The 56,004-nt window shown below is 36.7% G+C and overlaps 2 protein-coding genes across 12 annotated transcripts; one reads left to right on the forward strand and one right to left on the reverse strand.

The window, feature by feature from the left end:
• Positions 1-3,365: 3,365 nt before the first annotated feature.
• Positions 3,366-32,635, reverse strand: MIA3 (MIA SH3 domain ER export factor 3). 6 transcript variants are annotated; one of them, XM_087883165.1, is made up of 29 exons: positions 32,348-32,635; positions 30,228-30,361; positions 26,682-26,768; positions 23,131-25,942; positions 21,194-21,460; positions 20,040-20,179; positions 16,782-16,913; positions 15,799-15,820; positions 14,891-14,973; positions 14,555-14,635; positions 14,385-14,474; positions 13,135-13,206; positions 12,853-12,957; positions 12,109-12,231; positions 11,905-12,007; positions 11,018-11,073; positions 10,840-10,930; positions 9,732-9,870; positions 8,751-8,852; positions 8,599-8,659; positions 8,472-8,507; positions 8,227-8,294; positions 8,030-8,127; positions 7,801-7,932; positions 5,824-5,892; positions 5,653-5,732; positions 5,421-5,492; positions 4,719-4,863; positions 3,366-4,267 (listed from the first exon to the last, which is right to left on the reverse strand). In XM_087883165.1, the coding sequence occupies exons 1-29, from the start codon at positions 32,490-32,492 to the stop codon at positions 3,948-3,950; spliced, it is 5,865 nt and encodes a 1,954-aa protein (XP_087739291.1). In that variant the 5' UTR covers positions 32,493-32,635; the 3' UTR covers positions 3,366-3,947. The 6 variants fall into 6 exon arrangements, with proteins under 6 accessions (XP_087739291.1, XP_034283768.2, XP_034283767.2 ...); XM_034427877.3 differs by having other exon boundaries at positions 7,810-7,932; positions 14,891-14,979; XM_034427876.3 differs by having other exon boundaries at positions 14,891-14,979.
• A 3,618-nt stretch (positions 32,636-36,253) lies between these two features.
• Positions 36,254-55,439, forward strand: TAF1A (TATA-box binding protein associated factor, RNA polymerase I subunit A). Of its 6 annotated transcripts, none has more exons than XM_087883170.1 (11): positions 36,254-36,415; positions 38,718-38,861; positions 41,342-41,508; positions 42,362-42,475; positions 43,228-43,426; positions 45,444-45,574; positions 47,408-47,566; positions 49,912-49,978; positions 50,912-50,990; positions 52,390-52,550; positions 53,813-55,439. In XM_087883170.1, the coding sequence occupies exons 2-11, from the start codon at positions 38,726-38,728 to the stop codon at positions 53,932-53,934; spliced, it is 1,335 nt and encodes a 444-aa protein (XP_087739296.1). In that variant the 5' UTR covers positions 36,254-36,415; positions 38,718-38,725; the 3' UTR covers positions 53,935-55,439. The 6 variants fall into 6 exon arrangements, with proteins under 6 accessions (XP_087739296.1, XP_034283764.2, XP_034283762.2 ...); XM_034427873.3 differs by having other exon boundaries at positions 36,255-36,415; positions 50,867-50,990; XM_034427871.3 differs by having other exon boundaries at positions 36,256-36,415; positions 41,339-41,508; positions 50,867-50,990.
• Positions 55,440-56,004: the final 565 nt, after the last annotated feature.

Consider the following 56,004-nt stretch of genomic DNA (forward strand, 5'->3'; position numbering starts at 1 on the left):
AGTACTGAACTCTAACCACTGCGCCAGATTTTACGGTATCTTACTTCTGCTCTGTTCATGTTTTCTTCTTTTACTGTACTTTATTTTATTCAGTAGTGGGTTGCTCCTAGTTTGGTCCGGTTCTTGCGAACTGGTAGTAATGGTGGCAGGAGGCTCTGCCCAACCAGTTGGACGGCATCACAGACGATCTGTGCATGCACAGAACCTTCTGCGCATGTGCGCACTCTCATTGCAAACTGGTAGCGGAGGTAAGTAGAAACCCCCCCCCAATTTTATTGCTTTTATTTCGATGTTTGGGGGCTCTGTGACATTAAGTATTCAACTTCAATTCGTATATAGATGGAGTTGAGGCTTATCAGTGAAGTGGCCACATTTGTTGATATCAGCTATTCAGGATGGTGCAGTCAAAAAATGGATTGTAAAAAGCGCTAAAAGATTTCCAAATCGGGCAAATGAGCTTCAAAATAATAAAAGGAATTTTTCGGCGTATAAGACCTTTTTTGGTGAGGAAAACAAGAAAAAGAAATCTGCCTCTGCCTCCCAGCAATTTTGCCTCTTTGCAGCAAACAGCAAACAGCCTGCTTTACTTTCGTTTTCAGCATAGCTTGATTAGCACAAGAAAAAAAATCTGCTCCAGCAATTTACTTCCTTGTAGCAAGCAGCAGAGCCCTTCAAAACAGCTGAGATCAAAATAGCTGAGAGTCGGAAGGTCATCCAATCAACTTGTGCTAATTATAATTAGGCTGTCCTGAAGCTGAAACAAGCTGTTTCTTCTTGCTGCTTGCTGCAAGGAAGTAACTGCTGGAAGGCAGAGGCCAAAGAGTCGGGGCCAGTGGGTGGGCGGGGCTACATTCAGTGTATAAGGTGCACCTAAATTTTCACCCCCTTTTAAGGGGGGGAAAGGTGCGTCTTATACTTCAAAAAATACGGTATGTTGGCACAAAACAACCACTAACCTTCATTTGCAATTATGCATTTGCAAGATCTGAGATAGCAGAGCCTGAATCGGGGAAATTATCCTGGAGTTACAGTGAACAGCTAAATGAAAATAGCTGTTTAATTAGCAGCTGCTATTTTAAAAAAATCCATACTTGGAATTAAAAGGGAATTGAAAAAAAAAGTAAAATAAAAATGTAATTAAAACTTGCAAATATAATGATGCCCTTCCTTAAAAAAATCTATGGTGAAGCCACATTTTTGTATAAAACTTTTCTTACAAAATGAAGCATCCAAAGTAGTTGTTAGGGAACTATAGCAACTCCCCACAAAAATAGACTGCAGAATGTAAGGCTCTTTCACTTAGAACAAAGGGAAGACACAGAAAGAGTCAATAGTTTCTAAACCCTGGCAACTTTAAGATGTGTGAACTTCAACTCCCAGAATTTTTTAACCTTGGCAACTTTGAGATGTTCAGATATTAATGGCTAGGGAAGTCCATACATTTTATAGTTACCAAGGTTGAGAAACATTGCATAATGTGAAACAGACTTGTTTCTCTTTCTAACAATGCTAGAACTCAGACATCAAATGAAACAAAATTCAAGAACATTCAGAAATGCTATAAAAAAATTTTTCCACTCTGTAAATTGTGATATTTCCTGGTTGTAGTGGTAATGGCAGGTAATTTTAATGGTTTTAAAAGGGGATTGCATAAACTAATGAAGGCCCATGAAGGCTACCAACACTAATGGCCGTATTTTATTTCTTAAACCACAAATAGTATGCTCAATATCCTGATTGGTGGGCAATATGATAGTAGAAGGCCGATGACCTTGTTTGGGCTTGTGAGTTTCTCAAATGTTGTATTAGATGTGCCAATGGCCTTCTCTGGCAGGGTTTCTTCGATGTTAACTCCCACTCATCTCAAAGTTTTTCCATTGGTTTCTGAGTTAGAGATACACAATTGCACACCCAGCATGTTTCTCTTAAAATCAATTCTCCCCAACTTTATGTGATCACTTTCCCTTATTATCCTAATATAAAATCAAGAATACCTTATCCTATTGTGCCCTCCTCTACATACAAAAGAAAATATGAAACCAAATCTAAAAATAGGAGGGGGAGAAGGTGCTATCAGGAAAAAAAAACCATGTTTCATTTCTCTGATGATACTCCTGACTCAAAGGCATGTGTATGTGAACATTTACAAAGCTATTTCATCACATATTTATTTCCAGTATCTGAAAGTACCTGTAATAGTAGTGCTGTTTTCCAAAAATAATGCCACCCTACAAAACAATCAAATCTTTCTATTAAATTAGGAGGTTCTAAGAAATCTTTCAAAAGCCAAAACTTTTAAGTTACAGGGCAGAATATTTATGTTCAAGGAACAGAGATGTTCTGTTCTAGAAGGGCCCTTTCATGATTACCATTTATCTGATAACACTCAATTACCATTTCATTAAAAATGAAGCAAAATTTTGCTTCAAGGTAAATAATGTCTATTGAACTTCTGCTTAATCTTCAAATCATGGGTTAGTCTGTTTTCATCTGAAAATCCCACACTGTAATTCTATAAGGATTAACAATTGGCACTCCTTGGCTTATCCTTTGTAAACCATCACTTGTCCTACAATTGCTGGTTGAAAGAAAGGCTTTGGGCTGTTCCAAGTCCCCAACAAAATATAGCTCTTAACAGAATTGAACTGTCACCCAAAAATTTCTCTACTGTAGATTTTATCACTGAGCAGGTGGACTTACAATTAGTTTTTGAATTGTAGTTAGGTTATCTTTTCTATTGATACAACCTAGAAATAATATTATGAGTAGATATAAGTAGAATATGTATATGTATGCATACATATATGTATATGCATCATTATACATATATTTATGTATAAATCAAAATAAGCACACAAGCACAGAGGGTTCAGTTCAGAAGTTCTGCGAAATGAAGATTGTCTTATCTTTCACACTTTATCATTCTACCCACCCACCTACTCTCAAGAAAACTGCATGATTCAATACTACTCCTAGAAAATGCGTCTGCCCTTATACAACAGGACAGGAATTTTTAAAGACAGATATAATGAAAAAATATTATGTTAGAAAACAATTTCAGCATCCATTGATTCAATAATTATTTTAAATAAATTGCCCAGTTATTTGATATAAAAATAATGACATAATTCTACCTGAGCCTTTAGCTGGGAAAAACCAACAACAAACTAATTGCTACACTTCATTGTAAATTATGCTGAAATTAACAGACTCTGTGTATATTTGATTTAGTATTTCCTAAAGCAGCAGAGGGCTCTCTCATGTATTTTTATCCTTGATTCTTTCTTACTACAGTGGAACAATATTTACTCTGGGATACTTACTCTTTATAACTACTTTCAACTTGTTTAACCATTAAAAATAAGTTTGTATATAGCAAAAAAGAATCTTGCTTTATTAGTAGATTTGTCCTTCCAATATAGCATATAGCTTTCTTCTGGTACTTTTACGCCAGATGCTTTAAAAAGTATGAGTTAGAATCTTTCTTGTAAACCATTTGTCTACAGTGACTGTAGGCTATATATGAATGGTAGCTTTTCTTACTGAAGCTATTTCCACAGGAAATGTTCAGATTATAATTTTAAATCATTTAACAACATCATTTACATAGGTTACATTATTTAAAAACTAACTATACAGGTATTTCTTATATATTGCACGTTGAGAGCTGCGAGTTGGTCACAGCTGTAAAAGCAGGCTTCAGGCTTATCACAGAAACATTCTAAGTACATCCAAAGAGGATGAACAAGTCCGATTTAAAGGTTATCAAAATGTACATTACTATAGAAATTATTTTTTGCAAAAAAAAAAAAAAAAGAAAGAAAGAAAAAAAAAAGGAAAGAAAAAGAAAGCTATACTGAAACCAAATCTAGAAGGAAGAGTCCTGCTGAAGCCACTGAAATCCTCAGCACATGAAACGTGATCAAAATCAGTCCAGAAATCTGAAGTCATGGTTTCTGTTCAGGAAGATGTGCTGAGTCTTGTGAGCTAGATGGAGATTGAGAACAGGGAGGGCTTTCTTGATAGTCATTGGGCCTTGCAGGTGGCAAGTCTCTAACAGGAGGAGAATAATCCCTTAAACCTTGTGGAGGTAGTCGTGGACCTGGAGGATAATCTCGGGGGGGAGGTGGCCGGAAAGGAGGTGGCCCACGGATATATCCTCTCTGTTCAGGAGGTGGCAGGGGAACAGGAGGAAAATCTCGCATTCCAAATGGAGGACCGGGTGGATAATCTCTAGGCATAGGTAGCGGTGGAGGAGCTCCACGAACTGAAAGGGAAAAAAAATGAAACTGGGTGGTTCAAAATCAAGTTACCAATTGCCATCACTTTCATTTTAGGAAAGCATGCTTCTAATCTTTATGCCTGCACATAAACAGTCAAAATAGGCTGTAAAAGATTTCTGGATTGTTTACAGCCTTTTGACACTTCCAAGCGTTTTCCTTTTTTTATTTGTTTTGCTAAAAATCAATTATGCTTAGTAAAAGATTGAACATGCCATCAAAGAAGCCTATAACACTCAAATTGGTGTTACTGTTACGGTCCAATCCTTGCATGTTCCGTATATAACACAATTTCATATTCTATACAAAATAACATTTCTCTGAATACTAAAAACGGAATTTCTTTTAAAGTGCATTTTTAGCAAACTGTGATATGTACTAAAAGGCATTTGAAGCTAAATAATCTGAAAAAAGCACAATGTACAATAGAGTCCATACCTAAAGCGAGAGGAAGAGGCCGAGGTCCATAGGGCAGGCGGGGTGGTGGTCCAAACCGAATAGGAGGTGGCAAAGGCCCAACTGCTGGTGATGTCATCATGGGGGGTCCTGGGAAAGGTGGCGGGCCTTTAGAACCAATGTTAAGCTGTAGAAGACTGCAGTGTTAGTTATCTATAAGGGCATTATTCATGAAATTACAGAACTATAGATTAAAAGTATTTTAAGAAATATCGTTGCTGAAAAGATCTCAAATTTCCAAATTTAGAGCTCACTGTGTTTTATGGAAATTTTCTTTTTCAAGAATATTCTTGTATTCAGGCATCAAAGTATTATCCTATAAAAACACTCTCAAAATGGCAATCCAAATCTGAACCAGACACTCTTCTAAGTGCATTCCTTTATAATACCAGCCAATCCAAATCCCACACCATCTACAGAAGAAAATGATCATAGGTCCTCAGGGGTTAGAAAAACCTTAAGTGTCAAGCGCCACCATTTATGAAGCAACTGGATTATATTTTCCTTAGCTTGCCCAGCAACGCATTTAGCTTTAACAAATTGCAAAGCCAAGAGAAAGAACTGCAACCCAGAATGAGTTTTGCACCACATCACTCATGCTGAGTCATGAAGCACACCATGCTTTTTACATGCTTCGCATCAAATGCAGGAGAAAGGCACCATTCCCAGCCTCTTGGTACTCACTGCAGTTGCTTCACCAGAGGAAGGTGGGGCAGCAGAAACGTGGGGGACCTCAAACTCTTTGGTAAGATTTTGCTTTGATAAGATATTGCACCCCAGCAATATAAAGATGGGGTGAGAGATAAATAGAAATTGACACATAAGTAAGGCACGATATGGCATATATAAGGTAACAAAACAAAGATTCCGTACAGTATGTCATTTCACCCAAAGAAATGGAAACTTCCCCACTTACTATTCCATCAAGAACTGCAGTTGAAGGAGAAGATGTTCTTGGCCCACAGTTGATCAGTGTTGTTACAGGAGGCCCAAGATCTGGAACGAGAAAAAAAATGACATATATAATATTGCTTGAAAAAAGATGCTACATTTTCAAAATGTAGATGGAATCTCTTGCCATTCTTACCTGGAGCAGACATTCTTCCTGATAGATCAGAATGCCTTTTTTGGACTGGAGGGCCATCAGTCATAATATCTGAAGGATTACAATGCAGTTTGGTAGAGAGATTATCATCTTGCCAATTAAAGGCTGTGCAACATAGTGCCCTCCAGATACTTTAGATAACAATCTCCCAATTCTGACTATTGTTCATGCTAACCGAGCTGAAAGGATTAACAAAGGGTGTTCAAAAACAACCTGGAAAACACCACGAGGCCACTCTATGTTTCTTTATATCTTATATCTTCTTTATAAAAAGAGATACATCTATTTTTAAACTAGTGTGATCTGGGAAGGACTGAGAAGATTTAGGCTTTAGTTCAACATGAGTTCTGAAAACGCAGTGATTTTATGCCAATCATCTTTCTTTCCAAACCATCTTAAAAGATATGAAAAAATGCAGAGCATTATGCACATTACCTTGAGTTCAAAAAGAAAATGTAGAATATGTTTTAAAGTAAATATACAATATAAAATATACAACAGTGTGCATTTTTCCTTTCATACGTGAGATATTCAAATTAAAACATGAAACAGGGATTATAAAAGGAATTCATCACTAGTACATAAGTGCTTGATAAAGTTTAGCAACAAAAAGCAAAAGCTCTGAACTAAAAATCAATAAGTTAATCAACATAGTGTAACAGAAAAATAGCCTAAACTTTGGGGGAGAAACTTCCACACATAGGATTTAGCTAAGTATTCCTGTAAAGGTCTTTTATGATTTAGCACTGGAAGTCTCCTAGGCAAAGTTCTTTCTCACACAAGTTCAAATAGAAAATTATCATGCTTGTTTTTTTTAAAGCTATAATCATTCTAAGTACAGGTAGTCCTTAACTTATGACCACAATTGAGCCCAAAATTTCTGTTTGTTAAGCAAGTTTGCCATTGTATGACTTTTCTTGCCACAGTTGTTAAGTGAATCTGGCTTCCCCATGGACCCTGCTGTGCAAGTGACAGTCCATTTTCATATTGTAGTCCTTATTTAGTGACTATTCATGGTTATGATGACAAGTAACTTTGTGACTAATGTGCGTATTAGTGCAGTATCTCTCTCTGTCATGTGTTCACCATTACAGGCAGTTAGTATGTGTTGTCCTGTGCTTGATTTGTGTCCCCCACTCACCCAAAGCAGAGAGATTGCCTAAACAAGCTCTTTCTTTCTAAGTGGTTTTTCTCTTCCCTAAAAAGCGCTAATGGTAGGTTAACAAGCTCAACCAGGAGCTTAATTTGCAGATCCTGCCTGCCTGAAATTTACAAGACCCTACTCAGTCTCTAGGAGGCAACAGAAAGCAGCTACTTTAGTGAAAGGCTTTCTTTTGCCTCCTAAGTAGCTGCTTTCTGTTGCCTCCTAGAGGGCTCCTGTGTGCTAAGCAAAGAGCTGGAACTAGGGCATTCTTTTCAATGAGTATTCCCCTTTGTGTGCAGCTTACTTTGTTATAATCCCTTCCTCTCCAATAAATATAATAAATTTTCTTCTGGGTGAGCATTCCAAAGGGTGACAGAGCGGGGAAAAAGAGCTGTAAGATTTTCTCACGAGTTGAGTTTTGGAAACCTTCCCTGCCAGTTGAGTTCACCCAGCTGTTTAGGATCATCGCCTTCTAATGCTACAAAGCAAAGGAAAGCTGAAATAAAATTGTAAACACAGTTGCAGCCATGTAATTTTTCGCTTAGTAACCATTTCACTTAATGACTGAGTTGTTTGTCTAAGTTGCAGTTTTAAAATGAGGACTACCTGTGCTGTTGTTAACTCCAGAGTCCTTATTTATTTATTTATTAAATTTAAATCCTGCCCATCTCAGTGATAAGGCAATTCTGCACTGCTTACAAATGGTAAAAAGATAAATATACAAATAGTTACAATTAGATTATGTATATCTGTTTAGAAGATAAATATTAGTTTCTTGCTGCAGAATACTTATTTTTTTAAAAAAGATTGCTTACTAAGTTCACCTCTTGATCCATCTCTTGGATTGGCAGAAGGAGGTCGTCCAGGGGGTTCCATCATCAGTGGTGGGGAAGGAGCTCCACCACTCACAGGTGAGGGCCCAAAAGATCCATCTCGACTTAATGGAGCTGTTATGAAGTAGAAATAATACATAGGAAATGTGGCAAAGTATCTATTTACTCTTCTAAAATGTTTTAAGTTTAAATACATGGGAAACAACTATACCTCTGCGAGGTAAAGTCTGATGGTCAGGCCGGCCTGCAGTCGGTTTGACAATTATTGGTCTCTGAAGGGAAGCTATTTTCTGATTCACTTCTATTATTCTAATAAGAAAAAAGAACATTCTTAATGGAATTCCAGCCACTTTTTAAAAAGGTAACTCTTCCTTAGTATTGTCTCTTAGAAATATAAAACATGCTTACTTTTGTCTCAAGCCGGCAGATTCCCTCTTTTCTTCAACTAATGCTCTCTCTGCAGAACGTGCTATGAGCTATAAAAAAGATAGAAGTACATAAATCCAAAACTGTTAGTCAAATATCGCTTGAAATCAAAGGACAGAACAGCTACTAGAACAGCTGCTCAGGAATATCAAGAGCTTAGAGTAAATAAATGTAACAAAATGTTCAAAGCTGAAATGCTGTTCCTAAAGCAAAAAGTACAGCCTTACCCAATTGTCATGGGCCTTCTTCTCATGAGCAGCAATCTTAAAATATTAAAGAAAAAATGTTTTAATTTGCAGAACACCTTATAATCTAAAGTTTTCTTTTTCAGAATGTCTTGAAATAGCTCCAGACCTGATTTTTATAAGACCGCTCTGTTTTTTGCAATTCTTCCTCCATTTCCTGAATTCTCTGCCTGTCAAAGAAGACGAAAGCATTGTGATTATTTCTAAGCACAATGCTTTCCCTCAAAATCAAAAGTCAACATATTTATGTATCAGAATTACTTGTAAATTTTCACTTCTTCAATAGCCAGGACTGCCTTTTCATCTGCAGCAGAAAGCTTCTGCTCTTTCTCTTGACGTTCATACTCCTCTTGTGTCAATTTCCTAGGACAAAATAAAAAGTGGCATAATGAAATACAACCAAGTTATGTTCCACTTGGCAACATTCAACTGCCAATACCAAAAAGCAAGTAATCAGAAGAAGAGGTGGTAGGAAGACAGTCAAAGTAATCTTGAAGACAGAGATACAAGAGCACTGTCTCTTGTTAAGGAAGAAGGAAGAGTGTGCCCTTCTCCATTTGGCATTATCAAATATGTTGACACTTTACTTTCCAGCAAAAGTACATAAGCACGAGAAACTAGCAGAGACAAGCTCATTTAAAATGCCAACACATTCCTTAAGAAAAGACCTCATCTTACTTTACAAATCTGAAACTTCTTTAACAAAACTTCAAGCTGTGATTGTCACTGAAGAAATGGTAAAAGCACAGTGCTTAAAGAAACCCACTAGCCTAAAAAACAACAATCCCAACCCTGTTTAAATGCAATAAAGGTCACAGTATGGACAGGTTTTGGATACTATTCCCCTAATGAAACATCTTGAAGGCACACCTAGCAATTCTTTCTTACTAAGTTAAGTTTCTTTTCTCTTGATACTGCTGTCCTTTTGTAACATGAATATGTAAGCATTCTACTGAATGTATTAATTTTAGAAACAATTTGTTCTGCAGGATACCAAATATAAATAGTTTTTCAATGGATAAGTAAATATTTAAATATGGTGACCAGGACTGGAGAGTGTGCTTACTTTCTTAACAATTGCCATGTGCAGTTTCCTCCATTTTTCCAGGACTGCTAGCAGGTATGCCTTAACATTATCATTTATGCCATCAGTTGAAAACTGCTGTAGTAGAAGTTAGGAGTTGATTGAGGGTAAAATCACAATTTATATTATAGTCCCTATGATGATTTAAAAATACTTACTTTTGAAGTGCCATCTCTTTCTGTTGATAAAGTTCATTGAGAATCTCTACTTTCTGTTGGAGCATTTTACACTCACTTTCTAACTGAGATTTTACTGTCTGTGTGGAACATGAATCATGCTCCAGCTTCTTGATTTGCTCTACAATAAAATGAATTACATAGTATTACTTCATTCTTTATAGCAATGTTTTTAACACTTATTATGTGGGCTGATGTAGAAACACAAAACACTACTCAGAGAATGAAGCCATTTAGAAGCAGATTTTTTTAAAAAGATAGCGGTCCCCAGAAGTGAATAGAATAGAATAACAGAGTTGGAAGGGACCTTGGAGGTCTTCTAGTCCAACCCCCTGCTTAGGCTTAGTAAAATGGAGTATGGATGAGGGAAATAAGGAAGAGAGCAAAGGCAACATGATGCTTATATTAGGCAGAATATACATACGCACATCCTAAAAATACACACAAAAAAATAAAATTGGCTTATGCACAGCCCTTCTTTTTACTAAGCCCATGTTCTTGTTTGAAGAGCCAGTTTGGCATAGTGATTAAGGTATAAGGCTAGAAACAGGTTGAGTTCCAATCCCACTTTAGGCACAAAGCCAGCTGAGTGACCTTGGGAAAATTACTCTCTCTCAGTTTTAGGAAGGAGGCAATGGCAAGCCTCTTCTGAAAAATCTTGCCAAGAAAACTGCAGAAACTAGTCTAGGCAGTTGTCAGGAGTCAAAAACTAAATCAAAGGCACAAAATACATTCTAGTTTCAGGATAGCAGTCAGAGCATATCTGAAAACCTGAGAATTTGAAAAACAGGATAGACAATCTGTTGTCCTGCCTATGTTTTGGACTCCCTCTGTGAAATCAAAATGCAGGAGCCAAAACAAATAATCAAGGCTCACTCAGAATTGCTCTCCAGTAAGAACTGCATTTTTCTGGGTTTTTGGACATGAAGTCAAGACTAACAGATATCTAACCTAACAGCTATAACTTATGAACTGCTAAGAGGTAAAATCTAAATCTAAAAGTTGGATAGACATTGTTTGTCTCCAAAATTAAGCAGGCATAATACTTCATTTAAAACAACAATTTTAAACTCTTATTTGCTGAACACACCTTCTAATTCATGTCTTGCTGCTACTTCATCATTTAATTTGGAACGTAAGTGATCTCTTTCTTCCTCAATGATAGATAATGTTGTTTTAACCTGCAAGAGATTAATGAATAGCAAGTGATGAACTATCCTATAATATAAACATGGGTCATATTAATTAGGTAAATCAGTGTTATATACCCTTGAAACATCCATCATTTGTTTAATCTGAGTCTTCATCTTTTCATTCCTGGAATCTAAGGAAAGAAAGACATTATTTCATGCTTAACATGGAAATAATAATTTCAAAAGGGAGCTCACATATAATATCTTCTAAAGTTTCACTTTGAGCCAATAATTTATTTTTATTTAATTATGTTGTTAAATTAAAGTATCATCATACAAATTAAATATTGCTACTAAGGCAAGAAAGGAGTATGGCAATAGAAATTCATTTTGTGAATTATATTGCAATGTAAGAAGCGCACTTATCTAACAATTCATTATTTTTATTAGTGGTTTTATTATCATTTTGCTTTTATCTTTATAGCCCCCCCCCAGGTTCTTATGACCGGGATAATACAGGGATAATTAAAAAATTAAATATATGATATAATAATTAAGTATATGAAATAATCTAAGAGCTATTGCTAATACAAGATGCTCTCTATTTGGGTCCTTATTCTTTTGGGGATGGTAGGCAAATCTGGAATTCTGACAAGTCATGTTACTATCCAAGAAACATCAGATCTAGTCATATTTGTCAAAGAGAAAAATAGTTGTTTAGCAATTTGTAAACATTATTTTGAACCAAGGTTGTTGTTTTGCTCCAACAGACATATCATATAAAGTGGAATGATAACTATTAGAGCCAATTAGTGTAAGGAACCCAAGTCAAGGCAGAAATTATCTTGTTTTGAGAGAGGAACAAGCTTTTCCCTTTAACTAAAAATCATTATAATATTTGTTCATAACTGGTGGGCTCCAGTACTATTTTAACTATTGCTCAATTTACTACTGTTCAAAATTGGGCTTCATACTACTATTTCTTACTCATGTAAGAAATCTATTTTCTGAGTTTTAGGTACCTGAGATCTCTCCATTGGCCAGGTCATTTCCTTCCTGTTTCTTATCTTCTGACTCAGAATCTGCATCAAGTTGCTTCAGCTGCATAATGCAGTTTGTCAAAACCTAAAGCAGCAGCAAAAAACCCAAAAGAAATAGAATATTTGATGCAGCAATATTATGATGCAATCATAGAACAAACTACTGGATAGCTAAACCGAATTTACCTCAGTTTCATTTTCTTTATAGGCAAGTGCTTCTTCAGTGTCTTTCTGAGACTTCTGATATAACTTTATCTGTTCACTGAGTTCAGCATGCCTTTCGCTCCATCCCTCTGCTTCTTGCAGCAGCTAAACAAATAAGTTAAAATGTTATCAAAATGTATCTTTTAAGACAAGGTTCCCATGAAGTGCAGGCATCTAAATATTCTACAGCAGGCTTCTAAATATTCACATAGCTTAAAGTGAAAATCACAGATTTGAAATGCTTTTCTTTCACTTGTATTTGAGGGGGTGCACACACTCATGTACACTTGTTTAACATTTGTGAATATAAACAATACACCACAGAATAAACTAACCAGAGGAAAATAATGGATATAATGGCCGTTTTGGGTGTTTCATGTGTTTGATGGCAAAAGCATTCTTAAAGTATAATTTTGAAGAAATCAAGCTGGCATTAGAAAATAATGTCTTCCTTTAACTGCAATTTTCCATAGTGCCTTATCTCCAGCTGCAATACCCTTTAGTTACTTGGACATAAATGTCTGTACAGCATTCTCCTATATCCATAGTTTTGTTTTCTCAATACTTCTCAATTACCATCCAATTCCCACCTTTTCTTAATTCCCTTATGGCATTACTTGTGTCCTCAATGAAATATGTAACACTCAAGTCTTCAATAAACCTAACATGCAGGCTAATATATTTAAAAAGTAATTTATTAGGAATAATTGAGTAAATACAACTTACTTGTTCCTTACTCTTTTTCAGTCTCATATTTTCTTCTTGCATTCGATGCAGTTCAGACTTCACTTTTTCTTCACTTAATTTAGCTTCATTAAGAGCTATCTGAACCTGTGTCAATAATTCCACATCTGAGATACAAATCTTTTTAAAAAATCATATTCCCAATCACCTATGCAAGAATTTTATCTTCAAACCTTCAAAATTTAAGGTCCAAACCTTAGATTTATAGATATTGTTTTTAATAGTTATAAAAGCTGCTTTAAGTTGAAGATCCAGATACTTTACCTCAGAGAGCTCTACAGAATGCAAAGTAATGACTTCTTGGAGTTTCTCTAAAGATTTATGTGCTTCCATAATCTATACAAATAGAAATTAAAAAGCTGTCATGTACATTGTACATAAAGTCAATTTCAGTTAATGCAATAACATATTTGTTAAGATTTTTATGCACGTACTTTTTGAAAGAGTTAAGCAATATTTGGATTAATACCAGCAAAACTCCGAATTATTTACTAATTTAAATTAGAAAATCAAAATGGTTATAAATCCCCAATATGGATCATTTTAGGAAGAGCATCCTTAGTTCCTCAAAGAAAGACTCAGAAAGGCTCTTAGCTGATTGGTTTCAATGTAAAAAATGATAACATATTTAATATAGAGCATTGGCTACAGGTAGTCCCTGATTTATGATCACAATTGAACCCAAAATTTCTGTTGTTAAGTGTGACATTTGTTAAGTGAGTTTTGCCCCTTTTTACAATCTTTCTTGCCACAGTTAAGTGAATCAGTGCAATTGATAAGTTAGTAACCCAGTTGTTAAGTGAATTGGGCTTCCCCATTGACTTTGCTTGTGAGAAAGTCACAAAAGGTGATCACATGACCTTGGGACACAACAAAGGTTATAAATATGAACCAGTTGCCAAACATCTGAATTTTGATCAAATAATCATGGGGATGCTGTAAAGGTCATAACTGTGAAAAACAGTCATACGTCATATTTTTCAGTGCTGTTGTAACTTTGAATGGTCACTAAACAAACTGTTTTAAGTTGAGGACTACCTGTATTATTTTTACTGGCAATAGCATCAAGCAAGCATGACACTGTTTTCTTACCCTCTCTCACAGTACCTGCTGAGCAGAAATAATACTGCCTACATGACAGACTATTATAATGATTTACATAAATTCCAACAAACACTTTGCATACTAAAATACGCTATGCAAACACAATATATATTATGATTTAGCAAAATGTACTGTATATGGTATTCTTATAACAAATCAATAATCTGTAAAGAACAAAAAAGAAACATTTAGAAAATTATGTTACTCTCTACAAAGCGTATCACAATAATATATTACAGTACAAAAGCAGACTGTAAAATCAGTATAATAATAATATATATGAATTGAGTAAACATCAGAATATTAGATCTCAGGATACAGTAGAAGTAGGACCAACAAGATTTGGGACATTGTTTTTCCTTATGGATTCCAAGACTGATTAAACTCTCTGTGACAAATAAGTTACTTACTTCTTGCTGTTTCTTCAAACTGTGTTTTTTCTCCTCTTCTAGCATGCTGTTTACCTTTTTCATTCTGTTATCCAAAAGCTTATTCGTGTCCTGTAACATATATATCATATCAATAGAACTGAATTTCAATTCTGTAATACATGCACACAAAAATCATCATCCCTACATACCTTAAGCTTTGCAATTTCCTCTGCAAGACTTGTATTTTCTTTCTGGCCTTCCTCCACAGCTTCCTTTACTCTTTCCTTTATCTAATCACAAAAGAGAAATAATGTAATAATAATGGCCTATAACCCCAACTTTTCTTTGTTACTTGAGAGTCTCTACTATTTTTATTTTATTCTTTTATCTTTTAAGGTTTTTAGGACAGTCTACACCTGCTAAATATTACAAATTATGATAAATTTTAGATCATTAATCAAAAGTAAATAAATGCACAAAGACATTTATACTTATTCCATGTATTTGTCTCATGTCACAATTCAAAGATATGAATGCATATATACCTTTTGATCATATTCTGACAACTTTTCTAATATTTCTGTCTTTTCTTTCAGAAGAGTCTTAATTTTTTCTGCTAGCTGTGCTTCTGTCACTAAGAAAAAAAGGACAAATGTAAAACAGTTTGTTGCAGAAGTAGAGTATTTGCTATTATACCGCAAAAGCTGACCCATTAATTTCCTGTGTACTCCTCTCCCACAGCACTAATTTCATGACTGGAAATAACAACAGGCAATTTACCACTATGGAACATGTCATTTAAATGTACAAATCTGTTTAGTATTTTTAAATGAAAAGTGCTGGTGGGGAAAGGGAGAAAACTCTACAAATGAATAATACAGTAATGTTTCAAACTGATAAACATTCTAGTTATGGCTTTCTTTCAGAGTCAAAAAGAAGGTACTTCTCATTTTGAGAACAAATTGGCCAAAATTATAGGTAGAGGTAGTGAAGATGAGATATTTAGAAATTTATTTGGAAAGACTGAGGCAAAGAGAAAAAAATGGAATTTTGGAAATAATAAATATTCAGTAGTCAAAAGGCTAAAATCACATTATTTCTTAGTCTCCTATTCTCAGCTCAGCTGTCCAAAAACCTCTACAGAAGAAAAAGAATTCTCCCCAAGTGACATTAATACAGTACAGAAACCCAATATAATACAAATAAACAGGACAGTATTATTTGAGAAATAGAGAATTGAGAAAGAGTTAAGATGTTTTGAAATCCTAAACTTTCTCTGTCATTGACCCACAACACTGAAACAGAAGTTCATCGTGCCTAAATAGCATTAAGTACACATGACAGTACAGCACATTCTATTTACTCATAAGAGCACATACTTATATTAAGCAAATAACTCCCGCCCCCACCCCCAATTAATCACAGTACAATTTTTAAGGGCAAAATTTTTTACCTTGATACATTCTACTCTTAACCTACAAAGAATAAAAACAATACAGAATGTTATAAAATAGCCATTTTATTAATACAATTTCAACAATAAAAATCAAGTGCTGACCAAATACATTGCTTCCAACACAACAAGTACAAATAAACTGCTTCCAACGCAAACATCAAGTGACATAACACATCTAAGCTGATTCTAATTAAAGTTTCAAGTTCAATATCTTACTGGAAAATCAAGCCACAGGTTTGGTTTACTCAATTCTTATATAAGAACAATTTAGTCAACAATTTTTTACATACTCATAATTTCAAAGTTTAATTTGAGAATTATCCAAATGATATAATAAACAAGATAAAGATTAAATGATTGGCCCAAAACTTGCTCTCTCAAGTTGAAGTTTAGTTGCATATCAAGTCATTTTGTTACTATCTACATTGTAATTTCAAGATGAGCACTTGTTAAACAGCAGTATGCATACTGATATCTTCTTTCACATCCATATGTTTTATAAACAGCCATGATTTATGGTTATGGTTTTGTAAATCTCAAGTGTTATTGTTCTCTTCCTTACAATTGGTTTCCACAGATAATACGCTCACACAAATCACAGTTTATCCTGAAAATTCAGGTCAATGCCCAAATTATCTAAAATTAATGAATTAAATAATATGCCTTTCTAATTACTGTACTGTTTCAAACTTAATCATAAAAGCAACAACACCAAAGCTGGCAGACAAATGTCAAAAACACATTTTTCAGATGAATAAAAAAGATGACCTAAGTTTTTTTTAATTAGCAGAACATTTTGAATATATGTTATGTTTCACATCTAATGATAAAACTGATCATTTTTATCAACTGCATCAACTGATATGCAGAGATTTATTATTCACTGCTGAAGTTAATTATCTGCTCTAAGTATTAATATACAAGGTATGCTTACTTACTTTCGTTTACTTATAAACAGGCAGTTTTAAAAATTTACTTACAGATAGACAGGTTCTCCAGAAGAAAATAGCAAGTGTAGCAATTCCAGCAAAGGCAGTGATAATAATGGGCTCCCAAGGAAATCCATGGAAATCAGGGCCAGGCTGCATGTTTTCAGGTAGTGTTGAGACCAGCTAAAAAAAAGGTTAAGTCTCTACATTTAAAATAATTTAAACATACATATAGAAATAGCAGGATACAACTCTGAAAATTTCATTTAAGAAGGTTCACTCAAATTAATTCCATAACTTTCCATTATGTTCTTATTCCCCAAAGCCATAAAACCAGAGTCAAATGTACAGTATTCACAATGCTCTGATGAATAACATCACAGGTTTCAACAAGAAATTCAAGTAATGTTCTCCTACTCTGAATTTGTTTAGAACAATTCTAATTTACATTCTTTATTTTTAATATTTTAATTATAGACAGAAGACCAGAAGCTAATGGTAACAACTTAAAGCCAATTACATTTTACCTAGTTTATTATTCTTGATGATTCACATTTAGAATCCAATACTTCATAGATTTTGAATGTGCTGTTTCATCTTTGTATATAATACATTAACTTTTTAAAATGTGCATAGTCTAGCAAATAGGTTTTTCAGCATAGCTCATCGTGTTTGCCTTATTTTCCCCATCCATAATCTTGAAAAAAAAATGTTGTAATATTATTTAATTACCTCAGGTAATTAATTTACCACTGTTTTAAGAGTAAAACAGAAATCTAAGATACTGTTGCAGCCAAACAAAATTTAAGTAATGTTAATACTATACCTAACATACAGTTTAAGAAACACCGATGGAATTAATTTTAAAGTACTTTCTCCTGAACTTCCCATGCTTGCATTTTATGCTTTCAGATGGATATGTGTACTCTTAAAAATGTTGCCATCTCTGACAGCTTCCTATACTGTATACTTCAAACATTTTACAATCCAGGTGGTTACACATTTACAGTTTCGTTATCAGAAGTCAACCTACAGTTTGCATCGCTCCACAAACACGAGAAATTAGAACTAAATTATCAACACAGAAACAAACTCATACATAAATTATTTTCGTGCCATCATTGCAACTAACAACTTTTACTCCCTTCAGTATTTGGGGGAAAAAAGCCAGTAAGGATACAAATTCCTCTCTCTGGCCCCCTTTCCAAATCCCACCTCTGCTCCATTTCCTTAGCACTTCTCCTATTTCCACAGGGACACCTAGAGCCACAAATCCGATCCTAAACTATGAAGGACACCTGGCTACGTAGTGGCTAGAACTGGAAAACAACTTGATGGCACAATCTATCAAAATATAAAACCAGCATTTTGTTCTGGCAGGTTTAAAAAAAAAAAAACTAATTATTTGTTTTTGCAGTTTTTTTTTTAAAAAATTACTATTTATTTCGAAGACGAGAACGCTCTCTTTTCCACAACAGCCCGATTCGACTTTCGCTAACTTCTTCGCCGAAAGAGCGGCTTTTTCAATCCACCACCGTGACAACAGCTGTCTTCGCCAGGCCCCCGCCGCCCTGTCAATACGTGTCCCTCGTCCTTCCCCGCCCGCAGCCGAGGCTATTTGGCAGGCACGGACGGATTCCGCTCCTTTCCAGAGCAAAGACCCTCTGAGCCCTCCCTCCTCCTTTTCCTCACCCACAAAAGACGGTCCCTAAAGGAAGCATAGCCCCGGGAAAGCGGCCCCTGGAGCAGAGCGGCGCTGCTGTTGCTGGAAGGGACAACGGATTCCATGGAGAAACCGGCCTGCGAGCAACCCCTCGCTCTCCTCCTCACCCGTTGGTGCAAGAGTCTTCCCCGCCCCTCCCCCTCCTCCTTGCCTTCCCGGCTTCTGTTTCCACAGGGACACGTCACCTCACCGTGACCCCACCACGACCCCTCGACGTCATCGGCCCGTGCCTGCAAGTCACAGTTGTAGTTTCCGGAAGCGGAGAAGCTCAGTCGGTTTCTGACCGGAAGGAAGGTGCGGGAGCGCTACTTTCCTAAACTCGCTAGTCTAACTAGTTAGGTGGGTGGAGGAATTTTTTTTTTTTTACTTTTGGTAAGCCGCGATGACAGAGAGGATCTCTTTTATAGGAGGGGAGCCATAGTACTTTAGGTGGACTCTTCTGAGCTCCTGAAAATCACGTATTTTCCTTATTACGTAGCAAGGAAAATAAGGAAATGGAATTTACAATGCAGATTCTTGGTTCCAGATAATCTCTGGGTTCCAATACAGGTACTCCTCGATTTACCACAGTGCATTTAGTGACTGTTCAAAGTTACACCGGCACTGAAAAAAGTGACCTTTTTCATACTTAACAACCATTGCAGCATCCCCATGGTCACATGATCAAAATTCGGATGCTTGGCGAGTGGTTCATTTTTATGACGGTTGCAGGGTTCTGGAGTCATGTGATCAGCTTGTGTGACCTCCTGGCAAGCAAAGCCAATGGGGAAGCCAGATTCACTTAACAACCATGTTAATTAACTTAACAAATGCAGTGAATTCACTTAACAACTGTGGCAAGAAAAGTTGTAAAATGGGGCAAACTCACTAAAGAGATGTTTCATTTAACAACATAAATTTTGGGCTCAATTGTCATAACTCGAGGACTACCTGTATTCTGAGCTCAGATCTACTGACTCTAATGTAATGGATGTTCTCAAATATATGCTTAAAAACTCAGCAAGCTATATACAAAAACCAACAAAAGCAAGCTCTAAAACTGAATTTTAAGGAAAATATCAAGTTGTGTTACATAAATAGCTATTTCCTACTATATTTTGAAACTAAAAAAATACCCCACTATACTTTGCATTTTCTGCCTACATGTTTATAATTTTCTTCAAAGGAAGATTGAAGTGTCACTGATAATATTTGAACAGTACAGACTACAAATTAGGCTGCAAATACTGTGTGCATTTTAATTTTGCAATACTCTCTAGAAAAGGCTCTGATGCTAGAAAAGCTGGAAGGAAACAGTATAGGATGACCAGATACAATTTTTTTTCTTTTGTTCAATCTTATTTGATTCTTGGAGACTAGACAAGTTTCTTAAGTTTTCTTGGCAAGGTTTTTCATAAATAGTTTGCCATTCATTCTTCCTATAGGGCTTAGAGAAAGTGACTGGCCCAAGAATCACTCAGCTGGCTTTGTGCCTAAGGTCCCCTAGTTTTTACCCTGATGTCTTAACTATGGAAACAAATTCTATTAAAGCATATGGGAAATTGGCTTTTAAAGCTACTATGTGTCAAGTAAGATAAAATACTTACAATTTTTTTGATGGGTTGCATATTTTCTTTGGCTGACAGGACTACATCATCGACGATAGAACGAATGTATGGAGCAGCAGAATTTCCTTCTGATAGATTACTATCTTCTTGCATTGCATCATCCTTAGCATTAATTTGACCTTAGATTAAAACAAAGATTTTGAACCCTTTTATGAAATTGTTTTTATCAGACTATAGTTTTGGGGCATCTCAACACAGCTTATAATATAACAGTAATCATGTTAGTATGTAGAAGCCAAGCAAAACATTCTGGTTTATAAATGTTTTCATAAAATAACTTTAGTTCATCAGACATATAAAATATAAAAAATAGGTTACCTCTTTTGAAGTTGCATGTTTACTGTTTGTATTTTGAAGCCTGCATAGTTTTTATTTTAATTGTATCCTGAACTGTACATTTCAGTTTTACAGTTTAATCAGAATGAATAGTGGGGAATTCTAGAAATCGTAATTTACTAAGATCAAAAGAAAATGATTGCCCATCTCTCATTGAACTGTTTTTTGAATAGACTTGAGTGACTCATTAAATCATCTTAATTTGGATACATTATACAAAGACAAGCTATAGAACAGGCTTTGATGCTGGGAAAGCTGGGAGACTAGGTCAGGGAGACATTGTCATGGGAAAAAAATCTAATTTATGGTTGCTAGGAGTTGACAGCGGGTTGATGGCACATAATCAGTCAATTAACTTGGAAATAAACATTTCTTGTTCCACTGTCATGAGGCAATGGATATCTAGCACTATTTAGAGAAAACAGTGGATTCCACTGCTGAGTTTGTACTTGTCCCTAGCTATTTATTTAATTATGATATGACTATACTATAGTCATTAGATCCTTAGGTTTGTACCATATCCTAAGCCATAACACATGGTTTATAAACCACACTGACAAGGTTGTCATGATCCGCTAAACTGAAAATGAACAGCTCTATGGCTTTGATATAACCTGATTCATAACAGCAACTTTTATCCCACTAAGCATCTGTCTCTTTAAAAATGTACATGCAGAAGAGGATCTCTCTCTTGTAATGAATATAACTTTAAAAACAGTTGTTTCCTAAATTATAATCTTGCAGCTGTTTTTATATTCTATTTTTTTAATAAAGAAACAAACTATTCTGAAAGTTACCTGTAATGAAATCTTTTTCTGAATCAACTGATCCAAAAGCAACATCCACATTTGGCAAGTTTCTGTCATCCTCAGGAACATCCTTGTTTTCCATATTCACCACCATTTTAGTCTCTGTCAAAATGTTCTCTTCCTCTTTTGAGTGATCCATGTGAACAATTTCTTCTTTTTCAAACATCTGTTCTGTGTCTTGCACAGACTTTTGATCTATGCCCCCCACCAGGGTTTCCACAGTATGTCTGTCATATTCTGTTTGTTTTTCATTAGCTATGGTAAGTAGAGATTTGTATGTTAGTTAAAAGCTCTCACAGTTTATTTACCTCTTGCATTCTGTTTATTATTTAGATATATTTTGCTTGCAAATTCATTTTAGTCATTTCTAACTTAGCATTTGAAGTTAAGTAGAATACACACATAGATATTAAAAGCATTTTTCCTGCAAGAATCCTGCAGAAATTGTCGGTTCTTTTTATTGTTTACGTTTTCTGTGTCTTTCTCCTGCCTTTTCTCAGTTTGGAACTTATGGCAGCAAATTCCTAGGTAGTCTTTTAAGCAGGCATTGACCAAACCTTTGTTCTGACCCAGTCTTCATGAGTCCCACTCAACAGCCTTATTCAGCCATAACACATTTCTTATACTTTCTAATAAGGTTATATACCAGATTGCTAAAATATTAATTTTGAAACACTGGTAACAAAAAAAAAAAAAAAAATAGAGTCACAATGTAATGTCTCAGGATTTATAATCTTTTATCAGGATTTATCCACATTGTTGTTGTTTTCAATATTTTCAAACAGAACTGGTACAAAATTTTGATCAGCTACACACTAATAATTTAAAAGTAATATACAAAGTATATTGATACATATACAATGTCATTGATATTGGGGTTGATCAAGTTTCTAGCCTCATTTTACTGTCTTGGTAAAGCAGATTCCAATTATGATAGTCTACCGTACAAATGTCGGTTGGTGGACATTTGCTTGCAAATTCATTTTTAGGAAAATATAATATTGTATTCTAGAGTAATGCACAATTTATTGCTAGGAGTGTTGTTCCCTGTGTAAAAATATATAATAGAGCCTCCAATTTACATAAACTTAAAGTAGCCCTCAGGGCCATTGCAGTCCAGGTGCAAAATGTGCACCGCACAAGGTTGCCACATGAGGGAAGGGACCAGCAGGCAAGTGCATATACATGGAGCTGGAAGCAAGTGCAATATTTAATACATTTTGCATATTTTTTTTAAAAAAGATGGGGCATTTAGTGGAATTCTGCACAATGGCATCTTTTATGTTAGCAGCAGTCCTGGTAGTCCTACTGAAATAATTGGGATTAATGTGTTCCATTAATTTAAACTCTGAGAATGATTATGTTGGAATATTAATATGTAAACAATTACAGAGCTATTCTTAAAGATGGGTACTCCGTGTTTAAAAATAGTTTCATCTGAGCAACTGAATATATTAATTTGAGTAACAAAATGTGTCTTTTTCCTGAAAACAGACTGTCACCCAAAAGTATAATAATGGAAAGTATCTGTTTATCTTACTAGGATTTGCACTGAAATAAAGACATTTGCACCAAATCCTCAAAAAAAAAATCTGTACGGTAATTTTTTTTTTACAGTGAGCTAATTTTTTCTTTTTAAAATCTGGAACAAATTGATTTGTCATACCATTGTCAAGTAATTTAATCAGATGTGAAACCCAACAACTTTCTTAAAGTCTATCCTTAACATTTAGTCTAATCAAGGGATCTAAAAATAGTTAAAATTTATTCTGAGATTATTATCAAATTTGCTTATATCACAAGGGAATCTGGCTTTCTTTTCACCAAATCATAAAGCACAATCCAAAATATATTAAAAATATGCTATAAAGGGAATGGAGTTTATTTCCAACTAAGTGGTATAGAAGTGCAACCTTAAGTCTTACCTTTAATTGGATCGGGGAAGTCCATCCTTGGTTTTGGAAGGGATGCAAGTGGAACACTCTCGCTAACTGGAGAGAATTTTTGCCTTAATGAATACATTAGCTCTTGAATATCATCCATTAAAGCAGCTTCTTCATCAAACAAATCTGTTTCTTTAATCACCTCTTTATTTTCCAACTCCCTTGAATCTAAAACTTTGCTCAGAATGTCCAGAATATTAGATTCTGAAGATTCAAGGATCTGATCCAAAGCTTTTTCAGTGTCCTCTTGATTATCACTGTGTTTCTGAGCAAGCATCAACTCTAATTCCATGTCATGAAACAAATGCTCTATTTTGAAAAGATGTTGTTGTCCAAGATACTTTTTTAAACGTGCAATACGCTTTTCATCAAGAAACTCTTTCATTATAAGGAGCTGGGTCACAGACTCACTGTATTCTGGCTCTCTATGTTCATTTGGATTTTCCATCATATCTCCAGGATCATATAAATTCTGAAACTGGTTTTCTGAGGTTTCTGGAAGTTTAAGAACTTTTTCTGAAAAATCTGTAGGGAGGTCTTCATTTCTTTGACTGAAATCATGATCCCTATTTTCTGGTTCAGAAGTATTTAAATTGCTTAGCATTATTTTATCGTGTATAGTTTCTTTCTCATGTGGAGATGTTTTAATTTCAGACAATATTGTCAACTTCAACTTCTCATTGTCTTCATTTCCCTTCATTTTACTCTGCTGGGAATTATAATTTAGTTGCATTGCCTCATCACTGGCCTTGTTAATTTCTTCTTCCACAACTTCTTCCTTAGCCTGATCAAGTGTCGTTGCTTCCTCTCCTGTTTCGTCAACAGGATTAGCAGTTTTTAAAATAGCACTATTTGGCCTTTGCAGCTGAGGACTTGGAATATCAGTATCTAATTTGAAACTCTGGTCAACTATCCGTTGCTCCTTGGATAATTTTGCACTTTCAGCATTTTCATCTTGTAGTAACTCCTCTTCTATTTCTTCAATGAAATCATCATCTTCAGCTTCTAGGTCTATAGGCAGGAATTTTTCTGTGAGTGATTTTTCTCTATTTAAATGATCAGCTTCAATGTAATCAACGTTATATTGAGTAAGGTTTCTATGCTGGGTAATAGCCTTAGATTTTTCTAGAACAGTTTTTTTCTCAAATGTTTTCTTGGTACTGCTAACATCATTCTTTTCATTATTTAAATCTTGCATTGCAGTTCCTTGTTGAGACTGTTCAATAGGCACTTCAATATTTTTTTCATTGGAAATATTTCCTGTTGCAGAGACATTTGACTGCTTTTTACTACTGAAAATCTTCCTTAATTCAAAATCTTCTTTAGGTTCCTTTGTGTCATATTTTGTTTTTCCATCATCCAAATCATTTAGCGACTTATTCATTAGGTCCTCTGACAAGTCTAGTACTATGTTCACTTGCTGATTATCTTTCTCATCTGTTTTGCTCATTTTTTCCAAGCTACTGTCCTCACTTTTTTCTTCCCCTCTTTCATTATCTTTTATTATTTTATTTAGAGAAGGGTCTTCTGGATCAACTTTGATATCTAGAGGTGGACTTAATACTTCTTCTGTTGTTTTTATAGATGATTGCTGGTCTTCCACGTGAGGAAATGTACCCAAAGTATGTGTAGAAGTGCTTGGCAGTTCTTCTCTTGTCCGCTCTTCATTTTTTGCATTCTCATCTGCGTTGTACTGAGTTGTATCTGTTTCTCCTGTAAGGTCTCTGATATTTACATCATGCATCTGTTCTTTAATAGAATCACGTTCTGATATTAAAGGATCATCTTCAGTTGAAGTTTCTGGATGAGTTAACACAGGCTCAATATTTTGCTGCTTTCTAAATAAAGCTTCTTCTTCTCTTTCTTCTCCTGTTTGATCATCCTGACCATCAGTTTTATCAACTATTCTTTCATCCTCACTGACATCTGCAAGAAAATTATCCCTTAAATGTGCAGAATCATCTTTTGTTTCATGCTGCAGTTTTTCAGAAGCTTCCCCAGTACTATCATCATTACCATCATCTTCATCATCATCATTATCATCCTCACTATCATTGCTAGCTTCTGATTCAAATATATCATCAGACGACAGCTTTTCAGCTTCTGGGTCTTTTGACAATGTGATTTCTTCTTCTACAACTGATAATGAAGTAATTTCTTCTGACTGTGCCTCTGGTTCTTGTTGCTTCTCTACATCATAAGAATCAATGTCCAGTTCTTCCCTGAAGTTGTCATCATCCTGTGATGTAACAAGGCTTGTTGTCTCATCATCAGACACAAAGGCATCTGCAGTTGAGCCAAATGTTGTTTTCAAACCTTCCAATACTTCATGGTGCAAAAGTGTGTGAGCAGCATCATTTTTATCTGCATAATCTGATTGTTCAGTTTCACCCTGAGAGTTGTTATGATTTTTGGCACTTTCATGTTTTGGCACTTTTAATGTTTCCTGCAGCGTTTCTTCTGAAGGCTGATGTGCATTTTTGTCTCCCTGAGAAATGTCTGCCTCCTGACTTATACCAAGGCTCTCCCCCTTGGAATCAAGAGCTGCTTCTACATTCTCATTCTTTTTATGGAGAAAAGTGCTGTGTTCACCATAGTCCTCATTGCTTTTTAAATCTGCTTTAAAACCACGATCAGTCTCTGGATCAGCATAAACTGTCCAATCAATCACTTCTTTTATTGTTTCTGACTCTGGTTCTTTCATTTCCATGTTCTTTGATAGTTTTAAAAGTTCATTCACATCATAATTGTCAAAATCATCTTTGCCTTCACTAAAGCAAACAAAATCTGTTTCCTGAAAGGAAAAAAAAAACCCTCAATTTTAACTACTTTTTAAAAATATTCATTTACATGAATTGTTCCTAGTGTCTGAGTAATCACACTAGCAGTCAAATTCTTTAAAACATAAACAAGATCCGGGCTGCAATCCTCTCATATTTAACTATGAGGAAGGCCCATCAATTCTATTTGGCATTTCATAATTACGCAATCTATTGGGTTGCACTGAACCTGTGATATATTAAATTGGACTATATCACAACTTATCTATCTTTAAACTACAGCTGCAATCCTATATTCACAATGGAATTGGACTGCACTGGATTATAGTGAAGCAGGCAATGACACCATTTAACATAAATACAAATCACAAAGTCTGATAATCGGATATAGTAGGAGCCTGACAATACCTTCTTTTCTTGGTCCTAGTCAGACAGGAAAATAAAGGTTTACTGAATCTACTATATAGTTTCATACATGTCTAGTGAAAAAAGAAAAAGGACTGATGAATCAGAGGTTTGCATTTTGTGCAAGCTGGATAAATTAGTAGAATTTTCTTTACCCTCCCCCCTAATATTTGAAAACAACTAATTGCACTTAGTTAATGATTAGCCTAAACACAAATGAAAGCTTGATGAACAGTTTCCTATTTTTCCAATCTTATCTTTTTTTCTCTGCATTCTGAATCTACTGTCTGCATACAATTCTATTATAACATGTAGCTGGAAAACAACACACACATTTAAATAACTTACATCTGTTGGTAATTCTAGCTCATCATGAGTATAAATATGATTTATTTCAAGTAGATCCTTGGGAAAATATCCAAATGCATTTCCAACCTGTTTACAAAAACAAAATAGAGTGTAAGAAGAAAACATCATAGGGACTCTATTTCTACCCCTGTTTAAGCCCAGCTGTGCCGAATAACCCATGGCCCATGCAGAAGCACAAGCTCTAACAAAGTAGGCTCCAAGCCACAGGTTCAGCAAGTAAGACCAACTTCTTCCACAAAATGTTTAAATATTATTTAAAAATAACCATACTGCACCACAATACCTATTTATGGCACTCAGATTTCTTTTCAGCAATTTCATTTCATAATTTTAAAATTATTTAAATTAGAACCACAGAATAAAATAAAATTTGATCCATTTTATAAACAAAATTAAATGAAAGCTACTATTAGAATTTTTGACTTAACAACCACAATTGTGGTAGTAAGTTGTCACAATTGTAAAGTGGGTCACCATTTGACTATGCCCCTTTTTTTTTCAGTAGTAAGTGAATGTAGTCAATAAGCAAGCCCATTGTTCGCTATGAGTCAGGTTCTTCCAAGAAATTGGAAGTAAATTGTGGTCATGTTACTGGAGTGCTGCAGACACCATAAATGTGGGCTGGTTGCTGAGCACTTAAAATGCTGTCATGTGACAATGGGGGATACAGATGTTAAACCTCAAATCTGGGTTGTTAAGGCCCTTTTCGTGTTCCATTGTAACTTTGAATGGTTGCTAAGCAACCAGTCATAAGTTGAAGACTATATGTGATCCTAAATTTATCTCTTAGAGAGCTACAGAAGAGTTTTTTTTCTCAATAAATTTATAAAAGGCTTATGCTATCTAATGCATTATATTCTCTAGGTCAGTGTTTTCAAAGTTGGCCATTTAAGACGTGTGAACTTCAACTCCCAAAATTCCCTAGCCAGCATGCTGACTCAGGAATTGTGGGAGTTTTAAGTTCACATGTCTTAAAATGGCTAGAGTTGGGAAATACTGCCCTAGATTATTACAACTGTTATCAGGAAGCCCATATTAACAGTGGAGAATTGCCACTGAGATTAGATAAACTTGGCAATTAGATCCTGGCAGAGCACATTAAAAGTAAACACACTGTCTACAGATACTACATGTAGTTAGTGTGTGCTTCTTGAGCGTTGTTCTTTTCTGGTAACAGCTTTTATTATAGGAAGACTCAAACATCATCAATTGACCACAGGAAATGTTTTATGACATGTTATAAAATGCTACATGATAATTTTTGTCATAAAATATTTTACAAAATTTGCCAAATTTCAATTCCACTGGAGTCTCAGATCCTGGATTTTGGATACATTCTGTAAATTAGCCAATTTGAAGTACCTTGGTTCAAAAATTATTGCCCTACAATGTCCCGTTTTAATAGTATATAGATAGCAGTCAGAACAGTATGATTTCTTTTGCACAGGATAAAATAATTTTTTAGAGATACAGTGAGTCCCATCATGTAATATAGCCACCTCTAAGGATCTACTCACAAGTGACTTATTAGTAAAGAAAAAGTAGCTTACTAATATCTCCTTGACCCTCGCTTGCAAAAAAAGCACTTAATATAAGATGAATCACTTTGAACTAAAGTAGCATCTCTGAAAGAAATTCTAGCACCAAACTAAGATAACAGTTTATCATGCTAATCCAGAAACAAACAAAACCAACCACATTTGAGTTAAAAATTATGTGTACTGAGGAAAATCCCCAGATACCATAGGAATTTGACTTAACTCGTATTATTTTAAATGTCTCTTAGACTATTACTATATCATGTTTACAACAGAGAATGGTGTCCAATAACAGTCATTCTTAACAGGTGGCATGCATGCCACAGGTGGGACTCAGGTAGTCTATATGAGTTGCAGAGTAAGCTTTTAAAAGTCTTTAACATCGGATATGGATGATAATAATGCTTTTATGAAATTGTTGGGGAAAAGAAGCTTATCATTACAGCTAATACACTTACATTCTCAAGCTTATTTCAGTAATATTTGAAATGTTACTATAATTAACCTTTTCAACTGAAATTAAGTATAGATGCTTGAATTGTTAAAAATAATCTTGCTAATAACATGTTCTTGAATGTCACAGCAGATTGATGATATTTACAAATTCTCTCTCATTAATATAGTTTGCCATGCCGGACCACGTTATTATTACACTTATTATTTTAAATAACTCATAGAAATATAATTATTTAAATAGGATGAACTGGCAATGACATTTTTATTTTCCTATGAGATGTTTCTTCAGATAAATTGATTTTGGTCACAGAGGGATTAGAGATAATTTCCTGAAAGGGAATTTTATCCATACAGACTCAGACTCAAGACCGTTGAACTGCATGGGCGAAGGAAAAGGAAACTATTAACCAGTTATCTAACTTAGGAAATGCCATAGAGACTATGTTTGGATAATCATATTCATTCAGAAATAAAGACATAAATCAGACATCTATCTCTGTGGTTATATTCTTCAGTCTTTTCCTCAAATATCTCTAAGTATTTACCATTTTATCCCAACTTTACAATGGTGGTTATTTCAGAACAAGCCAAAATATTAAAGCATAATGGTTACTATTTGTAACAGTATGTGAGAATGACCTTGGGAGACAGGAGAATGGGGAAAGAGAATGCTGCTTAGGGAACAATCATGTAGGACAGGCCATAGCCCAGGGCTGCATAATGGGTAAAGAAAGAGGCTCAGAAGGGACCTCCCCCAAATTCTCAGGTTGTGAAGCAGGAGATTTGTATTTTCAACATTTGCAGGATTGATGTCAGTTTTCCAAAAAGGAAATATGACCAGAGGAACTAATTCTACTTTATTGTAAAGCTATATTAGCAGAATTTTTAAAATCTGAAAGTACAAATCTCCTGCTGTCTCCTTTACAACCAGGAGTTTTAGGTGGAGTGGGGGGGGGGTGTCCTTTCTGAACCTGTTTCATAGCTCATTGTATAGATGTGGGCTATGGCCTCTCTTATCTGTTCCGTAGGCAGTTTGTCCACCCCCTCACCCCAACTCATTCACACATATCCTTACACTATCCTGATTTGTTTACAACCCACTCAGAGGTAACAGACTTCCTGGCTTGCTTTTTATTTACAACACGAAGCAGAAGCAAGGTCATACTTTGAAACAATCAGCATCCTTGATTTTTCACAAGTCCTAGGAAAAAAAAATATGTGGGCTCCCCAAACCAAGCTATTTCTAAATCCTTTCTTTTAGCCAATTCACAATTTGTATCATGCCTTAATTATTTTAAAATATTCATATCATGCCTTAATAGATAGAGAAATTAAAGAATGGGTCCTTACAATACTAACAAATGAAGCCTGGAATTAGTCACAATTTTCCAAATATTTCTCAGCAATTTTAGGAAACTTTGATATTATAAGTTTTTTTTTTAAAGTTGGTGAACACATGTAAATTTTTAATTAAAACATTAATTAAAATATCAGGTTATCCAATGTTTGTAAAAACATAAAGAAAACTTACACTTCCAGCCCAAAGCTCATTTGTTCTTCCAATTAATTTATAGTAAACATATATCGATTCACCTTCTTTAAAACCTAAAAAACGACAATCTGGACCTTTAAAATCCTTTACTGCTTTTCCTCGACACATTAACACTGTTGAAAGAAAGAGAGACAAAAATAAGAGACAGTAAAAGAACTGTGACATATATGTCACTGACATATAGTCCATCTTGTTCACAAAAAAATGCCATGTAGCCCAGGAATGAAAAGCACTATAGTAATGTAGTGAAAGTATGTTTTGATTATTTCCTAGCACAATGAAACCCACTCAATTTGCTGAAATTTATGACAAAATCCCTATTTTAGTCAATGAGTTGCAGCTGCAACTTAATCCACAATTAAATTCCATCTAAAAGGAACTTGAAATATTAGATGCATTATCAATTAACATCAGATCAAGTGAATAATCTCTGACAACAGATTCAGCTGTGCAATTAAAGAACCACCCACTTATTTTTTTTATTTTCAAAGAACATATTTTATGTACTTGTTACTTTTAGTAATTTTATGCCAGAGACAGAAAAGGAATACAGAAATGAGAGATACTGAAATTGTATCTCATTAAAATCACTTGCAGAAATTGCAAGTTTGTTTACAAAAGAGGTACAAAATATTCATATTTATTAAATATACATGCAACACATTGAAGCAATGCTGGGGGGAGCATTAAGGCAAACAGGTTATATTAGAAGTTTATACCCCTATCCAATGTTAAAATTGCACACTCATGCCCTGAGGTCAATGTAGCACAGTACTAACAGAATTGGCTTGCTGCCAGTCAGCATCCTGGTGCAATTCAGGATGCTAGTTATAAGCTTTAAACAGTTCAAGGCATGGCTATCTCTAAGACTACCTGCTTCAAGGTGAACCTGCATATTCTGTAAATTCTGGGAAAGAAGCCCTGCTGAGGGTCCTATTCTGAAAAAAATTCTGCCTGCAGGAGTATTGGTCTGCCACGTAAGCAAGACATCCTTGAAGAAAATATACAGGAATCATTACCTGGGCAAAAAAGGAGCTAAACATATTTTAAATCAAGAGACCAAGACAACATTCAGAAACAGTTCAAGCAGATGCTTCCCTAATTTACTGCATGAGGAGAAGGTTCAGCACAATCAGACTTGCAAGATTCTGATATAACCACTTTCCATAATAGTTATAACCTTTCTATGGTGTTGATTTCCTGGTTTGGTCTACCTAGAAAGAGAGTGACCTCTGGATCAGAGCCTGCTTAATGGTGGTCTCCTTCCTCTCAACAGTTTGCTTGCTTCCACATGTAATAATTGTGTATTCCACAATTTAAAAAAATGAAAACGAACATGAAAACTTGTCTCTGGAAAAAAAGCATTTGGAGATGTAATATTTTCTCTTACGCTCTTTCTCTGCAGGTTAGTACTAATACAATATACTGTATATACTATGTCACAGTTTCAATGCTTTTAATTTTTATTTCTGTTGAATGCCACACTGAACCATCCAGAGTAGTGGCATAAAAATACCGTTAATAAAATGGTAATGGAACCACAACAGTTGGGTAACAGAAGTCTTTTTCTGTCACAGCACAATATCTAAGATGATAACCTGTCATGGATGCAGCCAAAATACAGCACACAGAGGTGATGCAGAGAACGTTGCTCAGATTTTAATTCCAAGCATTTAAAAATAAATAAATCCTCGTGTAGTTATCAAAAAAAAGCCTAACTGCCGTAAGTTTTACAGCGGCCCAAACAAGACTGGCTTGCTTTCATCATCGCCTCCAATAGGCAGCACCGGAAAAGCCAGGAATGCTCAGCAAAAGGCGTCTCTCGCTCTTCTCAAGCAGGCAAGGCGAGAGGAGGGATGCCCGCCGCTACGCCTCCCTCCCCGGCTCCCTCGTCACCCCAACTTGGGAGAGAAACTCCGGTTGTACGAAAGGAAGCAGAGGCTACAGTCCACCCCTCTCCCCTCCCCAGCGCCCGCGAGGAAGGAAGCAGCCCATCGCGGCGCTGCTTGACGTGGCCTTGGGGATGCCACAGGTCCAGATCTGCTGCGGCTCGGCAGTCGCAGGGACCCGGCGGATGCCGTCCTCCCTTTTCCACTTACAGCTACATTCAGGATCGGCGCAGCGTTTGAATTCGGCGAACCGGCGGTCCGGCTTTCGACTGGCATGACTGGGAGCCGCCGGGATGCAAAGCAGCAGCGCGAAGAGCGGGAGCGCCCGGGAAAGACGCCGCCGCGCCGCAGCCATGTTTTAGTTGACGAGGGCTGCCGAGCTGGTGGAGGGGGGAAGTAAGCAGACACGTCAGCAGAGCCGCCCGGGAGAAGGATATGGAGAAGAGGAGGAGCAGCAGAAGTTGGAGCCGACTCGGTCTCTCTCCCAAAGGCAGAGGGGATGGAGGCGCACCACGCCCTGGCTTCGCCCCCGAGCATCCTCAGCCGCCCACCAAAGCCCAGAGGGAGAAACGCTGCACCTGGCTTGCTAAGAGACATTCAGCTCTTCATCCCCAAATTCCATTATCCTGGGCATCTGAGATAACTAGATACACACACATATGTACTGTATATATCCCATATAAATAAGTGAGGCGAGGTGTCCTCTGATATGTCTTGCAAGCAAATATTTTTTGTCATCCTCTATTATTAAAGAAAAGTTCTCCCATTGACTTTCACCACACATTTATAGGAGAGCTGTGCTACAGTCCCCCAAAATCGGAAGTCTGGTAATAGCTTTTCTGACTAAGAAATTTTGTTAAAAGACAAGCTTTTGTGAATTGCAATCATTTCACCAGCTGCCTAAAGGTGCTAGACTGATGTAGTTTAAAATGTTGCAATTACGAATTTATAGTTATAATATGTCTCACATGTAAGATGCAGCTGCCAACCTGTATTCCCATTTCTTTTCCCCAGACCATTTCAAATCCTTTATCAGTTTAATCAGGGGTGTCCAATTCAAGGCTCGTGGGCCCGATCCAGCCCATGGGGTGCTTTGATCTGGCCCATGGGGCCACCCTGAAAACAGCCAAGAACTGGCCTGCAGTGCCTCTGCCAGCGAAAATGGAGCTTGGGAGGGCCACGCACGGCCCTCCTAGGCTCTGTTTTTGGCAGGGATGGCCTTCTGCAGCCCTCTGCCAGCAAAAATGCAGCTGGGGGGGGGGGGCGCGCACATGCAGCCTTCCAAGCTGTTTTCACTGGCAGAGGGCTGCAGGAGGCTGTCCCAGCCAAAAATGGGCCCACGCCCACCCAACACCCCTAGGTCAAATACAACCCTCAATGAAATCGAGTTTGACACCCCTGTTTTAGCCCCTGTATGCATTTTATTCAGTGAACTGCAGCTCACAATTGTTTTATTCAGAAAAAGTGCTACCAGATTCATGATTTTTCACTTGTCAAATTGTTGTGAGCTTGTGCCTTAACTTATCGAGCCACTATGTAATGACTCAGATTCCCACAATTTATTTAGATTTATTTGCCTGTTTCCCTTCAGTTAGTCTCAAAACAGATGGATTTTACATCCAAGGGATCTCTCCCAAAAGAAAAATGAAAAAGAAGTGGGAAATCATTTTTCAGATACAAGCAGTAAAACATAATTTAGATTGAATTCTGGAGGTTGAGGTCCACATGTCTTAAAGTTGGCAAGGTTTAAAAACACTAACTTAGGCTAAAGGAAAAGAGAGAAATCCATTTTTAACCCTAAAAAAAATTTTTAAATTGCAAATTGTCCAAGACAGTAGGCTGCAAGACAAATAAAGCCTCCTCCTCTGGCTTACTATCTTTTATTATTTTCTTGAAAGGATGAAGCAGGTGAAAGATGTTATCTTTGAAGATATGGTTGAATGCAAAAGTACACAAAAACTAGTATTGTACAGGAAAATATATTCATCCAAGAATCTGACATAAGAAAGCCAAGGTTTGTTGGATCTTGTATCCTCCAATGAAAGAAGCAGAGAGCATGCTGCCAATGAAATGTAATTGTGTTCATCTTTGGATGGTTGGCAGAAGAGCCCTTTAAAATAATGAAATGTGTAAAGTAGGCAGAGTTCCTGGTGCCAAGCATACACTTTATGACTGTGTGCAATCCACTGTATTTGTCCAATCATTGCTATTTCCTTATTTGCAATTACTGTAATCTTAATTATTAACTGTGACAATGCTGCAAATATAGGAAAACATCACATTTATTGTTTTATTTTTGTTGCTGTTATTCCATGCTATTCTTTGGAATCCTCAATATTAACCCAAACATTCTGAAAATTGCCTACTATTCCATTCCTTAAATGTAATGTCTAAATATAGTATAAAAGTAATTTTCTTTCAGCTGACTTACTTTTTTGTTTGTCCCATACAAAGTGGAATATTTACTATACATCAGGTTCTTCATTCATCTGTATAAATGGTACATAGGATGAAACATGATGATACAGAACACTAATCCACAGTTAGTATCAATAAGTTATATAATAAGTCCTCTGGTGTGCTTTAGAATCCAGAGATATCATTGCTGGCTCTTGATTAGACAAATAATTATTTGCAAAGTCTCTGGTTCTCAGTCCCAAATCTATTTTACTTTGTAAGTATATTGGAAAGTCCTTGGCATGCAAGTTCCTTTGCAGACTTGGGCACAATCCATGAAATTCCTCTATGGCCACTGTTATTGTTTATAGCTCACCAAGTTATCAAAGAATAAGTTTTACTATACAGCTGTAAACTATGATGACTTTTAATGTGGATAATGATTAGAATTTTGCCATAGCACTAAGAATTAAGGACTAAGATGACAACTCACTGGACTATTTTGGCTCACAAAATAAAATTAAGTTTGTAAGCAGTAGGGAAACCATGCTCTGTGATATATGCAATCATACAATCTAATTTTTCCCCAAGTGCATGTAAAGCTAGAATAATCTGAGAGAAAAAGCAGTAAATTAGCACTTAACATGCTGAGCCAATTAACATTTAACCATAGATGGAAGAAATTTCTTCCTGAACAGTGATTAGGCTCTACATATGAATGGATAGATTACCAGTAGAAAGGACTAATTAATATTCTAGGCCCAAAGGAACTGGAGAATGTGGGTTTTCAAAGATGATCACAGTTTAAAGATTAATTCTCTCTGTATTACAGTATATTTAAAAAAGGATAAAGACTTCCTTGAAACAAGTTTAGTTTCACAAAGTTTTCTTGACACCAGCGTAGGAGTGCTTAACCACAGCCTTCTTTGTCCCAAAGATGCTTTTTTAGGAGGCAACTGGACTTTGTTTTTTCACTTCTCATCCAAACAGCTTCATCAGCTCTGACTGGATGGTGGGGAATGGAAGAATTTATATTCCTTGCAGACAGCTGGTCATTTGCATTCTTTTAGAGGGTCTTTGAAGCACTTGGAGGTTTATCAAAGAAAAAACAAAGTCCAGTTGCCTCCTGAAAAAGCACATTTGGGATAATCATGACCTGGGTGACTGAGAATCTCTGCAGACATTGCCTTTCAAAATATTCCGAGTCTAGCCTTCATCCCTGGAATTTTTGGGTGATGCCCTGACCCGCTTCAGTAGGCTCAACCTTCTAAAAAGGGCCCTCTACAAGAAGCGTTTTCTGGAAATGACTCTGAAATGATGCACTTATATTAGCCTAGATGTAAATATTTTAATACAATATTACCCAACTGCAGTCCATAATATAAAATAAGACAGTACTGCACAGCAGTGAAAGCCAAGCTAAGAAAAAAGCCTGGAAAAAGAACTATTTGTCAACCTATTAGACGTTGCTCTTTCTTCACTTTATCTAGATTACAATTGTTATGTACCGAGAGACCATCAGAACCCCTGAAAAATACGTAAACGATGAACTGGTATTCTCTATCTTCAACGAGGCTCAGTTTACGAGCACAGATACGCGCCCAGGAACTCCGAGGCGAGGAAGGGCCTTAGGTTAATAAAGCAATCAAGCACAGAGGGGAAAGTGTTAACGCATGCGCAGGCGAATTCGATACTTCTGTGAAAGGCAGGGAGTATCACGTGGCCCAAACGTTTTCGTGGTGCCCACAGAAAAGATGGCGCTCGCTGCGGCAAAGCATCGGAAGTGAAAGAAAAAGGCGTCGTGGTGTAGAATGTAGCGCGCATATTCTCGGAACCGGAACGAAGGGAGGTGGGAAGGAAGGAAGGAAGCTTCCCATCGCGGTAGGTAGCGCTAATCTGAGAATTCTCAGCTGTTGGGCTCTCATCGGCTATTAGCAATTAAAAAAAAGAGAGAAGGGAGCACACCCTGTTTTACGAAGGATGTGTATCTGTGGTTGCTATTACAGCATCTAAACCAACGAATTCATTGACCGTTAGGCAAGCGATGTCGTAAAACACAGTCTTCACGATCTTTATAACACGGGTTTTATTTCGTGTTATCGTTTACCTTTTGCTCCTAAAAGAGGTGCTTAGAAAACTGGCCTGCAAAGGCCAGTTGAGTTTCCTGCTTTGCATCTCTGGGTTAATATTGAAACTTATGTCTTTCGAATTGCAGGTTCTGTGAAGTCAGGTGGGCTCTTAATTCCTTTCAGTCACATTATCTTCTACTTGGGAAGCACTCTCTGGTCAATGGCAGCTTTTTCTGTAATTATGTATGTGTAATTGTTTAGAAATTTTAAATGCCATCTACTTTCTTAAGCATTCTGGAGGTGTAACAAGATCTAAGAAAAATATACATAAAATTATTTACACACACACACTTAGTGATCTCTATAGGACCAGTGCTTTTATCAAAATGATGAAAGGAGCTTCGCATTTTAGGATTCAAGATGCATCCTTTTCATATGTGCACATAAATGACTTCATCACACGTGTATAAAAGGGTAGTTTACAAAGCTGCAGGGCATGTTTTATCATTTGCCCCCTCCTTCCCATTCCTCTGCATAGCACACAAAAGTGAACACAGTAATGTTGAAAGCCCAGGGAAAACAAATATTTTGAAGTTCTTGAATTGTTACAAGGAGAAAGATTGTTTCAATCCCAATGGCAATTTATTCCACAATATGGTTCCTACCACAAAGAAAGTCAGATTGGTTGTTTATATCCAATTCATCCATAAACTTTGTCCATTGATTATCTGAGAGCACAGAGTAGTCTACCCATGAATTCATAGCCTTGCAAGTAGCTTGCATCTAATCTATGTAAAACTTTATACACCACAGTGACTATCTTCAATTGTGCTTGAATGATTTTTGATAGCCAATGAAACTGATTTAACATGGATAATGGGGGATTTAGAACTAACATTGTATTGGGTATAATCTGGATGCCTTCAAGGCCATGAAGAATGCATTGTAACATTCAAGCTTCAAGGCTAGTACTACATGAATCACTGAGAGTAGGTTTGTCTCCTCCAGGTAGGGACACATCTACTTTATCAACTTTATTAGTTGATAAACTAACCCAACTAACCCAACAATGATCTGAATCTAGCTATCCAGATCATTGGTGGGTTGAACAGCCTGTTTATATTGTAAATCTATTTCTAAAAGGAACAAATCAAGAATAAACATATCCCATACTCTTAAGGAAATCAGTAGCAGGTCTCTCTTTTTGAGCCATCCTTTAAGGGATATTGAAACTTCAAAAGACTTATTGAGAATGGTCCAAAATTTTAGACCCAGGCATTTGCTGGAGTCTGGTGCTCATTTACTGCAGGGCTCCCCAACCTCCGGGCCGTGGCCCAGTGCTGGGCCACAGCCTGTTCAGAACTGGGCTGTGTGATTGGGTGGTGAGTGCATGCAGCTCCACTTGTGCGAGCAGTGGGCACTCACACAGAACCATCCCCTCTCCCCCTGCTGGGCCGCTGAAGCCTGGTTAGAACCGGGCCGTGCAAGCAACAGGCAATTGTGCAAACGCGCAGTTATGGGAGTGGCAGGTGTCGTGCACGAAGCTCCACTTGTGTGAGCGGCAGGCACTTGCACGCAAAGCTCCATTTGTGCGAGTGCACATGGAACGGTACTTGCCTGCCAGTTACATAGAACCATCCCCTCTCCCTTCCCCACCGGACCACCAAGCCAAAAATGTTGGGGATTGCTGATTTACTGTATTTGTTAATGAAGTCATCACTATTGAACATTCAACTCATATAATCCAACTATTGTCCTAAATAGTTTTGGTTATAGTAGTCTTAGTTAATTAGGTTTCCTAATATTGTTTTATTTCAAATTTTCTTGATGTTTAAATGTTGGTTTGTGTAAGTTATATTTCATAAAAAACCTATTCCTGGGAGCCAGTTTAGAGATACAACTAGTGTGGCTGTTAAACAAAGAGGCCTATTAAACAAATATATTTAAAATATGTGTTTTTTCTCTTTCCTGTTTTTGCAGATTAGATTTTGAATATTTTGTTTATAAGTTTTACACTACTGTACAGTTGATGGATTTCCTTCTACTTTACTTTAAAGCTGATTATAACAATGTTTTTCTCTTTATTTTATTTCTTATTCTTAAAAAAAATATAGTCATAGAAATGGATAACTTTGTTGAAGAACTGAGGCAAGAAACAAGATGGCTGTCCACAGAAGAAACAGAGGATGAGTCTGCAACCAAAGCTCTGGTTCCAGAAATTTATTTGCCTTTACTGCCAAAACATTTCAACCACCCAAGTAAGTTTTTACTGACATGATGGAAAGTAGGGATGAAGGAAAGTAGCAAAATCCTAGGGTCATTCTCTTCCCTTCCCCCATTTAGGCCTTCCTTAGCCTGCAGTACATTGTAGTGTTACCTTTACCTTTTGCTATAAACCTGTTATGACCAATTATTTTCTTCAATAAAATTGCATAATATATGTTTTGGGTGCCATTTTGAAATGCAGTTGAGGAATGGTATATTGAACATTAACATAACACAGAATCTTCATTAATAGAAAAACTAGCAATTAAAAAGATGGGTTCTAACCTAGCTGTTGCCCTGATATATTTTTTTCTTTTTTGCAAAACAAATTCAACATGCTCTGCTATAGTACATATTATTTTTATTTATTCATTTGTTGAATTTGGGTGATACACAATCACTAGTTACTATTACTGTTATTAATGTGATGATGATGTAACATCATTAACAGGATACAGATTGGTAATCGAGAATCATGTGTTGGAAACTTATAGTTTCTTCCTGTACTTCTGTAGCCAGACTTAGAATATAATTTTTTAACAATAAGACGAAAACATGACTATAGAATTTGACTTGGCACATGTATTATAGTTGTATTGTATAAAATAATGTATAGTTAAGGATGAAGTCTTTTTCTAACTTTTGTTTCACTATATTGTATAAACACTGCACCTCCGAAAGGAGAGATAGATTGTATATTTTCTTTTTTGTTTTAGAAAACTCAATAAAATATTTAAAAAATTTTATTTATTTATTTATTTATTTATTGGTATCTCATCTTTATTATTTTTACAAATAATAACATGGCAGCAAACATATCCAACATACCTTTCGTATTTTTCCACAACAACAACTCTTATGAGGTAGATTGAGCAGAGAGAGAGTGACTGGCCCAGGGTCCCCCAGCTGGCTTTCATGGATAAGGCGGGACTAGAACTCACAGTCCCCTGCTTTCTAGCCTGGTGCCTTAACTGCTAGGCCAAACTGGCTAATGTATGTAGTAATGCTTCAACTGTCACATATTGATCAGGTTCTTCCACTTGTTTTGTTTCCCCAAATTCGCTTGTTGCTTTGGGACAAAATGTGAGATCTTGGGGTACATGGAAAAGAGGATAGGCTGGATAATTAGTGGAAAGTTAGAGTAGCCAGTAAAAGAAATTCTAGAAGCAATTAAACTGTAAATAGTGAACCTGAAAGTCTTTGAAGAGAAGAGCGCTGAACTTGAAAGGATATGGCATTCAGAATTTTATAGCTGAGTCAAGGACCAATCACATGATTTGTCTGAAGTTAACTGATTACTATATTATTATTGTGTACTTTCAGATGACAATTGATTATCAAGATATTGTGCTTTTATACACCGTATACTGTTTACACTAAAATTGATTCTTGTATAATTGAAAACAGACTGCTCACAGTCACCTATGACATAGTCACCTCTGGGCTTTACTACTGTAATGAGCTCCACGTGGGGTTGCCTTTGAAAAGTATCTGGAAGCTTCAGTTGGTTCAAAATGTGGTGGCCAACATGATTTTGTGCAAATCTAGATTCCTCTTTGTGAGAGTTGCTTTGGTTGTCACTTTGCTTCTGCATCCAATTCAGGGTGTTGGTCATCACCTTTAAAAGCCCTATATGGCTAGGGGCCAGGTTATTTGAAGGACCCATCTTTTTCCAGTTACATCTACCTGATCCATCAGAGAGAGAGGAGGCAAGGTATGTTAGGTCCATCTAGTGTGACCAAGATGAGGGGACTTTTCTGCCGTGGTTCCGTTCCTAGGGAATATTCCCATGGAGATAAAATTGGTCCCCATCTTGATACTCTTTTGAAAGTCCCCGAACATATGGTTTTGCCCTGGGGACCTGAGGATGATTTGGAGCCTATCAAGTGATTTGTCTGAATGTTATTGCCAGGAAGGTAGAAATGTATTGTGTTTTGCAATTGGGGGTCATATCTTTGTAAGTCTCCTGAAGTCAAAGTCAATATATATATTTATATATATATATAAATAATGATCTGGAGCTTTAAAGATGATAACAGCATCTTGAATTGTGCTAAAAAAAAACAACCTGGGAGTCAGGGCAGGTCTTCCAGATGTTCTTAATATTCTTCCAATAAGAAATATTCCTTTTTATTTTATTTCCATTGTAGGAAGGATTGTTTATTTTGATGGTGATTATGCAGTCATCAGAAAAAAAAGCTAAAGTTCATTTCTTAATGCTTTTCAGTTGATGTGACACATAATAATGTGTGCCAGGAAAATCCATGAATTTGAAGCTTCAGGATACTGATAATATTTCTGAGATAAGATAATGCCAAATTAATGCAAAATATATTCTTGGGAGTTCACATTCAAGATATGAACATAACATTCACATTTTTTCTGTGAATGGCAAACTTAGTTCCATAAATGCTTTACATATGTATTATTTGTAAAATAAATAACCAACATTTTCTTATGATGGTTGAAGCAGATATGGCTGTGAAATCTTCAGAATTCCAAACGATGAAAGAGGATTGTTTATGCTGTATCCAAGATGCTCTCTTACAAAGTCAGTGGCAGAGGGCTGCAGAATTAATGATAAGCTACTTGGAAATGCTGGAAAATACATCTTCAGAAAAAAGGGTGACATCTCAAGAGGTAGGTAAATTAATTAACATAATATATTTGAAATGAATGGAAATATATCATTTCTCCAGCATGTGTCTCTATATAAAATAATTAAGAACAGGATAAAAATGTCCCATTTATGCATTGTGTCATGAATTTAGATATATAACACGGGACATTTTTTTCATAAATTTGAGGTGTAAACCTTCTTTAGGCCATGGGAACCTTTGAAAATTTGAATGGATGTAGTGAGTGCTCTCACAAAATGTCAGAGTAAGTTAAAATGGGATTGTCTGTTCACAAAAAAGTTGCCAAACAATGCAGCCAATCATGAAATACTTAATTGACACAAGGCAACCTGTTGGCTGGCCTTCACCTCCTGTTAGCCCTTCAGGAGGCTTCTTGCAATTCTCTATTTTACCTTTCACATTTTTCTGGACATTTAAGCAAATTGCTTAAAGCCCTATCTTACATTCACCTATCCTTTTTATTTTATGTAATATGTGTTGGATCTATACGAGGTCCTGTATTCTGTGTAAATAAAGATGATACAGGATGGTGTTTTGATTTGTAGAATGCCAGATCTTTCTGCCTATATAATGGCACAGCTTATGGGGAACTGAATATGGAAACTATAATGTTCACAGGCAAATGTGTTGGGATGTTGGTCAAGAAAATCAAGATGACAATTTTGGCCACACCATTGAGTCTGCCATTTTGACTTTCTTCATTTCTCCCCTATGGATGTCTCTGCTCATGGGCATCATGTTAGTGATGTTGTTGTAAATAATTGTATAAATTAAAGGTGTCAGTAGTCACAGTGCATTTGCTTTTAGTACTATGGCTTTATGACTTGCTTGGATTGTATTTTCTTCCTGATTAGGAGATCTGGAGAATAGGAACGGAAATCTTGCAGCAGCATCCACAGAGTAATATAGAAGAGGTCAACTATTTTGCAGATCGGATGAAAAATTTAGGAGTCAAAAGATATTTAAAGGTAAGAAAAAAACTCTCAAGATGAAAATTTTAATTCAACTTTTTAATATTGAAAACATGTTTTATTGTGAGACTTCCTACTGATTCCTTTAAGAATATGATGTAATCTTAGAGAGGTCAAATATAAATACGTTTATAACCACTATAAAAATGGTCAGAAGCCACATCTTTATATTCTTTCCTTATATTTCCTTCCTTCCTTCCTTTTCCTTCCTCCCTCCCTCTTCTATTTTCTTATTTTATTTTCTACTATTTATATTATTTTACCTTGTTAAAATTTCTTTGATAAATTATATTAAAAAAGAAAATGTTTTTATTGTAAAACTTCAATATAGATTTTTAAATTGCACTCCATATTTGATATTTCTGATAAAATATATGGCTTCAAATTTTAATGACACAGAACTGTGTTTTTAATTATGGCTTTGGAACCATTTAAAAACAGTGGTTCCATAATGGATTCTAACTGAATACTGTAAGCATATTGTTCCACAATCTGGAAAAAAATCACTCATATATATGAAAAAATGTAATTATTTCTATAGTAAAAATCTTTGATTTCTTATACAGCTCACCATCTAGCATGCCCATACACAACTGCAGTTGAAAGTGGTCCCTTGTTATTAAAGCAGAATAGTTCTAAAGCACAACTCTTACCTGAAGTTATTGGGAAGATTTACTGCTGCTTTGTTTATGCATATTTGCATCCAAAGTTACTGCTTCTGTTCAACCTAAACAAAGCTCAAATTACAGATTTCTTTAGAGCATGCCTTCCACCTTTTGTGCAGCGGATTTCTGGATGAAGCCTATCAGAACTTGATCCTGACTGAAAGTTGGCGATATGGAGAAGAAACTGTTGTTCAGGAAAAAGAGCTGAAGCTTGTTCAAGCTTATAAGGGGCTGATAGACTATTATATGTGGTTAAAAAAGAAGACTGACCTTTTGGAGCTGGGTGAGTATGTGCCTGTAGATGCCACAGTGGCAATACGCAGCAGTAACTCCTGCAGTTGTCTATGCATTTTTCAATTCCATTCATGAAATATGAAAGGTGAGACAAATCTTTGGCTGAGTTCTCCAGCATGCTTATTAGGAAGAAAGTTCCAGAGAATTCCATGGAATTAGTACCTGACAAAGAAAATTTTGAAATTCATTTGGTATCTTTCTCAGCAATGAGAAAGCTAAAGATTACTGTATATGTTGTTCCTCCTGTATTGCATGTTTTTTTTAAATGACCTGGAGGAATCAAAGCAAATGGCTTTCTCAATTGTCTATTATTATCTTACTCTGTTGATAAGCTCCATCAGATTTATTGGCCTTGAATAATCATAGTATTTATGATTAATCAGGACTGTCAAAAACACAATGGCAACATAATTTAGTTGCTAAGCTAAATTTTTACAAAGGAAAATGTAAGGAGAAATCATAATAATCTGTTAGTGATCTTGTGACAGCACAAAATGGAGAAGTAGGGAAACTGGTTGCTCAGTTCACCCATAATATTTTACCACACTAAGTATTAAGGTTGAGAACTGGGAAGCTGTGAGCATCCTAGACCAAACTTAAGTCTAAAAATGCTAGTGAATTCCTAGAAGCTTAGTACTCAGACAAATCAGCCATTAGTGGGCATAGAGAGATAAACCACATTTACACATCATCCAGAAGAGACAATAAAAAGCTTGTCAGGGCATTTATTAATCCCATGTTTGGCTCTGGGACTAATTACCCTGGTTTAGAGAAGATGAATCGAGGCTTATTCCTTGTTGCAATAATCTGAAAAGAAACGCGAGGAAAAGGTTTCTAATAAAACTCATTTATTTGTTATAAAGAAAATAAAACACCTCACTAACTAAGAAAAGTTAATTGTTACATTTTTGAAAATAATTCTTGCCGGCTATCTGAGCCGGACCTCTGGCAAGAGAACAAAGGAAAGAGTGTGTGAAGGAAGGTGGGTGGATGCGGAAACACGTAGCTTACTGATAAGAAGTTGGCAAAGCTACGGAGAGTCTGACAGTCCAGAAATAATGAGCTCAGCTGGTAAATAAAATAATGCAGTGACAAAGCTAAAGAAATCAAAAGACCAGAACATATTCTTTCCCACAGCCAGTGGTGGGATTCAGCCAGTTTGCACCGCTTTGGGAGAACCAGTTGTTAACTTTCTGAGCAGTTTGGTGAACTGGTTGTTGGAAGAAATCATTAGGGCAGAGAACTGGTTATTAAATTATTTGAATCCCACCACTGCCCACAGCCAATACTCAGATTAATAGGGATCAGCATCAGACAAAAGATCAGGCAGAAAACAATGCTCTGATCAAGGAACTACCAAAAGGAAAATCACTCCCCGATTGATACTGGCAATGCAAGCTACTTTATATAAACAAAGAGCAACTCCCTCCCCATACTAGCACCACACCTAGTTAGGTAGTAAAATGTCTAAGCAAACAACAAAGCTCAGAGAGAACTAAGGACTCTACATTGTCACATATAACAGTAGTGGGAGAAGGTAAACACACCTGAGTTGTATATTTCAAAGAAACATCCTGCCATCCCCAAATGATGTATATATATATTTGGCTCTGAACTGATTACCTTGGGATGCTACTTTTGGGTTTCATGAAAGAGATACTGATCATAACCTACCAAGTATTGTGGAGAAGCATTGATGGAATATTTTGCAAGCTTTGAAGTGGATTTTTTTTATCATTCTCCCTCACCATTCATTTTATTGTTTGGCTTCTTTAGTATAATAAATATTCAGGAGATCTGAAATAGCAGCTGTTGTTTTATAAATATGATATTTTCCTTTGTGTATCCAATTTGAATTGCTATATTCCTTGACTACAGTATCTCTTTTTAAAAAGCATTTTTGTCCTGGAGGATTTTTGAAAAATTGATTTTTAAAATGAAGGATAAAATCATGATGTCATCTGTTTCAAATTAGATTTATGAGATGGATGTCTTGCCTTTCACAGATGACGACAGCTGTACACAAGCTTCTCTTCAGCAGGAAATGCATCACTTGTACCAGCAGGCTAAAGTCAGCCTTAGGGAAATAATCAGAATTCCTGGAGTTTGGGATCCTTTCGTGATTTGTTATGTGGATGTAAGAGCACCCTTTGTACAGTAGACTTTCTATGTCACATAATCTGGATGGCTGTCAGATGGGCCAGTTTTAGAAAGGTACATTAGGTAACTCAGTGGTAGAGGCTTTTGTGGAGGTTTGTAGATTCAGAAATTGGTGAAAGTGCTATCACAGAGTTACCTGTACAGATAGTCATAAAATGGTTATTGGATGGCTGGTATTGTCTTATGCTTAGTTTTATGGGCATGAGTCAAACATTCGAAACTGTATATTTAGCTCCTTGTAAAAAACATACAAAGCAACCCTGATATGTATTCATTTATTTGTTTTATATCCTACCTTTTGTTCAGGAGCTTAAGGCAGTATGTATAGTGCTCCCTTCTTCCATGGGAGTCCAACTCTTAATCATCAAATCCCATTGACTCACCATTGTCACAGAAGGCATGTTCACACCGATGCAGCTAAAGCCTACTTAAAGCTGGCTTGCTCATGAGCAGCCTCATAGGAAAAAGAGGCATGGCTATACAAGTGGGAATGGCCCTAGAGTTTCTTTCATTTGGCTTTTGCTGATTTAAACTGACTAGGTTTACAAGTTACACTAAGCCATAATGTGATTTGTTTGTTTCTGATTTAACATATTGTGGGAACCAACCACTTGATCTATAAACCAAAGTTTATGATTCCACATGTTTTTATGGAATCAACCAGTCATGGGCTGGACCAGAACAAGGGGATCAGAATGTTAAGAAACCAGATTTTAGGAAATATTTCCTGATAATATGTGTGACTCACTGGAGTAGTTCTCCTCATTGGAGGCCTGCAAACAGGGGCTGGAGATTTATCTGTCCAAAATGCTTATTACATAATATGTGCTATGATATTTATTTTTCTCGTCACGCATACACAGATCCCTTTTCTGTATTTATCATTGTAGCAAAATCTTCCTTGGTGCTGCAGTTCATATAGCTGACAATAGATGGCTCTAGGGCACTGATTTTCGGTGGTGAGATAAAAACTGAAAAAAGAAGCAACTGAAGGAAGCAGAAGAGAAAGGAAAGAGAAGTGGGGAAGCCTGTTGGATAATGAAAAAGCAGAAAAACTAAATGGGACAGTGGAGAGAAATGCAGGGAGGTTTAATGGGCAAGTAAATTGGAAAAGTATTGGGGAGACAGTGAGTGGGGACTGCTAGGAGAGCAGTCAGGAGTTGGGAGGGACCTCAGAGATTATCATGTCCAACTCCCTGAGCAAAATTTGCTAAAATATTTTGGACAGATGGCTATCCAGCCCATTTAAAGATCTTCACTGAAAAGGAGCATACAGTTTCGGGAGGCAACCTGTTTCATTGCTTGAACCAATCCAGAATTTTTTCTCAGAATCTGATTTTTTTCCCCTGTAGTTTTAATCTACTGAGCCTGGTCAAACCGCCCAGAGCATCGAAGAACAAGTTCACTCCCTCCTTTATATGACAGCCCTTTAAGTTATCCAAAGAGGACTGTCACGATGTCACCTCAGTCTCTTCTTATTCCTTTAACTGTTCTTCCTAGGACTTGGTTTCCAATCCCTGCAAGAAAATCTTAGTAGTGTTAGTAGGCAAATGGGGGAGAGCACATGGGCACATGGGGGAGAGAAAAGCTTATCAGGCAGTCTTGGGGGACACATCTGTCTCCCTCCCTCCCCCCCCCCCGGCTGCACCTGGAGCCATATATTTTTGTTCCTTGCCTTAATGCAGTTTAAAAATAAGTGCACTGTTAAATTACTTTTATTTTAGTTTAATTTTGTTGCAAAACAGTTTGGTACTACTTTATAACATGGTGTCAGTTTGAAATGAACAGCTGAACATTTATGTTCTTTTAGTTGCTGGAACATTATGAGGAGTATGAAGAAGCACGGGAAGTGTTAAGTGACTATGCGTATAATTCCAAGTTCCCTGCCAACCCCAATGCTCATGTCTACTACTACCAGTTCCTAAAGAGAAGGGGAGAATCAAGGAAAACACAGATCTCTGCACTGCAGGCAAGAATTCTGGAGTTTTACTGTTCTGTTTGTTTATGATTCTGTTCTTACTCTCTTTTATCTGTGAATAACGAAGAACACAAATAAGCTAATCAAAGATTAATGTTTTCTTGGAAGTTGAATGTGTCTAATAGTGTACTAAATAGCTTGCTGAAATCAACAGAACTTAACAACTACAAGTAATCCTCAACTTATTCCTAATCATTTTACAATCATTTGGAGTTACAACAGTCTTGGAATGATGCTTTATGACCCATAAAGCATTTCTGGCTGTTGTAAAATGTCTGTCTGTCTGTCTGTCTGTCTCTCTCTCTCTCTCTCTCTCTCTCTCTCTCTCTCTCTCCCTCCCTCCCTCCCTCCCTCTCTCTCTCTCTCTCTCCCTCCCTCTCTCCCTCTCTCCCTCTCTCCCTCTCTCTCTCTCTCTCTCTCTCTCTCTCTCTCTCTCTCTCACACACACACACACACACACACACACACACACACACACACACACAGCATGTAATCGCATTTCTGGTGCTTGGCAGCCAACTTGCATGTATGACCATTTGCAGCATCCTGTGGTCGTGGGAATATGATTTGTGACTTTCACAATTTCCAGTGTGGGGTTTTTTGGTGATTTCTGGCAAAAACCCACTCATTTGGAAGAATGAATACACTTGACAATTGTACTATTCCTTTAAGGACTGTGTGATTCACTTAACAACTACTATGAAAAAAATATAAAAAAATGGGTCTGGTGATGCAAGCACCTCAACTTAACAATTGCAGTGATTTACAACATGATTTCTGGTCTCAGTTGTCATAAATTGAGACCCGTATTTATTTATTTGTTTGTTAAATTTATTTGCTGCCTATGTGGCCATGGGGCTACTCTAGATGGCTTACAACAATAAAAAGGAAGAAATGAAAAGAGCGTGTACAGAAGTAAAATAATAGAACAATAAAACAATGGAAAAGAATACAATACGAGAATACATCAATATGATAGCCAAAAAAGATGGATGGGTGGAGAGCGGAGATCAACCGGGGGGGGGGGGGGAGAAGGAGGAGGAGGAGGAGGTAGCGTCTGCCATCAATCCAGCAACCACCTCCAGTGTGAAACTTCCCCATTTGGACCCCAGACCAGCCAGTAGAGCCAGGTTTTCAGGCTCTTGCAGAAAGATAGGAGGGTCGGGGAAGACCTTATTTGTAGGGTAAGATCAGTGGTGGGTTGCTACCGGTTCGCTCCAGTTTAGGCGAACTATAGTGGCGGTGATGGGAGGCTCCACCCACCCACCCAGACGTCATCAAAAATGCTCTGCCCATGCGCAGAAGCGCCGCGCGCTCGCATAGCAAGCACACGCTCCTGCCTGCTCCCAATAGCGAACTGGTAGCGCCGGGATTTGAAACCCACTACTGGGTAAGATGTTCCAAAAGGTAGGAGTTGCAGCAGAGAAAAAGGCAGGGTTGCTTTAAGAAGTTGCAAACAGATACCCATGTGTCCAAACCACCTTTTATATTTGAAATATTGTACAACCTTTTATATGTAGATAATCATGGTCTATGCCTCTTTTGTACTGTGTTTTCCAAGTGTAAAATGCTCAGACAAGTACTTTTTAGAACACAAATTAAATGCAATAATTACACCACAATCCTAAAATACTTATCATATAAATCTATCACTATTATTATAATAAGAGTGCAGTGCCAGTGATCTCTGCAATAACTGGAATATATTAATGGGCTGACTTCAGTTTGTATACACCATATTTGCTTCATAAAATATAATTTTTTGATGCCAGAATATTTCAAACTCTTTAGTGCGGTATGTACTTCACACCTGATATACAGTTAGTCCTTGTTTTACAGCCACAGTAAAGCCTGGGATTTCGGTCACAAGTTATTTTAGTTGTAAGTTGATGCACTATGTGAACAGACTCAATTTTATGACCCTTTTAAGATGGTCATTAAGTGAATCACATCATTTTCTGCTGGAAAATGGCAAAATATGTTACAGATCACAATCATGCAACCGGGAAATGCTGCACCAGTCATAAATACAATCTCATCATCTCACTATGTGCCCAATTGGAATAATTTGACCAAGTGTGTGTGTGTGACCGTCATAACTGTGAGGATGGGCTGTAAATAGATTTTGTTGAAGTCTGTTGTATCTTCAAACGGTTGTTAAGAACTGGTGGTAAATTGAGGACTACCTGTAATACACCTTGTCTCTGAGGTGAAACTGGCAGTCCAATCCTGTTCTCTGGTATAAACCTCTGCAGGTATCTTCTGTAAAACCATTGAGATGTATAAGTGTCTAGTTTCACTTTCCAAAATTCATCTATTTACCTGTTTCTTCCTAGATCCTGCATGAGCTTGTTCCTTCCCATGAACTAATGCTGGAATTTTACAACTTGCTTAAAAAATCAAGTGAGTCCTTTTAAGGGTATCCCAATATTACACTCAGATTAGTTGCTCTGTTCCTCCCTTGTGCCATAATTAACAGGAAAAGTTTCAAGCAAATCCTAATGCAAATAAAAGTTTACAACCAAGAGTGCCTTTTGCTATCTTGGACTTATCTCCTGAAGGAAAGCAGAATGACCTTGTTCTACCTACATTGATTACAACCTGACTAAACTATTGTAAGGCATTCTGTGTAGAACTGTCTTTGCTTTGAAAACATCACTATAGATGATAGTGCCTGGATGCTCGTGAAAGCGAAGCACACTGATTAAATTATTCTGATACTGTGTTAATTACTGTTTCCTTTTTTTCCTGGCTCAATTTATTTTACTGGTTTTCATAGATAGATAGATTTTTTTTAAAAAAATCCCCTGAACTCCTGTGAACCTGCCCATATTTTGTGATGGGCCTCTCTGTTTCTGGCCCACTATTAATATCCAGCAAAGGACAGGGCTTGTTTTAGCTGTGGCCTGCTATCTTTGAATAATATATAAGGTTGGCTTTTAAGCTAATTTTAAAAAACTAGTTTTTATCACATAATTTTTAATTTACTTTCTATTGAGTTCTTTTCAGTCTCCTATAATTTCCAACTAGCATGGTTAAAAGCTATGAATTAATGGCTGACTTCAGAATGGTGTTTGGCTGGGGAAGGTTCACGTATAGTATCTTATCATTGCAAATTGAGATTATATCCAGAACAATTAGTTGCTACTACTGCAGCTGTTACTGGATTTTTGTCTTTGGTTTCAGAAATTTTTTAAAAAAGAAAACCCTCGCCAACTGGTAATGAGAACTTTTGCCTCTTTTGCAAATATTAGAATACTACAAAAATAATGGGATCTATTCTAATTTCAGAAAAAAGAAAAAAACATAAATTACAGCTGAAAGTTATTTTTGCAGCTTTGGATTTTGCTGGCTGGAAGGAAAATGTAAAAGCTTGGAATTATTTGGCAAAACAGACAGTAGAAATTCTGCAAAAGTAAGTCTATCAGATTTTGCAGTGTGATTACATCTATATAAATATGTTTTGCTATCTGTATTGTAAAAATCTAATGTGCTTTAATTTTCTTTGGTAAAGATTCTAGTCCTCTGCAAGAAATGGGGATCATTTCCAATGGAAATAGGACATTCTTAAAAAATAGAATCTGAAACTCAGAGTTGGAAATGTTCAAGAAAATTTAGCAATCTCCTTAGTGAGCATTAGCTAATTTTCATAAAATACACATTTGGGATGGTTCCCCCCCCCCCCTTGAATTCTAGACTTTAGATGATCCATCGGAACCAGGTCAAAACATAAAAAATAAAAATAACTATGGTATATTGAACTGGCCTGGCCTAACTCTCCTCTTTTAAATTTTTTAATTCATGGTTTTATAAATTGGGTGTTTTAATCTGTGTTTCGGCCAAAATATTTAATAATTTTAAGGGATTTTTAATATTTGTATTATCTGTATTTTATCTTGGCTGTTCACCGCCCTGAGTCCTTTGGGAGTAGGGCGGTATAGAAATTTGATAGATAGATAGATAGATAGATAGATAGATAGATAGATAGATAGATAGATAGATAGATAAATAAACAAACTCAATGGAATTTTAATAGTAATACGTTGGATTTTTAAAAATCAGTTACATAGAGTTTTTATTGCTGGATTCCATTGAAAGATTCTAACTGATTAAATACAGGACAAAACTATACTTGCCCATAGTGACATTTAATTAGAACAAAACTGTTTACTTGGATTTCCTGGCTAACATTCATCTTGCTTTGCCTGTCCTTTTGAATTTAAGCTAGATTTGAGTTAATTTTAGTATGAGTGCATTTATAATTGTATGGAAAACAGTAATGGCCTTAGATTGGCCAGATTGAGCTTTTTGAAGCAATGTATGCTTTGGAGCCGTTCTTTGCAATCTTTTACAGGTAGCCCTTGACGTAACTATTCGAAGTCAGAATGGCATTAAAAAAGTGCCATTTTTCACACTTACACCCTATGCAGCATTCCCATGGTCATGTGAGCAAAATTTGGATGCTCAGCAATTGGAATGTATTTATGATGGTTGCAGTGCCCTGGAGTCATATGATCACCTTTTGTGACCTTCTAACAAGCAAAGTCAACGCGGAAGCCAAATTCATTTAACAACCGGAGTGATTCACTTAGCAACTGTTGCAAAAAAGTTGTAAAACAGGGCAAAACTCACTTAACACTTAGCAGTGGAAAATATGGGCTCAATTGTGATTGTAAGTTGAGGACTACCTGTAATAAAGTGTGAAATTCCCCTACCAATCTTTGAGATATACTGTATATATATATGTGTGTGTGTGTGTGTTTGGATTTAGATCTAATTCGGATATTCCTAGGTTTTCTTTGTATGTTTTTCAGCTCTGATAAGCAATTTCACTGGCTGAAAAAGGAGTGGGCTATTCGAAAGGACTGGTGGCCAGCTTTTCATTTCAGTTTTTATTTGGCAAAAAGTAACTGGCAGGAAAACAAAAAACTCACGTGTGAAAAAGTTCTGATAGCTGGCATACTGTTGGGAAAAGGTAAGGTTTTCTATCCCTATATGTTAATGATGATTTCAAATACTATTTAAATAGTATTTAAAAAACTATTCCTCTTTCCCCATAAAGCGTGCATAGTCCATGACTATGCTACTAAGAACTTTATAGGTGATTATCATTGCACTGAATTGCATCCAGATGAGAAGCAAAAACTAGTGCCAATATCAAAGTAGCAGTGGTACATGGGCATCATAACTACCTGGGCCACTGTATTCCAACCAGTTGTGCTTCTGAGTAGTCTTCAAGGGCAACCTTGTATAAAACGTATTGCAGCAATCTAACTGGGACGTGACCATGAGCTAAGCTTTCCAATCTAGGAACAAGTAAAATTGGCACACAAAAGGGAGGTGTGCAAAGGCCCTCTGCGCCAGTCTGCCACTTGCTGTTCAAGCAAGAACCAAAACTCCAAAAATCTTGGCAAATTTCACACTAATTCTGGTGTCTGATAATTCATATCCCTCCAGAGCTTTGCGAAGCTGCATCCTGACAGCCTTCTCAATAGCTTTCCCTAAAAGGCAAAGTTGAAGGCAGAAGGAAAATCAGGTTGATTTATTGGAGAGGTGACCATGCTTAAATAGCTCTTGGTGATGTCTCAGGACCAACAGGTGCAAATTGTCTCCAGAAAATTGAGCCAAAAACTGCTTCAGTCCACTTCAGAGGACCTACCCAACTGGATCTAGCTCAGAGCAGATCCAATTGACGTTATATGACAGAGGCCTCAAGTGGTCCTCAAGGTGGCCCTGCAGATATTTCTCTGGTCTTTCCCTCCCCAAGAGGGATCACTTTGAACAGGGTTTCAGAAGCAGTAAGAGCAGAAAAATAGTTACGTTGCCACAAATAAAACCTGTGTTTCTGGATTTGCTATTCATCTCCAAGTATCTCTTCTGATGTTTCATTTCCTGGAGTTCTGAAAATCAGGACACTTCCCTGGGTCCATGAGCAGGGAGAGGCCACATAGGTAGAATCAATGATAGGAAATAACTTCCCTAAATCAGGGTTACCATAGTGTACTTGTGCAAACCAGTTCCCTCAAAGACTCAGCCAGGTTATATTTCAGTTAATGAAACAAAATCTAAAATATAGTCTGAAACCAGTGTATATTCTCTTTGTATAAAGCTAAGAAAATGTGTCCAGTTTAATTGATTTATTATGTTTAGAAGAGCCTTACTTGGGTCACAAGTTAGTTTAATACCATTGTTGTGTCACATTTGTTCTAATGCCATTTTATTTTTGCATATTTTTAGACTGCAAGTACTTTAAGTATGTCACCAAAGAAGGTTGTAAAGTTCAGAAGAAAAAGTTCCGACAGTTGAAGAAATTTGTGAAAGAACACAGCTGGGTCAGTTTAAGATTGGCTGATACATGATTACTTAGTATCAAATCTCTTGATTTTTTTTCAAGGGTGTTAGATGATTTTGATGTCCTGTATACACAAGTCTTCCTGACAAACAATTTTTGTAAAATCTAGGTAATTCTCGAGATATGACCGGTCACCTATTGGCTGTTTGATGTTACAACCCCCCCCCAAAGCTACATACGATCCCATTTTGAAATACGGCTGCTGCAGCATGCCTTACAACTGGCCACAGGGATGCTGCAGCATTGCCCACCTCTCTCCCCCTCTGGCCTGCCCCACTGGCATCCCACAGTGCTTGGTCTATTCCCCATGCCTCCTGGAAGCACCTGCCATTTTCCATATATTGACAGTTCCTTGTGGAAATGACGGCTGCTTTCAGAGCATTCTGCCCTGATCAGCTGACCGTTGGGATACTGCAAAGCTCTCCTGGCTGTTGCTAAGCTTTGGCGATGCCAGCTGCCTGAATGCAAAAGTGGAAGCTTTAGGATTCATCTTCCAAAAACTGTTCTCTTGCTTAATTCCCTCCCTCCTCCAGAAACCCACATTTGTTCAATAAAACATAAAAAAAGCTTGAGAGACAGACTTGTTGATCTTTCTTCCCCCTCCCAGTAGGTGCTGAAACTAAACTCTCCACCTCTGCATTTCAATCTTGATTTTTTAACCCCTTCATTTGCTAAATTTACTGCCACCTTACCATGATAAGTTGATTGCTGGGCTGAAGAGTAGAGGAAAGGAAGGAAGCGAGCAAAGAAAATCTGGAGCTCAGCTCAAAAAGTTCAGGCATCTGGAGCATAACATGTGTAGCAAACGGCCAGCCACAGCAGAAGCTTGGTCCTTGGAAAGCTTTTTGCTGCATTTCTGACTCCCTTTTCAGGAGTCCTAGCTGGGTCCTGAAGGAAAATTGGACTAGCAGAGAAAAGCTTGGAAACCTTTTGGAAAGCTATTTGTCTGATTCTAGGTTCATCGCCTAATTTGGGGGAGGCCTTTAACTCCCACTTTTTAAAAAAAGAAATTGAAGAAATGTGGGCTTCTGGAGGGAGGGAGGAAGTTAAGCAAGGGAAAGATTTGGGGAAGATCATCCTGAAGCTGCCTCCTTTGTATGCAGCTGGCTGGCTTCCCCAAAGCCTAGCAACAGTCAGGAGAGGTTGGCAGTATCCTGATGGCCAGCTCATTGGAATAGAGGCTAGCCCACCAGCGTAGCTTTTATCATCCATGCATAGAGGCTTGTTTGGAAGCTTCTCTGGTATTGGAATGTGGTGCTTGGCCCTAATCTAGCTGGGCTCTTCGCCCCTACTGAGCTGTTTTTGGCTTTGCAAAACTTTTTGCTGCTCATCTGCTCCACTTAACAACTCACACATTGTTTAACAGCATCAGGGAGAGCAGGGATGGGGAGGGGTTCTTAAGCAAGGCTGTTTTGCTTAAGGGCCATCCCCATTTGCAACCGTAATGTTGTATGTCTACTGTATGTATAAGAATTGTATATATTTTTTTACAATAAATGTTTCTGTAATAAATCTGTTTGTATGAATGTACTTTTTTACTTGTTTATTTATGTTTATGTTAAAATAAAAATTGAGGCTTTATAGAAAATAGACACTATAATTTACATTTCCAAAGTTGCATATACAATAGAAGATTTGAAACTTTTTATTCATTTAAAATGTTTATATGGCTACCCATCTTGCGGCACACAAGTCAAAATAGGTTAAATATGGATGTGGATAGTGGTCATATATAATATTTAAACAGGCACATGGTATTATTAGATGCATCCTGAAAGCATATATTTCTGAAGGCTTCCTGGTTCATAGCTAGCTTGTTCTGGTATATGAGGGACCAAGCTCAAGAGGTGGGCAGGACTAGACTTCTTGGAAAGTGATGAAGTTAGTTCCTTAAATAACTACACAGTATAAGCCACTCATATTTTTGTTTTAAAAATCATATACTGTATCAACTGTAATTAAAAAAAACTAAAAAAGTTCCCAATTGTTGGCCTCATCCACCTCCTTTTACCCTACAGAATTTTGTCACTTAGTAAAGTTTATAGAGTGACAAATGGAACAGCCTACCACTGTCCAT

Source organism: Pantherophis guttatus, chromosome 1, assembly GCF_059756535.1.
Source record: "Pantherophis guttatus breed Tessera chromosome 1, ASM5975653v1, whole genome shotgun sequence".
Lineage (NCBI taxonomy): Eukaryota > Metazoa > Chordata > Lepidosauria > Squamata > Colubridae > Pantherophis > Pantherophis guttatus.

Excerpts from the sequence above, each read along its gene's own strand:
- TAF1A (XM_034427871.3), top strand. The coding sequence starts at position 38,726 with ATGGATAACTTTGTTGAAGAACTGAGGCAAGAAACAAGATGGCTGTCC. Across the intron at positions 41,509-42,361 it reads AAAGGGTGACATCTCAAGAG|GAGATCTGGAGAATAGGAAC; the intron begins GTAGGTAAATTA and ends CTTCCTGATTAG. Across the intron at positions 45,575-47,407 it reads TCGTGATTTGTTATGTGGAT|TTGCTGGAACATTATGAGGA; the intron begins GTAAGAGCACCC and ends ATGTTCTTTTAG.
- MIA3 (XM_034427876.3), bottom strand. The coding sequence starts at position 32,492 with ATGGCTGCGGCGCGGCGGCGTCTTTCCCGGGCGCTCCCGCTCTTCGCG. Across the intron at positions 14,980-15,798 it reads TAAGAGTAGAATGTATCAAG|TGACAGAAGCACAGCTAGCA; the intron begins GTAAAAAATTTT and ends TTTTTTTCTTAG. Across the intron at positions 8,660-8,750 it reads GAAGAAGTGAAAATTTACAA|GCAGAGAATTCAGGAAATGG; the intron begins GTAATTCTGATA and ends CTTCTTTGACAG.